The following is a 72,089-nucleotide window of genomic DNA, read 5'->3' as shown; positions in this document are numbered from 1 at the left end:
TATTTCATAGGTTCTTACCAAGGTGGCTACAATTTAACGGTGTGTTCGACATGCACCGTTTGGGAGCTTTTGGCTTCTAGCTTTTAGGAAAACGCTAGTAAAAAAAGCCTTGTTTGGCGATAGGAGCGTTTAGCTTTTATCCTAAACAAAATGCTCCAAAATCAAAAGCTACATGGAGTAGCTTTCAACAAAACACTCCAAAAGCAAATGCTACCCGCTACCTGCTAGTTTTGTCGAACAAGCTCTATGTATTATCATTTTAAAATTCATTGTAATATTAGAAACATTAAATTTAGCAAAAAGTAATCAATTATGTTCCATGCTAAAATTGAACCAAGGTTGATTATAAAGATGTGAAGCGCCTTACCAACTAGCCTATAACTTGTTTGTTTAATGTTTTTGACAATGTAATTTATATACAGATACTAACAGATTGGAAGTTGGGCCCTAGGCGACGTCTCAGCTTGCCCCCCACCAGTATATGTTTTATATGAAAATATGTCACACCCCAACACCGGAATGGCGAAAATGTTCTCGAGTGGATGACGTCATGTCAAGTATCACAACACATGCATTATAGTAATCAAAGTACAACAAAACATTGCATTAGTAGTAATAGTTTTACATGGTTTACAATACATCAAAGAAATACAAGTAATGGAATAAATACAGCATGGGACTAAGCTATCTTCATTAACATCTCCTGGGATGTACCTGTCTAATGCTAACCTGAGAATACAAGTTATTTGAAAAGCGAGTATCAGCATTTTTACAAATGCTGGTGAGTTCATAAGCATTTAGTGATGATTTTTATTCAAATAACTTTAATAAAAGTAGTAATTTTCAAGTATACAGTGAAAGAGTGTCCTTTCCAGAAAATCCTATATTTTCTATTTTAAATGCAGTCTTCTACCAAGACTGGTCAGAGTTATGTGGTAAAAAGTAGTTTTCCCTTAATCGCTATCATTATCAAAATACAGAATTTGATTATTAAGGAAGCAGAAGAATTCAGGGAATAACATATGCCTCAGCAGTGAGGACTGCTGACTAAGGCAAAGGAATCATAGACACCAGGAGAGTATCGAATGAACGACACGCCTGGCTCAGTCTAACAGAAAGAGACACAGACCCCAGACGGTACCAAATGAAAGATACGACAAGTAAGGTCTAATACAGTGAATACAGACCGCAGACAATATCAAATGAAAGATACATCTTGCAAGGTCAAAACAGAGAATACAGACCGCAGATAGTATCAAATGAAAGATACATCTTGCAAGGTCAAAACAGAGAATACATACCGCAGACAGTATCAAATGAAAGATACATCTTGCAAGGTCAAGACAGTGTGACTCTGAAAATGAGTTACCAGCATACAGTGTAAATTGCCGGTGAAATACCGTTACCTTAAGGCCATGAATTATAAGGTAACTCGGGATACTCGTAACCATACTGACTAGAGTTCTAGACTCCCTACAAGCGTCTATAAATATGACATTTGTCACCCTTTGGCTTGGTGGACCATGGACTGTAGCTAGCAGTCAGGGTGTAGGGGTGTCAATTCCGTATAGATCTATACACACAATGTCCGCTCTCCCTACAGGAGACTTTGGTTACCAACTAGACGACGGAGAAGGCTGTGTCCTAAAGATGCACCCAAATAGTGGGTAGAGACGTCCAAATAGTGGGTAGTGTGTTTCTAATGTAAGTGCTGAACTAGAAACTGGACTGACTAAAGTAAGCCCATATGTCTATGCTTGTGTACATAATATATAACTAATGAATCGAACGACCTTCGGATAGACATCCGATCCCACCAGACAACATCTCAACGAAGAAAAGGAAATAGGTCGGACAAGCCTTCCTAAGTCCTCCAATCATTATTTATATGCATCTATACAAGCACATGCATACATCTAACTATGCTTGAGTGTGTATCAAGTGGAATCATATCGTGAAGTATAAGTGTACAGTGTGGAATAACCGACTTGTGAAGTATAAGCGTACAGTGGAATAACCGAGTCGTGAAGTATAAGCGTACAGTGGAATAGTCGTGAAGTATAAGCGTACAGTGTGGGATAATCGAATCGTGAAGTATAAGTGTACCAAGTATAAGTGTATCACGAAGTGGAAACGACAACTGGTGAAGTAAAAGCGTCTATCAAGTATAAGTGGCTACAAGTATAAGCGATATAGAGACAATAACCGGTATAAGCGTATCACGAAGGAAATGCGTTATCAAGTAGGAGTTTTAAATAAGTAAAGCGAAGCAGTAGTAACAAACAAGTAAAAGTATACGTCCTAAAAGGGAACTTCAATGAAAACCTTGGAAAAACCTTTATACTCAGGGAAAATCACATTTGGTATTCTTTGGTAAAATTAGTTTGAAAAACTTTATAAATCCTTGGAACCTTTATAAACCAGTTTAAAATGAATTTAGATAAAACAGTATAAGTAAGAGTTTTGAAACAAATGAAAACCTTTTTGAAACCATCATAGTATCCTACTCGGTAAAACAGTGTACAGTGTGGTAAAATCCTGTGCATGCGGGTTATCAATCACATGTGATTGATATGATAACTGGCATGTTTAACTTGTATTCCCCCCTCTATAAAACGTGTAAAAACATTTAAAAGGTTCATTCAGGGGTATGAACTCACCTGGTGTATGTGGATCCGATGAAGGCGCCGGTTGGGTGCTCGGTGTCAAGTAAAGACTTGGACACACTTAGTAACCTATTTAACATATGATAACATATGTTCACATACAATTAGTATATTTAATACTAATTAAACAAGTATACGCACTCTAAGGAGCGGAAAACACCTTGGTTAAGTGTTTGGGGTGTCCCGGGTAACATTTAAGGGTGTGAATGACTTAGGAATGGAGTTTACTCTCCGAGAGTAAACTCTCTACACTTAGTTTACGGCCCAGGGACAACTCCCCATGAGTTTACGGCTGTAAACTCATGGTGAGGGGTTCTAGGGTGTTTTAAGGGCTCAATCTTGTTCGTGGAATTTTTCTAGGTCCAAATCCAAAAGGCATGAATGAGTTTGGGGTCTTTAAGGGCACCATTAGGGAGTTTACGGCCCCTGAACCACCCCTAAGGGAGTTCACGGCCGTGAACTCTTATTCCTTGAGTTTATTGAAGTTTTAAGCCCTTAATACCCTCCTAGTAATTTATCATGAAGTGTGAGGCCCTTTGAGGGAATTAAAACCATTAGCTTTGGCATGTTTAGGGGTGTTTACGGCCTTGACATATGTCTGGGCCGTAAAATCCTTTTAATCCCTTAAATCCTTGTGTTTGAATGATCTAAACCCGAAATAGCAAGCCCCTAATTCATGTATTAAGCCTAAGGGTGGTTTGGGAGTGTGTTTGGGGCATTTTGACAAGGTTTAGAGGTGTTTACGGCCTAAGCATGTGATTGGGCTGTAAACTCTCTTTTATGCCTCAATTTGATTGTTTTAAATGAGCAAACACTCCTAGGCTAAATCCTCAATTTATTTCCAATCTTTTAGGGACAAGTTTGGGTCTTTTTGGCCTCAATTAAGGTGTTTACGGCCTAAGGAGGATCTTAGGCCATGAACTCCTTTTCAAAAGCTTAAATGGTCGAATTTTAAGCTATAATCACGAGTCATAATGTTTAGAACAAGCTAGGGTAAGTGGACTTACGATTTGGAAGCGTTTGGTTGTGGATTCGGGTCAAAAACGAGTCTAGAGAGAGAGTATAGAGAGAGAGAGGGTGGAAAAGGCTCAAATGGAGTTTACTCCCCCATATATATGGGTGGGAGTTGGAGCTTAGTGATATTCTACCCGATACTGTCGTTTAACGGGGCTTTTGGTCACTCCAGATTTAGTGGTCGTAATAATAAAAACTAACTTTTCCAACTAAATGGAAATGTGTATTATGAGTTTTTATTTCTCTTATCACGACTTAACGACATAAATAAATGAAATATTTATTTAATTGGCGACCTCTAATTAACGAAACTTTTATACAGTGGAATATTCCGTTAACGGTAACGGGGTAATGTAACGGAATAACTTTGGGTTGTCACATCATCCCCCCGTTAGAGGGAATTTCGTCCCGAAATTCAGGTCTAGGCAAGGTAATTGGTATGAATGACCGAGTGGAGGCAGGAGGGTACTTCCGATTCGGTTTGTCCTCGCACTCCCAAGTAAACTCTAGCCTGTGTTTGTCGTTCCAACAAACCTTCACCTACGGGACGCGGATTCCGTCTCGTGTACTTAGTGGGTTCCGGCTGGTGTATCTTCGAGATTAGGGTTTTCAATGGTTTCTATCAAGATGAGTGGGGTACAAAGAGTGACGTCGGGTAATCGCATATCAAGTCTAAGAAGTGGATCGATCGGGTGTGAAACTTGTGGAATATCCGAAAGTAGTAGTGGTCTGACGAGGGTTGGACCAATCTCCGTAAAGGATCTCGGGTGGTCCTAAGCTCTCGGAAGGGTAGAGCTTTTCAGTACTTAGAACATAGTGTACTTCTATGGCAAGATCATCACTGGCTTGATCGCCATTCCGAAGTTCCTAACGTTCTCATTCGTACTGAATGTGTAGTCCTTCAGGTTGGTTCTTAGAAATCTCGGGTTGTCTTTGGTTTCGTGCATCCTGTCAATTGGCTTTTAGAGGCTTTCTAGGTCATCGAATAGGTTGCGTATCTACGGTTATCTGTCTGCTGTAGAGTGTCTATCTCAAGTTCGTGCAAAATGAACTTGCACTAACGATTCTTGAGATACGGAAACCCTTAGGGTCGGGGAGATAGGGTTTCACCGAACAAGTGTTGGACTATCTCGGGAGGTGGTTCTACTATTTCTGGGCGAGATAGTATTAATGGAACACCCAATAGTCCAATTAATCTCTAAGACTTTGGTTTATTCTAGTGCGGAAAGCACCTGTTCCTGCATAACCCCTTGACTAACACCAAAGTTGGTGTCAAGTCTATAATCTCTTCGGGATCTGGGTCATGAGGCTTAGCACAACTACTTTCGCACCTTGATCAAGTATTATCGACTGTGGAGGTTATTCTGTGGTTCTCGGTATTCTAGTGTTCGCTTTGGGGAATGCAGTCTATCACCTACAAGGCGGTGGTGACTTCCTCCATGCGAGAGAGCAGAGGGTCCTAGGCACTATTTTTCCGTAACGAGGTGGACGAAGTGCCTGAGTAGTGCGAACATCTTTGGCAACTACTCTTCTGAAGGTTCTGATTTTTCTCGGTCTAGGTCGAATCTGGTGAGTATAGGGTTCCATTACTCGAACATTAATCTCTTTACTAACTGAGGGTTTTAGTTATCACGTGAGCTTAACCGGTATGACAACAAATTTTGGATTTCTGGTCATTTTAGTAGCTCAACCCGCAGTGGTTATCTTGACTCCAGCTCCTATTTTATGGAATAGGATGAAGGGCTTTACTATGAGGTTCGTGGTAGAGCTCATACTTGGCTTAACCACTAACACTTAGTGTATGCGAGCCGTATATAATTGAGGTCGGCAGGATGTTCAGTTGTGCGACTCCACCCCAGACCCACAACCCAACGAGGAACAGGGAGTAGGGAGGAAGCACACATCTTAAATCTTTTTGATCTCCACTATATACCACCTTTATGCATATACCTGGTTATAGTGGTCAGTCCCCCGAGTTCTATTCTCTGGGTTCACGAACCTGACGTGCGAGGCGCGAAGGATCTTACTGGGGAATCTACGGAGTATGCTTCGGATGGTTATTGTCTTCTGGAGTATCTTGCAATGTCTTTCGCTTCGGTTTCCATATGACTAATAGGGGTCGGTCAACAGCGCGCGGTACCCTTCTCTTGGGTACTTCGGAAGGTTTGAGATAAGAGGGACGACTGACGGATCGCATTAGGTTTGATTATTTGTATTATGTTTAGGTTCGGAAGAACCTTTATTTGCCGATATGGCTACGGTGAAAGTTCATTTTGCACAGCACTAGGGACGTACACATGGTTGTACAACGTCAAACCATGACCGATAGAGTCGACGCGGAACCATAGAGGGTCCTGAGTGTTTTCTGAATAGAGTACCTTTTTATGAATGGATTTTCACGAGGCATTTCTATAATCGCCTATCTTATACTAGTCATGTATAATTAAGGTGGGGAGAACTGTTGACTGAGCGACCCCGTCTTAAATCCACAACCAAACGAGGAACAGGAAATGAGGCGTCATTCACTCACTCTAGGTCTATCCATCTCAATTATACATGTCCGTAACGTATATGTTTAGCCATTATAGTTTTACCTGATGAATTTTAAATTTTATAACAATGCTGTGACTTTCGCCTTAATGGGGAAATATTTACATTTTGAATTAGTCTTTTAATGTTTTCGGTTAGTTATCTGAGATCGAGAGACGTACCAAAATCTACCGGGTTCCTTGACGTTTCTCCTTAAGCAGAAGAGTTAGGCTCCCCTTGTGTCTTTGATGTTTCCTTCTGTTGGGCAATCCTTCTTGAAGTGCCCAATCTCACCACATAGACGGCAACCTGGATTAGCCGTCACATTGGTGGCTGATGTAATAAACTCAACTGGGGTTCTGCAGACGCGAGCAGTATGCCCCAACATGCGGCACCTAGCACAATAAAGTTCCCGACATATACCATGATAATGGTAGGTGCACTTGCTGCAGTGGGGAAGGTTTCCTAGGTATGGTCTTTTTGAAGTAGGGATGGAAGGGTTGGCAGGGATATTGACTGTCTCAGCTCGTTGCCCTTCGGAAGGTCCTTGAGCCGAGGTACTTCCCTCCTCGATCTTGATCTTTCTCTTCAGCGGGTTTGAGTGAGGTTCTTGGGTGGCTGGGTATGCAGAGATTGGTTGCTGTTGTCCATTGCTAGGATCGGAAATCCCGATAAGGCCCTTGCTAACATTGGTGTTGTTAGCATTCAGGTGAGCCATGACAGCTGTTGCGGCTGCCGAGACTGCAGCTTGGAACGTAGCTTCGTCGAATAGGAGGGCAGGTTTCTTGCTTGCGGACTAGTTGCGCTTCTTTGGAGGCATGGTTTTTCCTACATGGAAAGGAACGCAAGAAAATGAGAGACGATGGCTAACCCTGTACATATCTGTCCTAACTGGATTAGGCATAAATTTTTCCCGTGCCTCGGGTACTGGTTGTCTGAGTGTCGACCTACATCCCTATGATGTAGTCCTGGTATGCAAGGTAGGAGTATGAGTATCGGAAAAGGCCATAAGGTGGGAGTCATTCCTACTAAGTTACCTTTATACTGGGAAAGGTTTCACTCTCCGGTCTAGAAAGATTTGAGAACAGTTCGGAACAAGGACCATAGAAAGAAAGGCGCATGATGACTTATGGCTAAACAATCTCAACAGAGGTGTGGGGATCCGCTCTAATCGTGTGACTGGCAACGGGAAACGACGATTTACCTAACACATAGCTTGAGTAATGTAACCACTAACTCACTAAATTGTATTATTTTATGGGTGTATTAGCGTGACGAACACGAGGAAAAGACACTTATCGGGTTCCTTGCACTGGCTCCCTCTGTCTACCTCGTATCCCTGACCGGGACCGACGTTGGTTTCCTTCGGGTAGTTACCTAGGGTTCTTTTCTCATGTGGATATATTGAATTTTTACTCTGCCTTACTTCCGAATCCGACTCTGGGTGTCATCACTTCATGATGGATGATTGGAAATCTCGGAAGTTTAGGCGGATTTCTCACCAATGTCCCTAAAAAATATAGACACTTGGTGATTTTAATAGTCTAGACCCAGTTCATTTATTTCCGAACTGGAAATCTTCTCAATGAACTTCTTCGAGGCCAGAATCAACTCTTATGTCAAGCACTAAAGTGGATAGGGTTTTCTACAGGGTTCGTGCGAGAATGGAAATGTCTAAAGAATCCTAAGAGATTATTAACATTTCACTGGACGATCCATATCGATTCCTGCTACGATTACACAGGGTGTACAAATCATATATAGCTTAGATTCGATAGGCCTTCGAATATGTGATACTACTCTAGATCCACATCCCAACGAGGAAAAGGAAATAGGGTGAAACCACACATTCTTAGCCTATGGGATCCTTATTATATATAACCTTGGGAGTATACTCTCTGTAATTGTAGGTATATCAATAAGGATCTTTTTAGTTCTTCATACACGGTTATCTATGTATCCTAAAATACCCATATGGTATTTTAATTTCTTGTTTGTTTTCTTATCTTCTGAATATGATTCTGGGATTAGTGTGAGTCTATTAGTGTTCCAAAATACTCCTATACTATTTTAAACTTTATGTTTGGCTCTAGCATTCCTAGTTGGTAAGTTTCAGACCTATTGCAACACCTCTATCACTCCCAAGCACACGTTCATCGCATCTCGAATAAATGTAGTTGATAAGGTTACATTTACTCCAGCTTAAGATTACATAACTGCCCAGGTTTGACGGTAATGCTCAACATCCGAAGACTTTTATTATTGTTCTTCTTGTGATACTTTTGTTCGAGTGTTTAGGTTTTGGATGTTTTTATACTTTGGTAAAATATGGTTATATTTTAAAGTATAATTCTTGGTTAGAGTGTTTTATCCCTTTGTATGTATAGGCTGTATATTTTTTATGAATTGATATACTTAGCTCACTATAAACAATGCTCTCATACCAATCTGTCACACCCCAAAACCGGAACGGCGGAAACGTTCTGGGGTGGATGACGTCATGTCAAGTATCACAACACATGCATTGTAGTAATCAAAGTACAACAAAACATTACATTAATAGTAATAGTTTTACATGGTTTACAATACATCAAAGAAATACAAGTAATGGAATAAATACACCGTGGTACTAAGCTATCTTCATCAACAGCTCCTGGGATGTACCTGTCTAATGCTAACTTGAGAATACAAGTTATTTGAAAAGCGAGTATCAACATTTTTACAAATGCTGGTGAGTTCATAAACATTTAGTGACGATTTTTATTCAAATAACTTTAATAAAAGTAGTAATTTTCAAGTATACAGTGAAATAGTGTCCTTTCCAGAAAACCCTATATTTCTATTTTAAATGCAGTCTTCTACCAAGACTGGTGAGAGTTATGAGGTAAAAAGTAGTTTTCCCTTAATCGCTATCATTATCAAAATACAGAATTTGATTATTAAGGAAGCAGAAGAATTCAGGGAATAACATATGCCTCAGCAGTGAGGATTGCTGACTAAGGCAAAGGAATCATAGACTCTAGGAGAGTATCGAATGAACGACACGCCTGGCTCAGTCTAACAGAAAGAGACACAGACCCCAAACGGTACCAAATGAAAGGTACGGCTAGTAAGGTCTAATACAGTGAATACAGACCGCAGACAGTATCAAATGAAAGATACATCTTGCAAGGTCAAAACAGAGAATACAGACCGCAAATAGTATCAAATGAAAGACACATCTTGCAAGGTCAACACAGTGTGACTCTGAAAATGAGTTACCAGCATACATTGTAAATTGCCGGTGAAATACCGTTTCCTTAAGGCCATGAATTATAAGGTAACTCGAGATACTCGTAACCATACTAACTAGAGTTCTAGACGCCCTACAAGCGTCTATAAATATGACATTTTTCACCCCTTGGCTTGGTGGACCGTGGACTGTAGCTAGCAGTCAGGGTGCGGGGGTGTCAATCCCATATAGATCTATACACACAATGTCCGCTCTCCCTACATGAGACTTTGGTTACCAACTAGACGATGGAGAAGGCCGTGTCCTGAAGATGCACCCCAAATAGTGGGTAGAGACTTCCAAATAGTGGGTAGTGTGTTTTTAAGGTAAGTGCTGAACTAGAGGTAGAGACTCATAACTGAACTGACTAAAGTAAACCCATATGTCTATGCTTGTGTACATAATATATAACTAATGAATCGAACGACCTTCGGATGGACATCCGATCCCACCAAACCACATCTCAACGAAGAAAAGGAAATAGGGCGGACAAGCCTTCCTAAGTCCTCCAATAATTATTTATATGCATCTATACAAGCACAGGCATACATCTAACTACGCTTGAGTGTGTATCAAGTGGAATCATATCATGAAGTATAAGTGTACAGTATGGAATAACCGACTTGTGAAGTATAAGCGTACAGTAGAATAACCGAGTCGTGAAGTATAAGCGTACAGTGGAATAACCAAGTCGTGAAGTATAAGCGTACAGTGTAAGATAATCGAATCGTGAAGTATAAGTGTACCAAGTATAAGTGTATCACGAAGTGGAAACGACAACTGGTGAAGTAAAAGTGTCTATCAAGTATAAGTGGCTACAAGTATAAGCGATATAGAGACAATACCCGGTATAAGCGTATCACGAAGGAAATGCGTTATCAAGTAGGAGTTTTAAATAAGTAAAGCGAAGCAGCAGTAACAAACAAGTAAAACTATACGTCGTAAAATAGAACTTCAATGAAAACCTTGGAAAAACCTTTATACTCAGGGAAAATCACATTTGGTATTCTTTGGTAAAATTAGTTTGAAAAACTTTATAAATCCTTGGAACCTTTATAAACCAGTTTAAAATGAATTTAGATAAAACAGTATAAGTAAGAGTTTTGAAACAAATGAAAACCTTTTTGAAACCATCATAGTATCCTACTCGGTAAAACAGTGTACAGTGTGGTAAAATCCTGTGCATGCGGGTTATCAATCACATGTGATTGATATGATAACTGGCATGTTTAACTTGTATTCCCCCCCTATAAAACATGTAAAAACATTTAAAAGGTTCATTCAGGGGTATGAACTCACCTGGTGTACGTGGATCCGATGAAGGCGCCGGTTGGGTGCTCGGTGTCAAGTAAAGACTTGGACACACTTAGTAAACTATTTAACATATGATAACATATGTTCACATACAATTAGTATATTTAATACTAATTAAACAAGTATACGCACTCTAAGGAGCGGAAAACACCTTGGTTAAGTGTTTGGGGTGTCCCGGGTAACATTTAAGGGTGTGAATGACTTAGGAATGGAGTTTACTCTCCGAGAGTAAACTCTCTACACTTAGTTTACGGCCCAGGGACAACTCCCCATGAGTTTACGGCTGTAAACTCATGGTGAGGGGTTCTAGGGTGTTTTAAGGGCTCAATCTTGTTCGTGGAATTTTTCTAGGTCCAAATCCAAAAGGCATGAATGAGTTTGGGGTCTTTAAGGGCACCATTAGGGAGTTTACGGCCCCTGAACCACCCCTAAGGGAGTTCACGGCCGTGAACTCTTATTCCTTGAGTTTATTGAAGTTTTAAGCCCTTAATACCCTCCTAGTAATTTATCATGAAGTGTGAGGCCCTTTGAGGGAATTAAAACCATTAGCTTTGGCATGTTTAGGGGTGTTTACGGCCTTGACATATGTCTGGGCCGTAAAATCCTTTTAATCCCTTAAATCCTTGTGTTTGAATGATCTAAACCCGAAATAGCAAGCCCCTAATTCATGTATTAAGCCTAAGGGTGGTTTGGGAGTGTGTTTGGGGCATTTTGACAAGGTTTAGAGGTGTTTACGGCCTAAGCATGTGATTGGGCTGTAAACTCTCTTTTATGCCTCAATTTGATTGTTTTAAATGAGCAAACACTCCTAGGCTAAATCCTCAATTTATTTCCAATCTTTTAGGGACAAGTTTGGGTCTTTTTGGCCTCAATTAAGGTGTTTACGGCCTAAGGAGGATCTTAGGCCATGAACTCCTTTTCAAAAGCTTAAATGGTCGAATTTTAAGCTATAATCACGAGTCATAATGTTTAGAACAAGCTAGGGTAAGTGGACTTACGATTTGGAAGCGTTTGGTTGCGGATTCGGGTCAAAAACGAGTCTAGAGAGAGAGTATAGAGAGAGAGGGTGGAAAAGGCTCAAATGGAGTTTACTCCCCCTTATATATGGGTGGGAGTTGGAGCTCAGTGATATTCTACCCGATACTGTCGTTTAACGGGGCTTTTGGTCGCACCCGATTTAGTGGTCGTAATAATAAAAACTAACTTTTCCAACTAAATGGAAATGTGTATTATGAGTTTTTATTTCTCTTATCACAACTTAACGACATAAATAAATGAAATATTTATTTAATTGGCGACCTCTAATTAACGGAACTTTTATACAGTGAAATATTCTGTTAACGGTAACGGGGTAATGTAACGGAATAACTTTGGGTTGTCACAAAATGTTATTACTATCCAAATTGTTATGATTAAGTTTAAAGCGTAGCATCATGTGTGATCAAGTCTTGGCAAGAAAAGTGTGATCGTGCATCATAATATTAAATTGCATAGTAAATGAGTAAAATGAATACCAAGCGAGCCATAACGGAAGGGATTAGCAAGATACTACTCGGATAATACCTCTCGTACTTCAAATCATATATCATGCTAGATTGATTTCTTCATCTATCATGATAAGCCAGATTCGACATATTCTCACAACTTATGTCCTTTTCGACACCATATTCAACACATATCCATGAGTTAAAAAAAGATAAAAGATTTGTGAAGTCCCACAAGTTTGCATTGAGTGAGGACATGCATTGTATAGTCTCAATGTTTTTCAAGCTATAAAAGATTTTACAATTTATGAAAGTATTTTCAAGATATAAAAGAGTTTACAACTTACAAAAGTATTTTCAAGCTCTAAAAGAGTTTACAAGTTATAAAAGTATTTTCAGACTATAAAAAAGTTTACAAGTTATGAAAGTGTTTTCAAGATATGAAAGAGTTCTCTAGTTTTGAAAGTGGTAATTTTTACCTATATTGTAAATATTTTGGGTCTAACCGACTAACCCCATACGACTTACGAGACATTATTGTCTTACATATGTTTTGTTAAATGCCATGTATTCCAAGTCCGATATGAAATGTAGAAGATTTTGTTTGCACCGATAAAATGAGCTTTGAAGGATAGAAATTGGACATAGTTTCTATGAGTATGTCTAATTATTTCTTTACTATGGCTTTGGTTGTATCAGTTGTAATACCCGGTTTAAAGTATTACAATTTGTTTTGTAATGAAAACTTTCGGGACAATATTTTAATAAATATGGTTTAATGCCAGTAAGTGTGTTAAAACTATAATATTTTATTTTAGAACAAACTACTAAAATAGTCCATATGGTTTGGTAAAAACTATTGGTTTGGTCTCTAAGTATTATTTTTTTGCACTGGGACCGTCCCTAAGTTATGATTTTATTGCGTTTTTTGTCCCTTGTAGAGATAAATAAAAAAAAAAAAACTATATCGCCCTTTGTATTTTCTATTTATTATTTTTATTATTTGTTTATTATTAATTGATTTATGAAAATCAATTAAGTGATTTATTGGGACCCACTCATACTCCTACTTACACCACAACCACCTTCCTTCACCGTTCATCGACAACCACCACAGTTGCTGACAACTACCACTCAACGATTCTGACACGACCACCATACACCTATTCCGACACCACCATCGCCCACATCATCAATTTCATCATGTGACAACCCAATATCAAATCCGAGAAATCAAAACCAGACCAACGTCTAATCCCGAAATCAAAATCTAACCAAAGTCAACTCCCGAAATTGTTAAATGAGAACATAAAATGAAATCAAAACCAAATATAGAAATCAAAACCCAAAACATAAACCCCAACCTCAAGTCAATGATGAAAGAAGAAATTTGATGATATCCTATAAATAAAAGACGATTTTCAGAAGCATTGATTGTTCTGGCTTGGATTACGTAAGGCGATGGTGGTGGTGCCTCCTATTTCAGAAAATCACCCACTTCAGTAACACAGTGGTGGTGGTGGCTCCAATTTTAATAAGAAGATGATGGTGTTGGGAGATTTATGATACAGGTACAATGAAGATCTTTTATTTGAGTTCCAGACCTTATATTGTAGATCTCCAATTTTGATTTGAGTTCAAGATCTTGTGTTGTAATTCTCTAATTTTCTATTTAAGATCTTTATCGGTAGTCCAATGGAGGAAAGATATGGAAAAAGCACAGTAAGGGTGAGTGTGGTGTTCGTCGTCGTTATGGACTCGCCGAAGAATTTAGGGGGTTAAATGGTGGAGGTGAGTGGTTTACCGATTTATTGATGAGGGTTTACCGATTTACGGGGAGAGATGATGGAGGTGGGTGACATGTGGTGGGTGATGATGTGTGATGTTCGTCGGCGTTCTTGTCTTGTCGGATTTCTAGTCTCGCTGGAGATGGTGATAATGAGTCTTAGTGGGTGAGTAATGACATAGTATTGGTAGTGAATGGTAGTAAAGTGAAAGATGGTTGAACATGTGAGAAGACAAAGAGTTGAGTGTGGGCCCATTCTATTTTTTTATTAAAAAAATATAAAACTAATAATAGAAACAAGTAAAAAATAAATTAGAGAGGGAAGTATAACACAATAAAATCATATTTTGAGAGCAATCCGAATGCAAAAAAAAAAAAAAAAAAAAGAACCAAAAATGCAATTTTAATCAAACCATAACGACGATTTTAGTAATTTGTTATGTATTTTATAAAAAAAGCTAGGTGTTACAGGAGTACGAAACCTTTGCTTCATAATCCCCGATCATGCACGAAACCTTTGCTTTATAATCCCCGATCATGCTTTTCATGCAGGGTAACAATATAAGCTATACATCACTACTAAAACCAACTTCAAACTCATACTAATACATGATTAGTTTCCCAGTCTCTACTAATGACATTTTAATAACTCATAAACATGATTTGAAATTCTATATTACCAGACTATACAACTTATACTTTTCATGTTATGCATCAAATACTTGTATCATTTTTAAATCTATGATAGTTCTTTAATTAACCACCAATCCCACTTAATGATAGGCTGATGCATGATCAATGAATGATTATTTAAGAACAAAGTCATCATTTGTCCAAACCTTGAACTTAAGGTTCTTGAGTTTGCTCATAATATTCAACTTTGATGTAATACCTTGTTTTCTTATGTTGGAGATTACAAACAAACTCTTTGTTTTATCTTCAATTCTTGCTTAACGTCACCTCACATACACGTTCACCAAGAACACACTCAAAGTCTTTAGAGACTAGAGAGGTTAGTGATTACAAATAGAAATTTATAAATATTTTATTTTTAGAAACTCTTTTGTAATTATGAATAGATTTTATATTTTCCAAGCATAATAAACTCAAGGTTCAAACTTGGATTAGGGTTCAAAACTATCGTTTTTGCAAAACATTAATTATCACTGATCTGATGTCAAGTACTGAAATTAGGGAATAATAACTTAAATTATGAGGTTATTTTTTATTAATGTGGAAAAAAATAATCACATAAATTTATGGATATTTTTTAGCAATATAAATGGTTATTGTATGATAAAAATATAAAAATATCTTTCAGGTTGATATATACATAACCAATAAATAAATATAATAATGTTTTCGCGAACAAGTCCATATAATATAATATATTGCTAAAAAATATCCATAATTTTTTTGCTTTTTTACCTCCCCACTGTCGTCGAAGACGCCGCCTAGCTACCGTTGTCATCTTCTTGGTTTTCCGTCACTAATACTCAACGCATTTCTCCTCTTCATCCCTGTTCTCTATTTTTTCTGTTGAATAACGTTTCTTTTGATTTTGTTTGAATTTTTTTTCGTTTCTGTTGAATAGTGGGTTTATGTTTCTGTTCGAAAATTTTGAATTAATTGATATGATAAATTAGATATATGTTTCTGCTAAAACTTTTCTAATTGATTTCATAAAAATACTCTTAGGATAGCATAAACATAAATTGTTTAACAATGGAATGGGAATACGAGATTTATTAAATAGTTGTTGTTAATTTGGTGGTCAGTTCAATGTTTGCGTTTACATTCTTATATGTTTGTATTTAATAAAGGTTATGGTTAACATCACTTTAAAGTCTTTGAAAATATCACAAAGATCGGATAAGATATAGATAATATATGCAAATTGTCAAGACTTGCAAGTCATTGAACGACTAATTTGAGACATTTATTTCAAATCTTCATCTTTGATTTTTTCTTATAGTTTGGTTCTAATTTCATGGGAATTAAATACTGTATCCCCGACACAATTAATTCAAGGCCACCCGTTTATAATCACTTATGCTCACAGTCGAGACTATATATATAAACACTCACGGGTGCAGTTCATATAGGCAGGCATCATTACAAACCAAAAATCACCAAGATTTTCATTTTTAATTAAATTATGAATCCTTGTGTTTTTATAATTTTCTCACTTCTCTTGCTCCTCCTTGTGAATGCAACTGCCAGCCAATTGGAAGGAGATGATAGAAATATGAAAAAGTGTTTGGATAATGAGAGAGATGCTCTCCTTCTTTTCAAAGCTCCCCTTCACGACCCCTCTGATACTCTCTCTACATGGAGATCTGACCAACATGACTGCTGTAAATGGAGTGGAGTCGAGTGCAACAACCAAACTGGTCACGTCACAAAGCTTGAACTCAACAACTTCTTTTCACAGGGTGGTCTTGGAGGTGAGATTAGCCATTCCTTGCTTAACTTAACCTACTTGAATCATCTTGATCTTTCTGACAATTCTTTTCATGGAACCATTCCCACTTTCATTGGTTCTTTGACTCGATTAAGGTACCTTTCCCTTTCCTACAATTCCTTTCATGGAGCTATTCCCAGGTCCATTGGTTACTTGACCCAGTTAAGGCACCTTTCCTTTTCCAGTAACTCTCTTTATGGAACCATTCCTTCACAGTTTGGAAACCTCACCAACTTGCAAGACCTTTATCTTGATTCTGTTGGAAGTTGTAGAGTTGAAAACATGGAGTGGTTGTCTCATCTCTCTCATTTGGAGGATCTGAGAATGGATGGGATTTCCCTTGCGAATGCAAATAATTGGGTAGGTGTAATTTCGAGTCTCCCAAAACTGTTGAGTTTAAGTTTAGATGGATGTGAGCTGTCACAGGTCATGTATCCATATTCTTCTTTTCACAACTCTTCTTCATCTATTCAATACCTTTTTCTTACAAACAACAATCTGAACTCATCCATGTATCGCTGGTTGCTTCCATTAACCAGCAATAAGCTTAATTCTCTTCTTCTCTCTGGCAATATGTTAGATGGGATACCCAAATACCTTGGGAACCTCTGTAGTTTGGAACGTTTGTACATCGTTAACAACTCTGCTGTTGTCAAATTTCCTGATTTTCTCAACAACTTGTCTGGATGCACGTCCTTGACCTTACAAATGTTGATTACTCGAGGTAGCCAATTTACAGGGTCACTGTCTGATGAGATCCAGAAGTTTGCATCCCTAGAATCTCTGTACCTATCTGATAATCAGTTAAATGGAAGTATAAGTGAGAAACTGTGGGAACTACCCAGGCTCCAAATTCTTGACCTTTCTTCTAATAATCTTACAGTTCCTTCCACATATCACTTGTCAAGCCTTTCTTATGTAAAGGTTATTGGTCTGATGTCTTGTAAGATAGGGCCTCACTTCCCAAAATGGATTCATACACTCAAAAATCTTACCAGTCTTGATCTTTCCAATACTGCAATTTCAGACACAACTCCTCTCGAGTTTTGGGCCACATGGCCTTCTCAATTAGAATATCTGAATCTCTCTTCCAACAACATTAGTGGGAAAGTACCAGATTTATTATCAAATTTTGCCAACCTTTCTGTGATAGATTTGAGTTCCAACAACTTTCATGGTCCAATACCAAATATTGCTTCCACTTTGGCATCATTAGATCTTTCCAGAAACAGGTTTTCTGGGGGAATCTCATTTATATGCCAGATTGTTGGTGGGTTCTTGTCATTGCTTGACCTCTCTCATAACTCATTAACTGGACAACTCCCAGACTGTTTGTGGCATTTCAAACAACTAAAAATTGTTAATCTGGGGCACAACAATCTCTTTGGAAGGCTTCCTCCCTCTGTTGAATATCTGATCAATCTCAAGGTATTGCATTTATACAAGAATGAATTATCTGGCGAATTGCCTTTGTCATTAAAGAATTGCACGAGTTTAAACTCGTTGAATTTGGGAGCCAACAAGTTCTCTGGTAATGTGCCTGTCTGGATTGGGGAAAAGTTAACAGGATTGTATGTTCTTATCCTAAGATCAAACAACTTCATTGGAACCATCCCTTCAAAATTATGTCAATTAGCATATCTTCAAATTCTAGACTTGTCAATGAACAATCTCTATGGAACCATACCCTCGTGTTTGAGTAATCTTACAAGCATGGTTCTACAAGGATTCTCACAAGATATAAAGGTATATAGAACTGAAGGAGGTCAAACATATGTTTGGACAACATATGTTGACAATGCGATGATTAGGTGGCAAGGAGATGAACGGGAATTCTTTAACACTCTAAAATTGGTGAAGAGCATTGACCTTTCAAGCAACAATTTAGCAGGACAAATCCCATACGAAATTACCAATCTTCATGACTTGATTTCTCTAAACTTGTCAAACAACGATCTATTTGGAGATATTCCACAGAAAATTGGTGAGATGAAAAATCTTTTGACTTTGGATTTATCTAGAAACAATTTTTCAGGGCAGATACCATCAAGCATGTCTCAGATGAGCTTACTGAATTACCTAGACATGTCATTTAATAACTTGACAGGGAGAATCCCATCTAGCACACAGCTCCAGTCCTTTGAACCTTCAAGATACGATGGAAATGTAGGACTATGTGGACCTCCTCTTAACAAAAAATGTCCTGAGGATGAAGATTTAAAAGTGCCACCTGTCGTTGGTGAAAGTGTGGGTGATGGGGAAGGTGGAGATGAAATTTGGGGATGGTTCTATATTGGTGGGGGGACTGGTTTTGCTACTGGATTTTGGATAGCATGTGGTGCTTTACTTGTCAACCGCCGTGGAAGACATGCTTTTTTTCACTGTTATGATAACTTCAAAGACAGGGTTTATGTCAAGATAGTGGCATTCATATCAAATTTACAAAAGGCTCGACAGATGTAGTTTTCATCTAATTTTTTATTTTTGGCTTTTAATTTCGGTATATAATGTAATTTGAGGGGGTTTTAAGTTCAAAATCCATATCAATAAATTTGACAGGCGTTTTAATACCGTTTTTTTCCTTCAAAAAATGTTGTTTCCATCTATCAGTTCTTCAATTTGTTGTCGATACAAGGTTTTGGAGGATTTCTAAGAAAGGTTTATGCCCGATAAATACTTTCTTTTAAGTAAACTAGAAAAATGTTATTTTTAACTTCTAAAGGATAGCAAATGTTTCAACATACTTTGGATGTACGGTGACATAGTCTTTGACACGACTAGAAAAGACTTTTAACAACAGACTTATGACATACACTAATTTTATGACAGACAAAAAGATATTTCTTAAAAAGTTATGTATGTAAAATGTTCAGGATTAACGCTTGGACATCATAATGTTATCTTTTATAAAAATTAATGAAATAAACAATGTTTGTTGTGAATTAGTGTCTAAAATGATGGAAAAGATGCCATTATATTTTCAATGTTTTGGTTCAAAACACACACATGGGTGATCTAGGGTTCCGTCTCCCTTCTCTACCATCTACATCGGTTACCACCACCGTCAATGGCGAACACGATTTGTGCCACCTATTGCTCCAGCCCGTCTCCAGCCCGTCTGCATCTTCTCACCCGTCACCACAACTCTCAAGATCGTATGTATCTCTCACCTCCTCTAGGTCAAACACGCTTCCCATAGTTTGGAATTTGTGCCCCCCTCCCCCGATTTTGTCTTACAATTACCTCCTATTGAAAACCTCAAACTCCTTCCCTTTCATCGATTTCTATTTCACCAGTTTCTAGGGCTATATCGGCACCCAATTCTATCACCATAAGTTCTTATGGAGGAGACAAACAGCCTAAACAAGGCCACGTCAGATTTTTCTTCAACGAAGAATTTACGATAACTACTTGATTCTCCTCGAATTCACCAAGCCCATGCTTGTTTCAACGACCTTGATGTGAAGCTTATAGAGAGAGATGGCTAGAATGTTGAAATTGGTATTAATGTGCAACCTCGTCTGATCAATCCTGTAATTTTGCCTTTGATTTGTTCTCTCGCTAGGTTTTGGAATACAGATGGCTCGATTAGGCCTGCTATATAATACTGGACTAATATCTTATGGAGATGTAACGACCCGTTTCCGGTATGTTAATTAAATTGTTAATGGTCTAAGTTTTCAAGAGGGACTCGGCGAGTTCTAGCCTGACTCGCCGAGTTGGGTCGCGCATCTTGTGCACGCGGGAGCCGGCGACTCGGCGAGTCCATATCCTGGACTCGGCGAGTCCGTCCGTCTGGGTGAAACCCTAAATCCCCGGGTTTGCTCACTATTTAAACCCCATTATAGCCTCCATCTCGTCACTTTCCCCCTGAGAGCTCTGTGAGAAACCCTAATCCTTCCATTTGTGAGCTTATATGTGATCTTGTCCCATTTTGTGAAGGGGTGAAGAAGGAGAAGAAGAAGGAAGCAAGGAAACAAGTTCTAGTGCAAAGATCCAAGGTCAAGTCTGAACTTATTGAGGTATTTTCGGAGTTCCTTTCTGGTTACATGCTTAAACTTCCATTAGAGCTCTTTTAAGGGCTATTTGATGTTTGTTCCAAGCTTTATGTTTGCATGAATGTGTTAATAAGCCGAAATACCTTTGGATCTGAGTGTTGGGGTGTTGTAGAGCCCAGATCTACTGCCTTTTTGGAGTTACATTGCATATTAGCCATGGATCTACCCTTATTGTGCATATTTTAGTCTTATTTCCCTTATTCATGTGGTTGTGCACGTAAAGTTGGAAACTTTACGTGGTAAAACAGCTTAATGGACCTAGATCTATCATTTGCATGTGTTGGATTCAAGAGAAATCGAGTAAAAATATGTTGCATGGCGGCGACTCGGCGAGTCGGAAGAACGACTCGACGAGTCAGGTCGCGAGTCCCGAGTTTTTCAGTTTCTTCAGTGTCGAGTGGACGAGGTGAGTTAGGGAATGGACTCAGCGAGTTGAGAGTAGACTCAGTGATGGAGGGACTCGGCGAGTTTGTTCATACAACTCGGCGAGTCCAAGGCAATCTTCTTGGGGATCAAGAACAACTCGTCGAGTCTGTTCATCGGACTCGGCGAGTCGGATGAAGATCATCTGAGTTCTTGGATCCAGAGGGTACTCGTCGAATCGATGCCACACTCGACGAGTATCAGCGTGTAAGAGTTGAGCGGAGAGTCTAGGACTCGGCGAGTCGGGTATCCCGACTCGGCGAGTCAGCCCTGAGTAAGTTGACTTTGACCAAGGGTAAAAGAGTCATTTTACCCTGAGTGTAGTGTTAGTGATTGATTGAGTGTGTTTATGGATTTGTAGCCGAGGAGATTCAGGAGCAGCAGCCGTTAGCTTTCCGAGCCACACACTCATCCGCTAGCTTACGAGGTGAGTTTCCTTCTAGTAGGGACGGGTCTAAGGCCACAATGTCAGCCCGTTCAATTAGTGTCTAAGTCCATAACTATTTTGGTATGTACTTGACCCAATTATGAGCATGGTCCTTTTGGGTTGCCTTCACCATAGCAATATGTAGGATGATTTAAGGAGAGAAAGGTTTAAATATGATTTATTAATATATTATGAGAATAATATATTAAAGGAGAAATCATATTGTTTAATTAATATTAGTCAAGAATTAATTAAGAATTAATTTTGTGGCTAAAAGAGATTAATTAAATATAGGGGACTGGACTGCAATTATTGGATAATTGAGTTATTGGGCTAAGGAATGCTATAGGAATAAGGAGTGAACGAAATTGTGATGGAAGCCCATCATATTTTCGTCCATAGCCTTGTCCAGAAGGTTCCATGGGCTGCTTAGAGTTTAAGCTGTCCATTAGGGTTTTGACTGAAACCCTAGAAGCCCACACTAGTATATAAAGGACCCCTTAGGCCCCAAAAACGTGGACAACACTTCCATTAGGGTTTCCAGCCGTTTTTGGTGCCTCCTTTTCTTCTACTCTTCATCCAAGTTGCATATGGTGTTTGTGACTCCGTTAGAGGTACTACACTTGTGGTACTTGCTTTCAAGAGCTAAGGAAATTCAAGGAACTAGTTGTTATTGCTATTTAACAACAAAAGGTATGTATTATAGCTTTATATATGAATTTCGAAAATTATAGTAGCATGCCAGGTTTCTTTTTGTGTTCATAAAGTTGTATAACTAATAGTGAAAACATAGATCCAATACTAGGGTTGCATGCACACATAGGATTGTTTGTATAAAACCCATCAGTGGTATCAGAACCATTGGTTTTTGTTTTCAATTAGCCTTTATTCAAATTTGTGAACTTGACATATTAGGGTTTATGGCTAATAAACCCTAAAGGCTAGGTAATTTTCGAATTAGGGTTGCAAAACCCTAGATGGCGATTTTTTTGCTAGGGTTTCACAAATCCTTTCCTTAGCCTCCAAGATTTTGAAATCTAGGGTTATCCAACCCTTGGATTTCGAAATTACCTCCTTCCCCAAGGTTAGATCCTAAATTTTAGGGATTTGGATAATCCCATATCTTGTAATTATCTTTTAATTGTTAAATATGGTAATTAAAGATCATGAATTATCCCATCCCTTATTTTCGAGATTTAGAGAGGGATTCAAGGGATTAGGATATCTTAGATGTATAATTGGTAATTATCCTCATGATCTAGATAATCCCTTGTGATTTAATAATTTAAATTAATTGTTTAATTTATGGTAATTATTAAATCAAGTGTTTTAATATTTAAAATTTTAATTTAAATGTCTTAAATTCGAAATTTTTAAGTGAGATTAAAACCTAATTGTTTTGAAGAGTTTCAAAACTTGCCCTCAAGTTTTGGAATTTAAATTGTTGATTAAAAGTTAATTTTGAAAGTCTAAATTCCAAAACCCTGATTTTGAAAAGTTCAAATTAAACCCTTATGATTTTATTAAATTAATTAAGTGTATAATTAAAAGAGATTTAATAAATCCATAATGTTTTTGGTTAGTTAAAAGTATAATTTAAACCACCTAGTATTTTAAAAGTGTAAAATACACCCTTATACTATATATAACATTAAAAGTTTAATATTATATATGTATAACTAAAAGGTCAGTCTCACCGTTAGTAGGCCTCATTCACGAAACTAGTCTATAAGGGGTGTTTAAGGAAATTGCCTATAAAATGGCGATTGAATGGGTATCCACTCTTACCCACCGCACTCTTGACTAGTGGAGGGTCGTTAGCCGAACGGGTAGGATAGGACATAAACCTTCCATTATAAGTATAATGAAGTACAAAGTAACTAAATGCTTTTTCAAATTCCCAAATCATAGTTGCTTTAGGCAAAATGTGAAATTGTATGCTAACCCATGGAATTACACTTCGTACCCTTGTCAAACGTTAGTGGAGCGTGTGTGGTTAACCGACACACTAATTTGGGGATGACATTGGTAGCGAAGGGTGACTCGATGTTTGTCATAGATCAATGGAGCGTGTGTGGCTAACCGGCACATTGATTAGGTGATAGTAACATTGGGTGCACCACGTGATTCGTATGGTTATTTACACCTTGTTTGTGATCCTCGGCATCCCAGTCACAAATAGTAGGGCATAATCGAGATTAAACATGCCATTGAAAAGTTCAATGAATCTCAAAAGATCTAGGAGTTTCAATTCATTTAAAACTTAAACTTTTTTTTCGTTTTTCATGGTGGAAATTGGTAAATCGTCATTTACCTACCTTCAAATATTCTGCAACTAGATTACGGCATCCTTCTTCTAGGTTGTAGAGTATTGTGTTGGATCCTAGCTTGATGTTTCATTTGGGTGTTGCATCAAGAATTCTAATCAACCTAACTTGAATTTTCTCCCGTTTTGTAGATGTCTGAATCTTACAATAGTCTTCCCAAATCCTTTGGAACAAGCTTTCCAAATGAAGATGACATTCCGAGATACGATCAAGGAAATGAGAGTCATGCTTCACTTCCTCCACCTCCTCCAATTATTCTCCCTGACCCACAAGTTCAAAGGCTTGAAAAGTTCAAGCTCACTCAAGCCCTTTTGGCAAGTGAACACGAAGATGGGAAACCTATCTTAGAGATGAAGTCATACATTGATAGGTTAAACATGTTGGGTGTCGAGATTTCAAGTGAGTTGGCTGTTGACTGGGTTCTTCAGTCACTTCCTGAATCATATAGTGAGTTCGTTAGAGAGTACTATATGATGGACCACGACGTGACCCTAATTGATCTCACCTATTTGCTTATAGCTGCTGAATCAGCAATGATTTGGCGTGCTGGTCGAGCAAATTTGTCTAGTGAATCAAACTCCCAAACTTTAATGGACACTGGCAACATTGGAAGTCCAGAAAGAACTAAGTCTGTGATTGTCCGATGGGTTGTGCCAAAGGAGTCTATTTGCTTTTATTGCCAAGAGAAGGGGCATTGGAGACGAAGCTGCCCTAATTACCTGAGAGATCTAAGAGATGGGAGAGTCAAGACGTATGGCTCTGCTTCAGGTAAAATCCATTAACTAACTCTTTTAAGTTCCTATTCTAGATTCTTAATACATGATGTGATAAGATTACATTTTGATGTTTTGTAGGATCGAGGAAAAGAGAGGAAGCTTGAGAAAAGAAGTGAGCTGAATCTAATAATGAAGAAATGGATTTCGATCGCATTACTTGAAGAATGGATTCTTGAGCTACCACTTGGAGTTAGAATAGATTGTTAAGAAATATGTAATAACATAGTTTTTCAATTGAATTACATTGTAAGGACAAATTTTTCCGCAATAAAATAAATTTTGATTTTATCTTATTTATTTATCCTTGCGATGGCATGTATGAAAAATTGATGTTTGAATGTTTCTACTATTAGAAATAATGGATTTATTCTTAATTGTATTATTTGTGGAAGTGTCAAGAGTTTACCAAGTAAGGAGAGCTTCTCATCGCCCAAGTTTTAATTGGATAGAAACTTGGAATCATGCAATGTGTATTGTATGATGAATGGAAAACTTTCACATTTGGGAAACTTAGACTAATTCTTTGGCAAAGTGTCAATTAAAGGACAGGGAGATCAAGTACACAAGGTTGTGTGTTGATCAAGTCCACCACAAGAGTGACAAAGATATTCGTCATGATTTACTAAAGCTTAGTAAATATGATTATACTTATAAGATTAAGTATAATTCTGAGTTAATTGAAAAAGTTTCAATGAATAGTAGAACGAATAAAGAAGAATCAAGTAGGCAGAAAGATAAAAGTTTCTCTTTTCTAGGAAGAAGGGAGAGTACCTTTTATTGTGTTTTATGATAAGTCTTAAAGATTAAGAACCATGTCTCAATAGATCCTCTAAGTGAGTCTTAGTGCAACTGCATGTCTAAGAAGAGGAATCAAGTATTGTAGAAATGGTTAAATCAAGAAGTCAATCATACTTCGTTCCAATATCAAGTCTTAAAGTCAAGATTGTGACATTGAGTGAAAAGTCTTAAGTAGGTTTATAACACTCATCAAATGTGGAATTTGGAAAAGTTTTCTTATTCTTGCACATTTGAAATTGGTAAGTTGTGCTGTCTTGGATAAGACAAAGACCAACTAGGACCAATTGTGTGAAGTGTTTTGTCATGATAAATGCTTCACTAACTCTTGAATATTTGTTTGTCAAGAAATGTTTCTTGACAAGAGAATTTTATATGTCAAGAAGTCAGTGGGAGTCTTAATGGTCTTGAAAAGTTTCAAGAACAAATCAAGAATAAACCTTATCGATCATCACTAGCACACGACTTGAGGTTTACAACCTATCGTGCTGATATTGTTTTGTTTCTTTGCCATTCCAATTGAGTTGATTGTGTATATGAGTTCTATGAGTTCTCATTTGAATACACACTAAAGCCTTAGTTGATGAAAAGTAAATTGATATGTAAGGACAAGTTACTAAACTACTTGGAAGGCATGGTGGGCACTCGTGTTACCATAGGGCAAGAAATCAAGATTAAGAAAGTTCAGTCCATATGAGTTTGGATTTGTCGCAAACCTTGTTTTTGGCAAATTCACATGGATAGGAACTCATACACCATAAAATCTAAGTGTCATAAGATTCCCTCCTTCATGAAAATGACTGTGAGGAAATGCTTCCACTAATAGAGATTTTAATAAGATAGCAATTGTGAAAATTGTATTCTCAAATTCGATTATGGTTACGGCATCCCTTTCCATAGTTCGAATTGTGAGATTTGGCAATTAGTTTCAACATTTGGAACTTAGTAACATAAGTTATGAATTGTTTAAACACACATATGAGCTATCTAAGGCAAAGGTGTATAAGGTTAAGAAGATTAGATAAAGGCTTATCGAAGCATCTGGTATTAGAAATATGAATTTCAGAGATTCAATAGGCATTGTTTTCTGGAAGTTCATTTGTTTTCTGAATACATGTCAAAGCTAGTGGGAGCATAAATGTTATGCTTATATGATAATCATCATGATAGTGGGAGCATAAGTGTTATGCTTGTTATGGCGAGTATTGCAAGTTAGCAATATTAATTATAGAAAAACAAAGATTCCATTTGCAAAGTTGCATGAGTTGAAAAGTTGTTTTGCTATAATTAAGGGAGAGAATATTATACTCCGTTTCAATATCTAAAGCTTAGATTAAGAAATTTTAATACTTTAATGTATCCTTTGATTGAAAATATTATGGCAAAAGATTGGTAAAGTATCAAATCTTTATGTAAGACATTATGCATCGTGTCCCATACGCTTCGGGTATAGGATCAATTGTAAATGCTATAGTATTTTACCATTCTAAAATTTTCCAAATGTCTAGCGCATTAAGAGGGAAAAAGGAATAGAATTGGTTTTGACTGAAAGAATTTAACAACTATCAAAGGACGATCCAAAGTTCGCTGAGGATTGATCGCTTGTAAGTAGTTGGAAGTATGGTATTGGATGGACCATATCGACATTATTATGAATAGATAAGATTCTATTAAGAATGAGTTGTCATATGGAAAATGTGGAAATGTTTCCATATTGGGAGTTGGATATTGAGAGTCTATGCCTAGATTAGAAACTTTTATGCAAGAAGGATGTTCAAAGGAATGTACTTTGAATGTGAGACTTCACATCTATGGAATTGTCTTGTAACAATTTCTAAGAAAGTACTTTGTAATTTCATTAGCTACGTCTTGGTGACTTTTGTGCTATGATTTTGCAAAGGGATCGTTGCATAAAATGTTAGAATCTAGCATATTCTAGTAGTGGCAAGAACCTTGTGTTCTTACACTAATAATTAGGATTTAGGAATTGTGAAATGAGCATCATTGGAAAAGTTTTCAGGTGATCTATTTCGCAAAGCATGGACCATAGGAAACAAAGTGTGCATGTTTAGAGCATGGGACAATTGTTGGTATAATTCAAGTAATGAGTTGATTATCCGAAACATTAAATGATAAATAATGAGTAATCAATATGGTGGATAAATAGAAGGGTTTTATTTACTCTCACAAGTTAGAGGCCATATAGGATTAAGTATTGTTGTCATGTTTCAATTTGCATGTTTTGACTTCCAGAATAACTAGGTTATTCAAACATCCACAGTTGGTCATACGTTGGGAGTAGGTATGAATAAAGACTGTCATGAATCTGTCTGTAGATTGTCTGAAGTGTTTAGACATGGCACAAGTTTGCTGCAGAGTTCGTGAGTGCTTTGATAAGATTAAAGTATTGGATTAAACCCACGCTCACTTGGATCACTTCATGGATTTATCACGAGTGATTAATGAGACGATAATATTGTATATTCTTGAAACCGAGACGTGTGAGTTGTTATTTGTTAATCGGTTACACATTGATAATAAGTAAACGCACCAGTAACTTGGTGTTATAAAACTTATTGTTGTGTGTGATTCGATCAGTAAATACAAGCGAGCATTTGAGTCGAAGTCTATCCATTCCTTTTACCCAAAGTGGGATAAAAGCGATATCTATGGGCCTCTCGATGATTTAGTGATGACACCGAAGCGCTTGGCCAAGCCGGGACTAAGTTGATGTGTTCAATTGTAGTCTGTTATCAGTCGTCATGAATCGGAAGTCGAGAAATAGTATAGAGAGAATGATTGAAATTCATGTCTTTTGTCTATACGATATCTTGAGAATGGAGGAATATATAATCCCTTATCTAAAGGACACGTTATCTGATAAGATCAGAGTTGACAGCGGCTTTTGAAAGCTACGATTGCTGATCAGGTTCTGAAGTCATACGGAAAATAGTTGTTAGACTTATCCAAGTGGGAGACTGTTGGATTAGTGTCTAAGTCCATAACTATTTTGGTATGTACTTGACCCAATTATGAGCATGGTTCTTTTGGGTTGCCTTCACCATAGCAATATGTAGGATGATTTAAGGAGAGAAAGGTTTAAATATGATTTATTAATATATTATGAGAATAATATATTAAAGGAGAAATCATATTGTTTAATTAATATTAGTCAAGAATTAATTAAGAATTAATTTTGTGGCTAAAAGAGATTAATTAAATATAGGGGACTGGACTGCAATTATTGGATAATTGAGTTATTGGGCTAAGGAATGCTATAGGAATAAGGAGTGAACGAAATTGTGATGGAAGCCCATCATATTTTCGTCCATAGCCTTGTCCAGAAGGTTCCATGGGCTGCTTAGAGTTTAAGCTGTCCATTAGGGTTTTGACTGAAACCCTAGAAGCCCACACTAGTATATAAAGGACCCCTTAGGCCCCAAAAACGTGGACAACACTTCCATTAGGGTTTCCAGCCGTTTTTGGTGCCTCCTTTTCTTCTACTCTTCATCCAAGTTGCATATGGTGTTTGTGACTCCGTTAGAGGTACTACACTTGTGGTACTTGCTTTCAAGAGCTAAGGAAATTCAAGGAACTAGTTGTTATTGCTATTTAACAACAAAAGGTATGTATTATAGCTTTATATATGAATTTCGAAAATTATAGTAGCATGCCAAGTTTCTTTTTGTGTTCATAAAGTTGTATAACTAATAGTGAAAACATAGATCCAATACTAGGGTTGCATGCACACATAGGATTGTTTGTATAAAACCCATCAGTGACGGCATCGCACACACCACCGCTTCAGCTTTAGTCTGGATGTGATTTAGTTGTTGTTTTCGATGTAGTATGATACAGTTTCCGCACAGTACTTTATTATATTTTGGGACATATCACGCATGGTTTATTTATATGATACTCTGATTATAGTTTTGATGATATTAAAAACAAAAATTTTTGGGTCGTATTTTTGGGTCGTTTCAAGTTGGTATCAGAGCCCTGGTTTGAGGGATTCGGATACACTCTCGGGTGTATCTGAACTCAAACTAAGGGAAATAAAAGATTTTTAATAAAATGTTTTTACAAAAGAATTTTGAAAACACTTAGAAGGAAAGAATTGTTTTAAGATAGAGGTGTGTGCATGCGGTCAACCGAGCTCAAGTAAGTACTCCCAAATTACCCATACAAGTTATTTGTTCAATTTCAGTTTTAGTAGAACAGCATGCTAAAATAGGACTAAGGGTGTAGGAGAATGCCTTATGTGCCTGCTTATGTGTTACAGCTTTATGAATATTGCATGCTAGAATTGAGTAGACAGCAGTAGGATAGCCTGTTTAGGTTATGCCTGACAGTATGAGCTTAGCATCCTATGCTAGTACAGTCTCTTGTTATAAGAATAGTTTGCGTGAGTCTGTTTCCCTTGTCCGAATGCTGCTTGCTTTGTGCTTAGTGGGGTTCCGAGTAATCGGAGTTAGCCATTAGGTGGACACGTTACACCACATGTAATCAGGTTTGAATAATCCCAGAGTGCTGGAACTGGCCCTACTGCGCAGCTCTTGTTTGAGTCCAACCATTGTAGGGACGGATCTTTTACTTGAAGGATTATCCGATCCTCATCACATGTGATGGTGTTCAGGTGATGGCTAACTGGCAGTGCGAGGACACCAACAGCAGCTGAGGACCAGTCGTATTGAGCTCGAGTTTTCTCTAGGGCAAGCCTAGGATGAGAGTAGCAGAGAATAGCAGAGGTAGAAGTGACTTGGGGAAGTCGAGGCAGTTCTTGAGGAAAGTACGGATAGATGTGGAAGGTAGTAGGGGCCCATACTACTGGAAGCAGAGGATCCGTACTCGAATCAAGGAAGGCCAAGATTAAACCAGGAAGCTAGTAGTCGTATCATGATCCCTTGAAATATTTCAGTGTTCTGATGTTGTTATGATATGTTTCAGAATGGTAGTTTTGCGTCCGAGGCCAGCAGCTGGCAGTTCAGATGCCGGAGGGGGATCAGGATCGGGATCCGACCCGGAGGTCGGACAGATGGATGAGCAGACCAGAGAGTTCCTTTCTTCTGAGGTTACTCGCATCATACTTGAGCAGACTCCTGTGATCTTCAGTTCGATCAAGGAGGGCATTTTGGAGATGATGGATGAGAGACTGAGTACTTTCCGTACTGAGATGGCGGCCGTGATGGGGTCGCGCACACTCACTTTCAGGGAGTTCAGGGCATGCGGGGCTCCTGACTATCACGGGGCACGAGACCCCATAGCGAGTACCAGGTGGTTGGCGGATGTGGCCAACGCATTCCGCACTAGCAGATGTCCCGAGGGGGACAAGGTCAGATTGGCGTCCTGTCTCCTGAAGGACAGGGCACGTGACTGGTGGGAGGAGGTAGGACATGCCATCGGGGATGATGCGGCATTGGATGCCATGACCTGGGCTGATTTCTCTACCAGGTTCAGAGCGGAGTTTGCACCGGTCATTGAGGTGCAACAGTTAGCCAGGGAGTTCCAGGATCTTACCCAAACTACCGAGACAGTGGCGGAGATCACCGCCAAGTTCAGGGAGAGGGCCCTTCTTGTTCCACAGTATGCAGCCGATGAGGAGATGAAGAAGGCCCGTTATCACGAGATGTTGCGGAGTGACATTCGTATGTTTGTGAGCCGGTCCAGTTGCAAAACACTGGACGACATGATTGCTAGAGCCAGAGAGAGGGAGATTGATCTCGAGATGGAGAGGAAGAGGAAACCGGAGGCGGTTTCGGGTACAGGCAGTGTGGGCAAAAAGCCCAAGGTTTCAGATCACAGGTCCAGGGGTCAGCAGAGCCACGGTCGGTGTGGCAAGTGTGGGAGGTTGCACGAGGGGGCGTGCAAGGCAGGGAGTTCCGCTGCTACAAGTACGGGCGGACCGGGCATATGAGTAGGGATTGTACGGCCCCTGCCACTACGGTTACAACATCGGATCTGATTTGCTTTCAGTGCAATCAGAGGGGACACAAAAGGTCCCAGTGTCCCAGTTTAGCTGCAGCAGGGAAGGTGCTTGCACCCGCCCCTGCCATCTTGAGGATCACGGATGGCCGGCAGGGCCGAGCTGATGCGCCAGTGGCGAAGAGCAGGGCATTTCAGATGACAGCAGAGGAGGCGCGAGCGACTCCTGATGTGGTGATGGGTATGTATATTTCTTTCATCTTTTAATTATTAATATATCGTTTGAATGTTATTTGATGGTACGTTTTATTTAGGGTCGTTCTCGGTGAACGGCATCCCTGCTTTGGTATTGTTCGATTCGGGGGCCACCCGATCATTTGTATCGCTTGCGCTTAGCAAGAGATTTAGCAGAGCTCCAGGGGAGCTGGATTGTCCATTAGAGGTTGAGATAGCAGATGATAGGACCGTGAGGGTCGACAGAGTATATAAAGGGTGTTCCCTTCAGATATTTGAGGAGCAGTTTTCAGTGGATTTGGTCCCGATTCCCCTGCGCGGGAATAAAGTTATTGTGGGCATGGATTGGTTAAGCCCCAATGGGGCGGTGATTGATTGTGAACTTCAGCTAGTGAGGGTTCGCACTCCCAGTGGGGGAGAGATAGTGATTCAGGGCGAGAGGCCCCAGCGAGGATTGACCTTCTGCTCTGCCGCTAGGGCGAGGCGCTACGTTCAGCAGGGTTGCGCCGGTTATGTAGCCTACGTCTTGGATTCCCGGGATAAGGGCAAGACGACGATCGATGATGTTCCTATTGTTCGAGATTATCCGGACGTGTTTCCCGAGGATTTGCCGGGGATACCTCCTGAGAGGCAGGTTGAGTTCAGGATCGACCTGGTTCCTGGTGCGGCTCCGATAGCCAAAGCACCATATCGACTTGCTCCCCCTGAGATGCAGGAGTTGTCTACACAGCTTCAGGAGTTGTTAGACAAGGGTTTCATTCGGCCGAGCAGTTCGCCTTGGGGAGCGCCGATCTTGTTTGTGAGGAAGAAAGACAGGTCGCATCGGATGTGTATTGATTACCGGGAGTTGAACAAGGTAACGGTGAAGAACCGTTACCCACTTCCGAGGATAGATGACTTGTTTGATCAGCTCCAGGGAGCGTCTTGGTTCTCCAAGATCGACCTACGCTCCGGTTACCACCAGATGAGGGTCAGGGATGAGGATGTACAGAAGACTGCTTTCAGGACCCGGTATGGTCATTATGAGTTTGTGGTGATGCCATTTGGGCTCACCAATGCCCCAACCGCGTTCATGGATCTCATGAACCGCGTGTGCAGACCGATGCTGGATCGGTCAGTGATCGTGTTAATAGATGACATCTTGGTATATTCCAAGATGCAGGGGCAGCACGAGGAGAACCTGCGGGAGGTGTTGGAGACTTTGAGGAGGGAGAGACTTTTCGCTAAATTCTCCAAGTGCGAGTTCTGGTTGCGCGAGGTGCAGTTTCTTGGGCATCTCGTTAACCAGAAGGGTATTTTGGTTAACCCGGCCAAGATTGAGGCCGTGATGCAGTGGGAGGTCCCGAGGTCTCCATCTGATATTCGGAGCTTCCTAGGATTGGCAGGGTATTATCGGAGATTTATTCAGGATTTCTCCAAGATAGCAGTGCCGCTCACCCGACTAACCAAGAAGTCGGTAGTTTTTCGTTGGGGGCCTGAGCAGCAGGCGGCGTTCGAGACTCTCAGGCAGAGATTGTGCGAGGCTCCGATTCTTACCTTGCCAGAGGGTGTTGAGGATTTCATGGTCTATTGTGACGCTTCGATCACGGGTATGGGAGCAGTGTTGATGCAGCAAGGCTAATTATCCTACCCACGACTTGGAGCTGGGGGCAGTTGTATTTGCCCTCAAGATTTGGAGACATTACCTTTATGGGGTCCGCTGTACTATCTACACGGACCACAAGAGTTTGCGATACCTTATGGATCAGCCGAGTTTGAACATGAGACAGAGGAGATGGTTGGACGTGCTGAAGGACTACGACTGTGAGATCCTGTATCATCCAGGGAAGGCCAACGTGGTGGCCGATGCCCTGAGCCGTAAGGTGTCGGCGGCCCCTATCAGGGATTTGTGTATGAGGATGACGGTGATCACTCCTTTGTTGGAGCGGATCAAGGAGGCTCAGATGGAGGGTCTCAAGGAGGAGAGGCAGAAGTGCGAGAGGATAGTGGGCCGAGTAGCTTCGTTTGATTACGACAGTCGGGGTTTGATGACGTTTCATGGTAGGGTGTGGGTACCGTACTGGGGTGGGGTACGGCAGGTATTGATGGACGAGGCTCATAAGTCTCGATTTTCTATCCATCCAGGGGCGACGAAGATGTATCGAGATCTTCGACCTGATTATTGGTGGCCCTGCATGAAGCGGGACGTCGCTTGGTACGTTGAGAGATGCTTGACTTGCCGGAAGGTCAAGGCGGAGCACCAGAGACCTCACGGCAAGATGCAGCCGTTGGATATTCCCGTGTGGAAATGGGAGGATATCACCATGGATTTTATCACCAAACTTCCCAGGACCGCACGTGGAGTGGATTCGATATGGGTAGTGGTGGATCGGTTGACGAAGAGTGCCCATTTTATTCCGATCCAGGAGAGTATATCGGCGGAAAGGTTAGCCGATATCTATGTGCGAGAGATTGTGGCATGTCATGGAGTGCCGGTATCGGTAGTGTCGGACCGAGATGTTCGCTTCACGTCCAGATTCTGGAAGCGATTTCACGACGAGATGGGTACTCGTCTCCATTTCAGCACCGCTTTTCATCCTCAGACTGACGGGCAGAGCGAGAGGACGATTCAGACTCTCGAGGACATGCTTAGGGCATGTGTCCTAGATTTTGGGGGCTGTTGGGATACGTATCTTCCCTTAGCGGAATTCTCGTATAACAACAGCTATCATGCGAGCATTGATCGACCTCCTTTTGAGATGTTATACGGCAGGAAGTGCAGGACCCCGATTTGTTGGGGCGAGGTCGGTCAGCGGGTCATGGGGAGCACCGAAGTGGTGCTTAAGACGACGGAACTGATCCAGCAGGTCCGTAGTAGACTGCAGACTGCGCAGAGTCGGCAGAAGAGCTACGCCGACAGGAGGCGTTCAGACTTGGAGTTCCAGGTGGGAGACATGGTTCTTCTGAAAGTCTCACCTTGGAAAGGTGTCATCAGGTTCCGGAAGAGGGGCAAATTGGGCCCCAGATTTATTGGTCCTTTCAGGGTTTTGGCCCGGGTGGGTCGGGTTGCTTACCGGTTAGATCTTCCTGAGGAGCTCAGTTTGATACACAACACCTTCCACGTGTCGCAGTTGAGGAAGTGTTTAGTGGACGAGACAGCAGTCGTTCCCTTGGAGGACATCCAGGTTGATAGCGGCCTGAATTATATCGAGAAGCCGATAGCAATTCTGGAACGGAAGACCAAGACCTTGAGGAACAAGGTGATTCAGCTGGTAAAGGTGCAGTGGCAGCACCGGAAGGGGTCGGAATGGACATGGGAGGCTGAAGAAGAAATGAGAACGCACTACCCGGAGTTATTCGCAGATCCAGCCGTAGCAGACTTCGAGGACGAAGTCTGAGACAAGTGGGGGAGAATTGTAACGACCCGTTTCCGGTATGTTAATTAAATTGTTAATGGTCTAAGTTTTCAAGAGGGACTCGGCGAGTTCTAGCCTGACTCGCCGAGTTGGGTCGCGCATCTTGTGCACGCGGGAGCCGGCGACTCGGCGAGTCCATATCCTGGACTCGGCGAGTCCGTCCGTCTGGGTGAAACCCTAAATCCCCGGGTTTGCTCACAATTTAAACCCCATTATAGCCTCCATCTCGTCACTTTCCCCCTGAGAGCTCTGTGAGAAACCCTAATCCTTCCATTTGTGAGCTTATATGTGATCTTGTCCCATTTTGTGAAGGGGTGAAGAAGGAGAAGAAGAAGGAAGCAAGGAAACAAGTTCTAGTGCAAAGATCCAAGGTCAAGTCTGAACTTATTGAGGTATTTTCGGAGTTCCCTTCTGGTTACATGCTTAAACTTCCATTAGAGCTCTTTTAAGGGCTATTTGATGTTTGTTCCAAGCTTTATGTTTGCATGAATGTGTTAATAAGCCGAAATACCTTTGGATCTGAGTGTTGGGGTGTTGTAGAGCCCAGATCTACTGCCTTTTTGGAGTTACATTGCATATTAGCCATGGATCTACCCTTATTGTGCATATTTTAGTCTTATTTCCCTTATTCATGTGGTTGTGCACGTAAAGTTGGAAACTTTACGTGGTAAAACAGCTTAATGGACCTAGATCTATCATTTGCATGTGTTGGATTCAAGAGAAATCGAGTAAAAATATGTTGCATGGCGGCGACTCGGCGAGTCGGAAGAACGACTCGACGAGTCAGGTCGCGAGTCCCGAGTTTTTCAGTTTCTTCAGTGTCGAGTGGACGAGGTGAGTTAGGGAGTGGACTCAGCGAGTTGAGAGTAGACTCAGTGATGGAGGGACTCGGCGAGTTTGTTCATACAACTCGGCGAGTCCAAGGCAATCTTCTTGGGGATCAAGAACAACTCGTCGAGTCTGTTCATCGGACTCGGCGAGTCGGATGAAGATCATCTGAGTTCTTGGATCCAGAGGGTACTCGTCGAATCGATGCCACACTCGACGAGTATCAGCGTGTAAGAGTTGAGCGGAGAGTCTAGGACTCGGCGAGTCGGGTATCCCGACTCGGCGAGTCAGCCCTGAGTAAGTTGACTTTGACCAAGGGTAAAAGAGTCATTTTACCCTGAGTGTAGTGTTAGTGATTGATTGAGTGTGTTTATGGATTTGTAGCCGAGGAGATTCAGGAGCAGCAGCCGTTAGCTTTCCGAGCCACACACTCATCCGCTAGCTTACGAGGTGAGTTTCCTTCCAGTAGGGACGGGTCTAAGGCCACAATGCCGGCCCGTTCAATTAGTAGTAGTTCCAGACTTCGGTCCGATGTAGTAGTTAGTATGTTTGATGCCTTCGTGGTTCAGACATGATTTATGCGCTATGTGTATGTGTTTATGTTCCGGGCTACGACCCGATGCAGTATGCAGTATAATTGTTATGATATGCTATGCTATGTGCAGTCAGTTCCGGACTTCGGTCCGATGCAGTTAGTTCCGGACTCCGGTCCGATGCAGTTAGTTCCGGACTCCGGTCCGATGCAGTTAGTTCCGGACTATGGTCCGATGCAGGGGACAAGGTCCCAGTCAGTTCCGGACTTCGGTCCGATGCAGTTTCCGGGCCCTGGCCCGATGCAGTGGGCAAGGCCCAATATGTGTTTATATGTTTTTGTATGGTATGTGGTAATTTGGGGGAGCTCACTAAGCTTCGTGCTTACAGTTTCAGTTTTGGTTTCAGGTACTTCCGCAAGCAAAGGGAAGAGCTCTGGGTGACGGCATCGCACACACCACCGCTTCAGCTTTAGTCTGGATGTGATTTAGTTGTTGTTTTCGATGTAGTATGATACAGTTTCCGCACAGTACTTTATTATATTTTGGGACATATCACGCATGGTTTATTTATATGATACTCTGATTATAGTTTTGATGATATTAAAAACAAAAATTTTTGGGTCGTATTTTTGGGTCGTTTCAGGAGAGATTGTGAAGCAAGGACATTACAAAAGCATTGTCCATTATAAAAGCTTGCCAGATATATCAGAGCAGGATTTGTTAAAATAATTCTCGAAGATCAAATTCATTTCGTAACATCAACTATCATAGGATTCATATGTAGGTCCTGCAGATTGCTGATAATGTTGAAACTGCAAGGTGTCCCCAAAAGCTTGCGGTCAGATAAGTGGTATCTAGAGTAGAACTTGTGATGAAGATAAAAACAATTGTTGATGCTTTGAAAGAGAGTGGTTATGACATTTTTATTGTAACAAGAACATATTCATGTCAGGCATTGCTATACAAGAAGCTCTTTGGAGATCTACGGCTTTTGTTGATGCAGGAGTTGATGTACTTTTCATCTGATGCACTTGTTTTAAAAGAAGACATAAAGCATTTTGTGAAATCTCACCAGGAGTTTCTAAAATGGTTAGTAATCTTGTTTTTTCTTTGTTAGTAGAGAAAAGTTATTATTTTAAGGATACTAAAGATTTTTTTTTTGACTCTTGTGTAGGAAAAAAGACCAATACTTTACTCTTTTAGAACATGAAGAGATATGCTATAAACTTATAACATATCCTCTATCCTTGTTGGGAGTATCCATTATTCGAGACTCTTCGCTAGAGATTATGCGAAGCTCCGGTACTAGCTCTTCCGGAAGGAGTGCAGGACTTTGTGGTTTATTGTGATGCGTCTATCTCAGGGGTGCAATGTTGATGCAGAGGGATCACATGATAGCATATGCTCGAGGCAGTTGAACCCTCACGAGACAAGGTATCCCACCTACGATCTGGAGTTAGGGGCGGTGGTGTTCGCCCTCAAGATCTGGCGCCACTACTTGTATGGGGTTCGGTGTACCATATACACGGACCACAAGAGCCTGAAGTATCTCATGGATCAACCTAACCTGAATATGCGGCATAGGAGATGGTTGGATGTGGTAAAAGACTATGACTATGAGATCCTGTATCATCCGGGGAAGGCTAACGTAGTAGCCGATTCCCTGAGCCATAGAGCAGAGAGTACCCCGATTCGAGATGTGTGTATGAGGATAATAGTGTCGGCTCCGGTCTTGGATACCATTCGAGAGGCTCAGGCGGAGGCCGTGAAACCGAAGAACCACAAGAGGGAGAAGGTGATTGGGCAGGTGTTCGAGTTTGTGATGGATAGTCGAGGATTTATGACTTCCTGAGGGTGGATTTGGGTGCCCTATACGGGCGGAGCCCAACGTATAATGATGGAAGATGCGCATAAATCGAGGTTCTCGATCCATCCCGGGGCTACTAATATGTATTTAAACCTGAAAAGAGACTATTGGTGGCCCTGTATGAGGAGGGATGTTGCTTGGGTAGTTGAGAGGTGCTTGACCTGCCTTCGGGTCAAGGCAGAGCACCAACGTCCACATGGTCCATTGCAGCCTCTTGAGATTCCCCAGTGGAAGTGGGAACAGATCTCAATGGACTTTATCACCAAGTTGCCGAGGACTGCGCGAGGGGTTGACGCGATTTGGGTGATTGTGGACCGACTGACAAAGAGTGCTAACTTCCTTGCTATTAGTGAGAGCTCTTCTACAGAGAGATTGTCCGAGATCTATGTGAGAGAAGTGGTAGCGCGACATGGAGTGCCAGTCTCGATAGTGTCATTGGCCGAGATCTATGTGAGAGAAGTGGTAGTGCGGCATGGAGTGCCGGTCTCGATAGTGTTGGATCGAGACATGGGTTTTACTTCCAGGTTTTGGAAGAAGTTTCATGAGGATTTGGGCACGCTCTTGCATTTCAATACTACCTATCACCCACAGATAGAAGGACAGAGCAAGCGAACGATTCAGACGTTGGAGGACATGATGCGTGCATGTGTGATGGATTTCGGAGGAAGTTGGGACACTTACTTACCCTTGGCTGAGTTTTGTTACAACAACAGTCACCAATCCAACATTGGTATGCCTCTTTTCGAGCTCCTTTATGGGAGAAGGTGTCAAACTTCTATCTGTTTGGGAGAGGTGGAACAGCGAGTGATGGGTAGCATGGAGATAGTACTCAAGACGACCGAGCAGATTCAGCAAGTCAGACAGAGGTTACTAATGGCCCAGAGTTGCCAGAAGAGTTACACAGACAGACAATGATCTGATCTCAAGTTTCAGGTTGGAGATTTTGTCCTTCTAAAGGTATCCCCTTGGAAATGGGTGATCTGATTCAGGAAACTGGGCAAGCTTGGGCCCCGATACATCGGTCCTTTTAAGGTGACCGCCAGAGTTGGTTGGGTAGCGTGCCATTTGGAGCTACCTGCGGAGTTGAGTCAGATCCATAACACCTTCCACGTGTCCCAGTTGAGGAAGTGTGTAGCCGACGAGACGATAGTGGTACCGCTAGAGGACATTTAGGTAGATGCGAGCATAAATTATATTAAGAGGCCGATAGCGATCTTGGATCGAAAGCTGAAGGTTTTGAGAAACAAGAAAGTGTCCCTGGTTCAGGTTCAGTGGAAACATCGGAGAGGGTCCAATTTGACTTAGGAGCTAGAGTCAAAGATGCGGGAGCAGTATCCTGAGTTATTTGTTGAGCATGACTTCAAGGGCGAAGTCTGATTCTAGTGGGGGAGAATTGTAACATCCTGATTCCCAGGTAATTATCTTATCATTTAATTTGAGATTTGTGGAGTGACTCGACGAGTTGGTGCCTTAACTCGTCGAGTAAAGTCGCGTCTGGTGACGTGGATTAATGAATAGTCTCGACGAGTCTGTAAGGCGACTCGCCGAGTCATCGCTACTGATGGAAACCCTAATTTCTTGGGCTTGTGGTCTATTTAAAGGCACTTATAGCCTCATTTGTGACCACACCTCACTGAGAAGAAACCTTAATCGCCCCCTTCAGTTTTGAGAGAGTTTTAAGCCTTACTTGAGATTTGTGGGTGCATTTTGGTAGAGGAAAGGAGGATTCCAAGCAAGGATTGTGAAGCGGCTGTTAGATCTGTTGCTTATACGTCCAAGAGCTTCCGTTAGAGGTATCAAGTTCAAACCTTTCTCTTTTATTTGAGTAGATCTCTCATTTTGAAGATTAGGGCTTCTTTTCTTTATATTTCGGGACTTTGAGGATTTGGGGTTCATGAGGAGGCTTGAAATCCAGATCTGGACCTTAGGAGGTCCCTAGCATCTAAAGGTTCCTGCTTTATTTAGCCTTGAAGGAATTTATGAGTGAAAACCCCAGTTAGATCGTGTTCTTGGCATTTCATGCCCAAAATGCCATGCATGGACGTAAAGTCTATGACTTTACGTGATAAATGAGCCCTGAGAGTATGGATATGGGGTTTAGGAAAGTATACTGCCTTAAAGTCGTCTGAATGCAAGTTGAGTCTGAATGGAATCGCCAAGTTGATGAGTTGACTCGGCGAGAAGATTAGGGTTGTCCCGATTAGCTAGATCAGGCGAAAGCTCGACGAGTTAGGGGTTAATTCGACGGGCTGGACCTTCATGAGATTTTCAAGAATCGGTGCGACTCGATGAGTCGCACAAGCGCACTAGGCGAGTCTGGTTAATTTGGGTTGTTGAGTAGAATTGACTTTTGTTGACTTTAGGGTTGGTCAAATGAGTGATGGAGGTCAGGAATGGGTAAAATGGTCTTTTACCCATTTTTAAGGCTACAGTGTAAGAGAGATCAACGTTTGGCACATTTGAGAATGAAGAGAGTATTAATTAGAGATATTATCCTTATGATAGGCAGAAGATAGATCGAGGATTTCGAGCACGAGACTTTTACTTACTAGCTTACGAGGGGAGTCTTCTCACTATACTTTACCTAGAGTGGTATTTATGTGTAACCAGAGGGTCCTATGTGTTTATTTGAGTACTGTGATATTACTGCATTATGTTTGTGTGATTTATGCTATGTGTATTTAGAGTTTACAGATTTAGGGACGGAAGGTCCACAGAGTTAGGACCGGAGGGTCCATCAGAGTTGTGCGACTGGAGGGTCCCACTGAGACACATTGACCGGAGGGTCTTACAGAGTTATAACCTCGAGTGGCTAATGTGTTGTATGTGGTATTTTGGGGAACACACTAAGCTTTATGCTTACCGTGTTATGTGTTATGTTTTATGTGTTTCAGGTACTTCCGAGGATCGTGGGAAGGCACCTGTGTGATTGTACACTTGTTCGAGATTATGTTGAGGATTCTGGGATTTGACTTTGTTATGGATTTATGTTTACTTTGAGACACTTATGATTTTTATGAAATATAATATATGAGTTATATGTGTTTTGAAAATGAAAAAAAAAATTCGTTGAAAAATTACGTCGTTAGACTTTTTTAATCTTTAATTTGCCATAAATAATACTAATCATTTAAAATATATTTTCTATAGATTGGTACTTAAATACACAGGCTACAACAACATTTATGGCGTACTTTTCTATTTTAAACCGACATGTAAATATTCAATGATTTTCTCATATGTTTTTTTTTTAAAATTTTTTTATCTCGATTTTAACCCGACAGGTTAATTGATTTGGCTTAGTAATAAAACATCTTTTTTTATCACATAAACCATTTTTGTCACAAGTGGAAGAAATGGTAGTGTACTTTTCTACTTTTTATTTTTAAGGTTTCTTTTCCATAAATAAGTAGAAGTAACTTGCTATTTCTTGCATTTAGATATTTTTTGATTAAAAGGCAATAAATAGCAACATACTTTAGTTGATTTTACTTAGGAAAAAAAAAACATAATTTTTTTATTAGACAAGTCTTTTTTCTATCCCAAGGGAAAGAATTAGCAATGTACTTTGCTATTTCTTGCATTTAAGCTTCCTTCACCAAAAATAAGTAGAAGCAAGTTGCTATTTCGTGCATTTAGCTGTTTTTCGTTAAAAATGCAAGAAATAGCAGCATACTTTAATTGATTTTACTGAAAGAACATAATTTACTTTTTTTAATACACAAGTTCATTTATGACTCCAAGTGTAGGAAATAGCAATGTACTTTGCTATTTTTTTCATTTAAGTTTCCTTTATCATAAAGAAGTAGAAAGTAAGTTGTCATTTCATGTATTTAAGCTTCCTTAACCATATGGTACTTTTCTATTTCTTACATTTAAGCTTCTTTTACAATTATCTATCTTAATTTCTATTTCGTTTTTGGGTTTAAAGTGGCAATTGGGTGCATGTAAACTATGTTAGTAAATGTATTAGTTATTTGAAGTGTAGTAGAATTTTCACATATATAATTGTTTAATTGTTTTTTTTTTTTGCTAATATATTAGTTTGTCTCGGATTTGGAGGAAGAAGGTATATACAAACTTCGAGAATGATAAGGTCCGTGAAGAATGTGCTACTTATGTCACAACCTTTATTTAATCGGTGATATGTATTTGACAATTATTTTTTTGATGAATTTGAAATATACTTTTGAATTTGGCAATATAGTTCGTGTAATGAATTATTTTTGTGTAAGTATGATATTTTATTTTACTTATTAGACATTAAATGTGTAATTTAATTAAATTTAGATTTGTTACAAATTTGGAATATATATAATGGAAAACCATGACATACAAAGTATGTTGTAAAACTATGTCAAAATCATGACATACGAATATCTTAATTATTTTAAGTCGTATATGTCTCTTGGTAATTTACAAAAATGTTACGAATTATGACATACAAAGTCAGTCATAAATGTATGTTGAAAACGCATGTCGTGTATGTATGTCTTGATTGTCGGTCATAAAGGTTTGTCGTAAATTTTTTAACAAACCAAATGTCTGTCATTTTTCTTTACGACATGGCTTTCAATGACAGACAAATATTTGTCATGTATAGGCATTTACGATAGACATTGTCTCTCAAGGAAAACATTTTTCTAATAGTGAATTAGTGATTGTTCAAAAAACAAAGTTGCAAAACTAGAGACTTGCTCAATCAAATAGCCATATGATGGCAGTTTGTAGATTTTTATGAAATAAATAGTAAATGAAGTAATATTTTTTTTTCAAGAATTAGGCCAACTTTAATGTGTGATATTTAATTTGCAGGAGCTTAATTTAGGAAAACAGAAGGTAACATATTTCAGATGCTCAATTTTTGTTGCAAAAAGAAAACTTCTGTCTCGTATATATATTTTGAGTAACTAGCATTTTTTGTTCCGTGACTGTAGTTGCTTTTGATAATTTTGGTCCTTATTTGAGGTTTTTGTAACATTTTTGGTCCATGTTCCAAGTAAAACAACTATGTTTCGTACCCAATTTAAAATATAGTCATTTTATTTTGGAACACGGACCAAAATTGAAACATAAACCTTTTTGAGACCAAATATGAAAAAAATATCAGCTATAATCACGGGCCAAAATTGTAATTTATTCTATATATTTTTTCTTCATAACAGATAAAAACACCGCAAATAGACGTATTCATCCAAAAAGAAGCCAATGTAAATACTACAAAAACTAAAGGCTGAATTATGGATAAGTTAGGTTTTTTTAGTTTTTGTTATTGAGTTGTCTTTCGTATTTGGAGCACATGGCCCCTGAATGACTACAGATGACTACAGACGAACAAGTTTATGAGAAAGAAACAGCTGAGAATACCATATGAACTTGCATTATTTTCCAATTCTCCTAAAAGATGGAAAAATATATTACTTATTATTTATTAATGTTCCAAACTTACTATGAAATCTTTATTCAATATTTGCTAGGAGAGTAGAATGTTTAGAATTAGAGTAACATTTTTGGTCCCTAAGTATACACCAGACAGTTTTCTCTTGCAATTTGCTCCTTATTAGAGGTTCTTCTAATGTTCTCTGTCATTGTTCAAAGTAAAATACTATATTGGTCCCCGAGTATAACTGATTTTTGCAATTTTGATCCCAAAATAGTCATCTTTTACTTGCTATAGGAACAAAAACGCTATAAAAACTTCAAATAAAGGCCAAATTTACAAGAGAAAACATTTGGGGACCAAAGCTGAAAAGATCAGCTATAGCCAGGGACCAAAAACGTAATTTTTGCAATATGATGATGCGAAGTAAAAGAGTGACGCATAAAGGTTGGTTGCTGGTATTATAGAAAATTTTGGATTTTTCACTTTGTGTGATTATTTTGTATATATTTATTTGCTATTGCTATGGTGAATAGAAAATAAAAAATTATCTTTTTTTGGGTTCAGACGTTGTGTGGCTAGATTTAGATTCAAGAAAATGAAAACTTGTTTGAGATTGAAGTTGTTAAGATGGTTGAAGATGGTTAAGCATTTAAGCTTCTGTTGACCAAAAACGTTGACAAAGAATCACAATGAATATCATTTGGTCCACATAGGGCAGCTGAAAAGATCTGGTCTTATAGGGAAACTCCTCTCAGTATAAAAATAACATTTTTTTTTCCAAGGCAGCTACTTTGTCTACTATTTAAGTTGTGTGATTTTGATATTTATATAAGGTTTAATGTCACTATTTTGGCCATGAACTATTGGCGTTTTGTTGTTTAAGTCTCCAATCATCTAAGTGTATTGATTGTAATCTAATGTTTTTAATCGAGTGAGTATCAATCAGGGTAGCATGGTAATATCATTTTTATCAATGAAAAAGACCACAATTAAGTAATGCATGGATAAACTTGGTTTCATTCATATATGTCTACAAAAATCAAAATTTTGAAGCAATTTATTTCAACGCGTCATCTTTCATTTGTCTTATAGTTTGGTTCCAGTTTCAACGAAATTAAGTATTGTATGCCCCACACAAGTAGGCCTGCAATTTGAGGCCACACACTTACTAAGCAATGATTCTCACATCAAGACTATATAAACCCTGATGGGGGCAGTTCATATAAGCATCAATACAATCCAAAAATCACCAAGATTTTCCGTTCACATTATGAATCTTTGTGTTTTTATAATCATCTCGATTCTCTTGCTATTCACGACTACAACTGCCAGCCAATTGGTAGCAGGGGGAGAAGAAGGAGGAGATGATAGAAATGGTGCTAATATGAACAAGTGTCTGGAAAAGGAGAGACTTGCTCTCCTTCTTTTCAAAGCTCCCCTTTATGATCGCCGAGGCATTCTAGCTTCATGGAGAGCTGACAATCATGACTGCTGCAAATGGAGAGGAGTCACCTGCAGCAACCAAACAGGTCATGTCACAGGGCTTGATATCAGTCATTTTGATCTTGGAGGTGAGATTAGCCATACGTTTCTTAACTTAACTTGCTTGAATCATCTTGATCTTTCCTACAATTCTTTGTTGAATGGAACCATTCCCAGGTCAATTGGTTCATTGACTCGATTAAGGTATCTTGATCTTTCCTACAATCATCTTAATGGAACCATTCCCGGGTCCATTGGTTCCTTGACCGAATTAAGGCACCTTGGCCTTTCCGATAATTCTTTTTATGGAACCATTCCTCAAGAGTTTGGAAACCTCACCAACTTGCAATACCTTAACCTTGGATCCGTTGGAAGGTACAGAGTTGAAAACATAGAGTGGTTGTCGCATCTCTCACATTTGGAGTGGCTAAGAATGGATGGGATTTCCCTAGCCAAACAAAATTACTGGGTAGATGTAATTCTGAGTCTCCGGAACCTCTCATATTTATCTTTAGAGGGATGTGAGTTGTCAAAGATCATATATCCATATTCTTTGTTTCTCAACTCCTCTTTTTCATCTGTTGAGTCCCTTTATCTCGGTGACAACAATCTCACTTCATCCATGTATCGTTGGTTGCTACCATTAACCAGCAATAAGCTTCGTTTTCTTTATCTCTCTAGCAACATGTTAGATGGGATACCTAAATATCTTGGTAACCTCTGTAGTCTGGAAACTTTGTACTTGAATAACAACTCTGCAGTGATTAAATTTCCTGATTTTCTCAACAACTTGTCCGGATGCACATCGCATACATTACAACTGTTGTATGCTATTGGAAGCCAATTTACAGAGTCAGTTTCCGATGAGATCCAAAAGTTTTCATCCCTAAAGTCCTTGGACCTGTCTCATAATCACTTAAATGGAAGTATAAGTGAGAAACTGTGGGAGCTACCCAGGCTTCAAACTCTTGACGTTTCTTTTAATAATCTTAGAGTTCCTTCCACATATCACTTGTCAAGCCTTTCTTACTTACAGTCTATTGATATGAGGTCTTGCAAGCTGTTAGGGCCTCGCTTCCCCAAATGGATTCAGACATTCAAACGTCTCACCCGTCTTGATATTTCCAATGCTGGTATTTCAGACACAACTCCTCTGGGGTTTTGGGACATGTGGCCTTATCAATTAGATTATCTAAATCTCTCTTCCAACAACATTAACGGGAAAGTACCAGATTTATTATCAAATTTTGCCAAATATTCAGCGATAGATTTGAGTTCAAACAACTTTTATGGTCCAATAACAAATGTTTCTTCCACTTTGTTATCATTAAATCTTTCCAAAAACAATTTCTCTGGAGGAATCGCATTTATATGCCAAAGTTTTGATGGGTTATTATTTCTTGACCTCTCTGATAACTCATTTATCGGACAACTCCCGGATTGTTTGCGGCATTTCAAAAGACTAAAAGTTCTTAATCTCAGACACAATAATCTATTTGGGAGACTTCCTCCCTCTGTTGGATCTATGACAGAACTTGAGGTGTTATATTTGTCCAAGAACAACTTCTATGGAGAATTGCCTTTGTCATTAAAAAATTGCACCAGCTTAAAGTCGTTGAATTTGGGGGCCAACAAGTTTTCTGGTAATGTGCCTGTCTGGATTGGGGAAAACTTATCAGGTTTGTATGTTCTTATCCTAAAATCAAACAACTTCTTTGGAACCATCCCACTACAGTTATGTCAATTATCCAATCTTCAAATTCTAGACTTGTCAATGAACAATCTCCATGGAATCATCCCCTCATGTTTGGGTAATCTTACAAGCATGGTTCAACAAGAATTCTTACAAGGTGTAGAGTTTTATAAAACTTCAGTAAATTATTCTTATGAAATTGAGACATATGTTGACCATGCGATAATTCAGTGGCAAGGTGATGAACGAGAATTCTTTAGCACATTGAAATTGTTAAAGAGCATTGACCTGTCAAGCAACGACTTAACAGGAAATATCCCGTATGAAATTACTAATCTCTATGACTTGATTGCCCTGAACTTGTCAAAGAACAAACTATCTGGAGAAATTCCATCGACAATTGGTGAGATGAACAACCTTTTGACTTTGGATTTATCTAGAAACAGTTTTTCAGGGAGGATACCATCAAGCATGTCTCATATGAGTTTACTGAATTACCTAGACTTGTCTTTTAATAACTTGTTGGGGAGAATCCCATTTAGCACTCAACTTCAGTCCTTTGACCCTTCAAGATATGATGGAAACACAGGACTATGTGGACTTCCCCTTCCCAAGAATTGCCCTGTAGATGAAAAATCAAAAGTACCACCTCCTGCTGGTAAAAGTGAGGGTGATGAGGAAGACATAGATGAAGTTCAAAGATGGTTTTATATTGGTGGGGGGATGGGTTTTGCTACTGGATTTTGGATAGCATGTGGGGCTTTACTTCTCAATCGTCATGGGAGACATTTTTATTGTTTTTGTTTTTTTATTTTATGATAGCTTCAAAGACTAGATTTATGTGAAGGTGGTGGTATTCAATTATTCATTGCAAATTTGTAAAAAGGGTATTCATTGTAATTTGGCAGAGGTTTTGAAGTCCCTGATATCAATAAATTTGCTAGTAACACCATGAGTGGCTATTTTCCCCGTGTTGTATGAAATTAGACATCCACAAAACTTTATATGTTCTGTATTGGAACATATAAAAACAAGATGAAAATTAGAGGTGTAAAAAAACCGCTTTGAAAAAGAACGGAAACCAAACCGGAAATGTTTAGGAAAAAACCAAGCGGTTTAGTATTGTTTTGATATATTATACATGTAACCGTTTTTCCTAAAAAAAAAAACCCTAATCATATAATATACTAAATCTAAACCCCTTTAGGGAGCTGTAAATTGATTTCATTGGCTCTTTTTTTTTCTCTTAATTTCTTTTTTTGTTTTCCCTTTTCTCTTTTTGGAGATAGTGGATTACACGTGCTGTCAAGTACACAGAAACTCTCTACGTGTTGGGTGTTCTTCGTTTCTCCTGTTGACTCAGCTGATTTCACCGACTCTTAGCCTCGGTTTTCCTTCTGTTTTCACTTCATCGCCTCCATTGAATTCTGGATGCTTCCCACCGCCTCTCCAAAACCCCCCGTCTCCTCCCTGAACGCATCGGCATCCCTTCTATGTAACCTCCAAATCCCGATGTCTCTCCCTGAACGCATCGACATCAACATCCCTTCTATCTAACCTTGGAAATTGCTGCCTCTGAATGCTCCATCGATTATCACCCCTATCGTCGGCGTCAGGGTGCGGCCACCAACTGAACATCGGCCATGGGCCCCGGTAAAACGAGGATGACCGGTGATGCCCAACAAAAACCCACCAGAAGAGAGCTTCAGTTCAAGTATTCGACCGATTTCATTTTCTGGGCCTACCGTAATAACCAGCACGCCACCGTCCGGGCCGTCTCTGTTGAAGTAATTCAGAAGTTGTTTTATTATTAAGCACGTTTCTTTTGTTTAGGAAGAATAAATCAAGGCCATGTAAGAATGTCTTACCTGGTCTCTAGCTAGTAGTTAGTATTCCCAGTTTTTCTGAATTTTTCATTGGTTTAAATACCTAGGCATTGTGTACGTTGGAATCATCTCTTTCAGTTGAATAATACATCACAAAACCTTTACCTAAATTACCCCTCTGTAAAATTTCTTTTGTCCCCTGTTACTTCTCTTCTGCAGGAACCTTGTGAAGAGCCTGTCAAAACCAACAAAGTGGTATCAGAGCCTAACCTCGTGTATGCCGAAGTATCAATCTCGTGAAGAGATGTCAGGAAGCAATGACAATGGTGAAAAAGATGGGCAAATCACCCTCCACTATCCAATGTTATCTAGGAGTAATTACGGGGCATGGGAAATCAAGATGCGCATGTTCATGCAAGCCCATGGTGTATGGGATGTTGTTGAGCCTCGAATAGCCAACACGGTGGTGGAGGTAAAGAACGACAAGATGGCACTAGCGGTCATTTACCAAGGGATTCCTGAGGAGTTTGTAATGTCACTATTTAAGAAGAAATCGGCCAAAGAAACATGGGAAGCCCTGCGAACGATGTTTGTAGGGGCAGATAGAGTGAAGACTGCAAGAGTCCAGACCTTGAAAGTTGAGTTTGAGGCCATGATCATGAAAGAGACAGAAAGTGTTAACGATTTTTCCGTGAAGGTAATCAATGTAGTGAGCATCATGCGCACTCTGGGAGAAACTGTAGAAGAAGGCTGTGTAGTGAAGAAGTTGCTCAGGGCAGTATCGTCAAAGTTCCTTCAAATTGCCTCAACTCTTTAGCAATTTGGGGACTTGGACACAATGACTGTGAAAGAAGTAATAGGCCGATTGAAAGCTCATGAAGAGAGATTGAAAGGGCATGGAGAAATTGATGATCGAAAACTGCTCTTGACTCATCAAGAGTGGTCCGAAAGAACAAAGAAAAGCGGAGAAGGTGACTCCAAATCTAAGTCGAATCGAGGAGGATTTGGAGGCTCACTAGGTCGAGGCAGAGGTAGAGGTCGAAATAGTGGTGGTCGTGGCGGTCGAGGAAGAGGTGGCTCACATCACCAACGAGAAGGAGGTAATGGAGCATCTGGCAGTCAAGATAAAAGTGGGATACAATGCTATAACTGCCAGGAATTCGGGCACTACGCAGCTGAGTGTAAGAATCCAAAAAAGGAGAGGAGCCATGAAACCAACTTGATACAAGAAGACAACGAACTTGCATTGCTATTTTCCTCCCTTGAAGATAAAGAAGAGGTTGGTGAAGTATTCCTAAATGAAGAGAAGGTGAACCCAAAACTGAAAACTAAAGGTGGGGACTCAAATTAGTCGATGCTATGGTATCTCGACACAGGTGCAAGCAATCACATGACCGGTGATATAGAGAAGTTTCGTGATCTGAATAAGAAAATACTGATGGGTTATGAGTAAAACATCATTTCTATGGTGTACATGTAAACCCTAATAGCTTTTGGATCTAGTTTATCTAATGAACATGCAATTGAATATCCAAAGCTATAAACCCTAGATCTAGCATACAATTAATCATATTAACATAAGATTGGGGTTTAGATCTTACCTTGATTGTTATGTAGCAATAACAATCTCAAATCCTCCTTTGTAATGGCTTTAGAAAGCTTAGAGTCACAAGTGTCACTCCTCTAATGGCTCACAAACACCAAGAGCAAGAGGATGAAGAATAAGAAGAGGGGAGACACCCAAAAACGGCTGGAAACCCTAATCAATTAGTTCACCAGGTTTTTGAGTCTCAAGGGTCCTTTAAATAGTGTGGCTATTAGGGTTATCTAACAAGGAAACCCTAATTTGACTGCTTAGGCCCTAAGAAACCCATGAACTCCCTCCTTAGAGGCCTAGGACGATTTCTAATGGGTTTCCCCATAGAATTCATCTACCCCTCTAATATGGAGTTTATTAGCCCAATATTAAACTATCATACAATTGATAGTTCTAGTCCCTTAAGTTTAATTAATGTCTTTTAGCCACAAAACTAATTCTTAATTAATTATTGACTAAATTAATTAAACAATATGATTTCTCCTTTAATATATTATTCTCATAATATATTAATAAATCATAATTAATTCTCTCTCTCCATAATCCATCCTATCAAGTTGCTTTGGTGAAGGCAACCCAAAAGGACCATGTACCATCCGGTCAAGTACATACCAAAATAGTTATGGACTTAGACATTAATCTAACAGTCTCCCACTTGGATAAGTCTAATAACTATTCTGCGTATGACTTCAGATCTCTGCAATCGTAGCTTTCAAAAGCCGTTGTCAACTCTTATCTTATCAGATATGCGTCCTTTAGATAAGGGATCATATATTCCTCCATTCTAGATATTGTATAGAATGAGACATGGATTTAAATCATTCTCTATGTCTATATGTTGTTTTCCAATTTCTAATTTATGACGACTGACAACAGACTACAAATTGAATACATTAAATTAGTCCCGGCTTGGCCAAGCGCTTAGGATGTCATCACTAAATCATCGAGGGGCCCACAGATATCGCTTTCATCCCACTTTGGATAAAAGGAACGGATAAACTTTGATTCAATGCTTGCTTGCACTCACTTACCGAATCACACACAACAATATGTTTTATGACACCAAGTTACTGCTGCATTTACATATTATCAATGTGTAACCGACTTGCAAGATACAAATCACACATCTGGTTTCAAGAATATAAGATATTATCATCTCATCAATCACTCGTGATAAAATCCATGAAGTGATCCAAGTGAGCGTGGGTTTAATCCAATGCTCAAATCATATTCATAAGCACTCATGAACGTTGCAGCAAAAATTTGCTTATCTCTAATACACTTTAGACAATCCACACACCAATTCACGACAGTCTTCATTCATACCTACTTCCAACATATGAACGACTGTGGTCCGTTCGAATAATTTTGATTGTTCTGAACCAATTTAATTATTCAGGAAGTCAAAACATACAAAGTGAAACACAAGAATAATACTAATCCCATATAACCCCAAACTTTGGGTAACATTTTATTTAATCACCATATCGATTACTCATTATTTGTCGTTTCGGGTAATCAACTTCTTACTTGAATTATTACTACACTTGTCCTATGCTCTCAGCATGCACACAATGTTTACCTACGGTCCTTACTTTGTGAAATAGATCAAATGAACACATTTCCAATCATACTCATTTCACAACTCCCAATCTGTCACACCCCCGAACCAGACGGCGGAAACGTCCGAGGGCTGTCGTGACGTAATTGAATACCATAACATTGAATATATATGAAACATAACATCATTCATTACCATGCATTGACATAGTACAACTGGTAGAGTTTACACTAAGTACATTGTTTTAACATTACATTCCAAAAAATAAATTGTTCGATCATAGATAAACAATCTGCAAGCCATCACTGAGTACATTTTTCCCCTTGGTTTACCTGTTACCTGAGAATACAAGTATTTTGAAAAACGTCAACATATGAAATGTTAGTGAGTTCATAAGCGGTGTTTGAAAAGCAATGTTTTGTATTGTTTGAAAACTACCAGAAAATCCGATATTTTCTGAAAAGAGTTTATGAAAAAGTTTGTGAAGATCCATAAGTATGCTTGTTTGTTTCTATAATTGTAAAAAGAATTTATTAAACTTGGTGTACATCTCGTAAATGTGTGTATTGAATAACCCTAGGAAAACCCGATGTTTTCCTAACACTTTGAATTCCGTATAGTTGTTGTACCATCGCGGTATGTGAAGTCATTGATTCCAGGCGACACTGGGTTATTGCGCATGGTGAATTGTTATAAACACGCGTTACACAAACGACCAGTTTACAACTATACTAACGATCCCTTAGGCGTCGCCCGTACTATTCACGTAACCTAACCGCCGTGACTTCGTGTAGCCCCACGACCGAGGAGAAAAGAGGGCACGAAGACCTTAATAATCCCATTAGTCGGTCGAGGCTATAGTGAATGCGAAGAGCCCTTGGCCCGACTCGCATTTGGTGAATTCTCGACTTTACTAGTAGTACCAAAGGACCCTTGGGGACCAATAGTATAAAAGCCATTGAAAGTCCTTTTACGCTGTGTTGGATCATGTAAGACCCAACAACTCATAAGGTTGTTGTCTTCGGGCCTAAAGATCAGGTCATTGAGCTAGCTAGGCCCAACAAGCAAGATTTGACACTTTTGGGCCCAAAGATGGTGTATCGACGTCTGTGCATTCCCACGTGTGTATTGAATTCCCGAATTTTCCGTGTATGTATCGAGTTGTCTTCGTGTTAGTAGTTTCAGGTTTGTTATTGATTCGAGACCGAATCAATTCGTTTGATAACGATTTTTGGTGTTGATTGTGTATTGTGATTTGTCGGTAGTCGCGGTGTCAGTGTTTTATCGCAACGGATTTATTGATTTAAAACATTGAAGTTTTTCTGTCTACAGCCCCTTTTCTTTTTGTAAATTTACATTTTTAACCCTTTGAATAAAATAATTTCCGATTTAGTCCTTAAACCATTTTTCTTGGCATTTTAATATCAAAACTTGTTGGAAATGATATTTTTCAGCACATTTTCATTTGAAAACAGTTTTAGTCCCTCAAAATATAATTTTCTCGGCTGTAACCTCATTTTTCCGCAACTTTTACACTTTTGGCCCAAATTAGAAAATTTTTGCATCTTTGGTCCTTTTTAATTATGAAAAGCATTTTTAACCCTTGAAATGGACTTGGAACACTAATAGTTCCCTGTTTTACAGAAAAATACAGTTTCAGCCCCTCAATTTTGAAAATATCGCATATTGGGCCCTAATTGGCCGAAAATGTCATTTTTGGCCCATTATGCTTAAAATTTTACATTTTAATCCTTTAAAAGAGTATATTTCAAGAAAATACATTATCAAAACTGTTTTGACTCATTACACCCATCAAAATTCGTGTTTTGTCATTTTGGGCCCTTTAATTTTATATTTTTAACATTTTGAGCCCAAAAATGAGTTTTTAGCCCAAAGAAGATGTTATCCTACAACTTGGTTATTTTTCTTGAAATAAATTGTATGTAGTAATAAAATTTATGCTAATAACGTATAACACAAAGTAAATCTCGATTTTTAGGGGCTTTTGACTAGATCCAACATCATAATCACACAAAAACACACATATAACCATAGAAATCATACAAGGCATACAAATACACATAGATCTACACTTTCACTTGTATTCCCCACCCCCCCCCCCCACAAAACTTATAAAACAGAAAAATAGGGGGTATGAAGCTCACCTTAGGGTGTTGTTTCGGTTTTGGAAGAGAAATGGAAAGAAATGAGGTGATTTTCGGCCTTAGCACCCTTTTCTTGAAGGTCTCGAGTTTGAGGGGTTCTAAGACACAAGTTTATGATTTCATGAGAGTTAAGAAGAGATTTTTGGATATAAGAAGAAGTCTAAAGTATCGATCCAAGCATTAACTTACCTAGATAATGATTTTAGTGAAGAATTCTCCTTGTGAAGCTCTTAATTCTCGAACTTTTTCAAGGAGGAGGGATGAATGCTCTTCATGACTTAGAGAGATTGGAATAGATTTTTGTGATGTGTGTGTGTGTTTTCGGCCGAAAATGAGAGAGAAGAGAGAAGAAGAGAGGGGTTTGCATGGAAAGATGAGATTGTATGGATGTTTGGAGTGTAAAACATGGATATCCCCCATGTAAAAGTGAGGTGTCATGGTAATAGTCAACTTCTTCCTCTTGGGCTTGTCTTGGGCCGAAATTTGGAAAGAAAAAGAGAGTATTGGGCTTTAATGCCCCTAAGCCCAATATTAGAGTTAGGTTTGATGATTGTAAGATATAAGTGTGATTTTTATACTTTGTTGGGCTAGTTTAAATTAATTATGGTTCATAATATTTAATTTATTTCATTCTAGGCCCACTATGGCCCAAAATGTTAAAATAAATGAACGTGGGTCCAATTAGAGCCCATTTAAAGGTTCTAAGCCCATGATAGTCAAATTGGAAGCTTATTGGTCCGTTGAGTCCAATAAGGAAGTCCTAGTCCAAAATGGACCTAAACAAGAACTTCTAGGGTTTCCAACTGCTTGTTGACTATTTGTAGTACTTGTATGGTGTATTGGATTGAAATTTTTTTGTCATAGAGTAAGCATCATACATGCTCTTAAGTTTTTGATTCAACATCTTACTTGAGTATAGTGATTACAAGACACAAAAATTTCTAGTTGTGACACAATCCTTATCATAAGTATAAGAATATCAAATTCTTGTTACTTATGCTAGATTCTAACATTTTATGCAATGATTCTTTCGTAAAGTCATAGCTCAAAATCATCAAGACTTGGTCAATCTCTATCAGAAACAATTCTATAGATATGATTTCTCTCACTCAAAGTACATTCCTTTGAACATCCTTCTTGCATAAAAGTTTCTAATCTAGACATAGATTCTCAATATCCAACTCCCAATATGGAAACATTTCCATATTTGTCAATTCATTCTTAATAGAATCTTATCTATTCATAATAATGTCATCCAATACCATACTTCCAACTACTCACAAGCGACCAATCCTCAGCGAGCTTTGGATCGTCCTTTGATAGTTGTTTAATTATTTTAGTCAAAACCGATTATAGTCCTTTCTCCCTCTAAATGCACTAGACATTTGGAAAATTTTAGAATGGTCAAATATAATAGCACTGGCAATCAATCCTATACCCAGAGCGTATGGGACACGATGCATAATGTCTTACATAAAGATATGATACTTTATCAATCTTCTGACATAATATTTTATGTGTCTCGTTCTTACAATTCGAACTATGAAGAGGGAATACCGAAATCATAATCGAAATTTAAGAACACACTATGTATCCTTTGACTAAATTTATTAAAATTTCTCAATCTAAGCTTTAGATTTTGAAATGAAGTACAATATTCTCTCCCTTAATTATAGCAAAACAACTTTTCAACCCTTACAACTTTGCAAAGTATAACTCTTGTTTTCTATAATTAATATTGCTAACTTCCAATACTTTCCTTAATAATCATACAAGCACAACATTTATGCTCCCACTAGCATGATGATTATTATCATATAAGTATAACACTTATGCTCCCACTAGCTTTGACATGTTTTAGAAAGCAACTGAACTTCCAGAAAACAATACTTATTGAATTTTTGAAGTTCATATTTCTAATACCTAATGCTTTGATAATCCTTTATCTAAGATTCTTATACACCTTTGCCTTAGATAGCTTATATGTGTGTATAAACAATTCAGACTAATTGCCAAATCTCACAATTCAAATTATGGAAAGGGATACCGTAACCATAATCGAATTCGAGAATACAATTTCAAAATCACTATCTTCTTAAAATCTCTCTTAGTGAAAGCATTTCCTCACACTCATTTTCATAAAGGAGGTAATCTTATGACACTTAGATTTTATGGTGTATGAGTTCCTGTCCATGCGAATTTGCCAAAACCAAAGTTTGCGACAAATCTAAACTCATATGGACCGAACTTTCTCAATCTTGATTTCTTGCCTTATGGTAATACAAGTGCCCACCATATCTTCCAAGTAGTTAAGTAGCTCACCCGTTCACATCAATGTACATTTCATTGATCAAGGTGCTTTCCTTTTATGCGTTCAAATGAGAACTCATAGAACTCACATGCATAATTAACTCAATTGGAATAGAACAGAAAAATAATGTCAACACGATAGGTCATAAACCTCAAGTCGTGTGCTAGTGATGATTGATAAGGTTTATTCTTGATTTTTTTCTTGAAACCTTTCAAGACCATTGAGACTCCCACTGACTCCTTGACATATAAGATTCTCTTGTCAATAAACATTTCTTTACAAACAAATATTCAAGAGTTAGTGTAGCTTTTATCAAGACAAAACACTTCACAAAATTGGTCCTAGTTGGTCTTTATCTTATCCAAGACATCACAACTTTCTAATTTCAAATGTGCAAGAATAAGAAAACCTTTTCCAAATTCCACATTTGATGAATGTTATAAACCTTCTTGAGACTTGTCACTCAATTCACAATCTTAACTCTAAGACTTGATATTGGAACGAAGTATGATTGACTTCTTGATTTAACCATTTCTTCAATTCTTGATTCCTCTTCTCAGACATACAATTTCACTAAGACTCACTTAGAGGATCAATTGAGATATGGTTCTTAATCATTAAGACCTATCATAAAACATAATAAAAGGTACTCTCCCTTCTTCTTAGAATAGAGAAACTTTTATCTTTCTGCCTACTTGATTCTTCTTTATTCGTTCTGCTATTTATTGAAACTCTTTCAATCAACTGAGAATTACACTTAATCTCATAAGTATAATCATATTTACTTAACCTTAGTAAATCATGACGAATATCTTTGTTACTCTTGTGGTGGACTTGATCAACACACAACCTTGTGTACTCGATCTCTTAGTCCTTCACTTGACACTTTGTCAACGAATTAGTCTAATTTCCAAATATGAAATTTCTCATTCATCATGCAACCAAGTTGTATGATTCCAAGTTTCTGTCTAATTGAAACTTGGGCGATGAGAAACTTTCCCTATTTGGTAAATTCTTGACATTTCCACAAATAACATAATTAATAATCAAATCCATTATTGCTAATAATAGAAACTTGCAAACATCAATTTTTCATATACGCCATTGCAAGGATAAATAAATAATATAAAAATCAAAATTTATTTTATTGCGGAAAAATTTGTCCTTACAATGCAATTCAACTGAAAAACTATGTTGTTACATATTCCTAAGCAATCTATTTTAACTCCAAGTAGTAGCTTAAGAATCTAATCTTCAAGCAATGCGATCGAAATCCATTTCTTCACGATTAGATTCAGCTTCACTTCTTCCCTTAAGCTTCCTTTCTTTTCTTCGATCCTACAAAACATCAAAATGTAATCTTATCACATCATGTATCAAGAATCTAGAATAGGAACTTAAAAGAGTTAGTTAATGGATTTCACCTAAAGTAGAGCCATATGTTTTGACTCTCCCATATCTTAGATCTCTTAGGTAAATAGAGCAGCTTCGTCTCCAATGCTCCTTTTCTTGGCAATATAAGCAAATGGACTCTTTTGGAATGGCACAAGGAACAATCTCATAATCTACTTTTTCTGGTTCTCCAATGTCACCATTTTCAATGTCCATTGAAGTTTGGGAGTTTGATTCACCAGACAAATTTGCTCGACTAACTCGCCAAATCATTGCTGATTCAGCAGCTATAAGCAAATAGGTCAAATCAATGAGGGTCACATCATGATCCATCATATAGTACTCTCTAACGAACTCACTATATGATTCAGGAAGCGACTGAAGAACCCAGTCAACAACCAACTTACCTAAAATCTCGACACCCAACATCCTTAACCTATCAATGTGTGACTTCATCTCTAAGACGTGTACACACATAGGTTTCCCATGTTTACTTGCCAAAAGGGCTTGAGTGAGCTTGAACTTTTCAAGCCTTTGAACTTGTGGGTTTGGGAGAATAATTGGAGGAGGTGGAGGAAGTAAAGCATGATCTCTTGTTCCCCGATCGAATCGTGGAATATCATCTTCATGTGGAAAACTTGTTCGACGGGATTTGGGAAGACCATAGTTGTCATACTTTGACATATACAAAATGGGAGAAAATTCAAGTCAAGTTGATCAGGATCCTCGATGTGACACCCAAATGAAACATTGAGTCTAGGATCCAACACAATACTCTACAATCCTAGAAGAGTGATGCCGTAATCTAGTTGCGGAATAGTAATTCGTTTAGAATGTAATTCGTTTCTTTTCCTTTGTTTCTTGAACATATGTTTACATCAATTAATTGACTGTCATTCTTGCTATATTTGCACGCAATGAAGGTACGGTTTTAAAAGTTGTTATTTTTTATTATATGTTTACACAATATGTTTCAATAATTTGATTTTACATTTCATTCAATCCATTCATTGCTTTCACTGTTTCACATGGCAATTGCTATCTACTCTAATGCTACACGAAAACCATGATAACTATGCATTTTATGAGTGGATAAACGAATTGGTTATTTTTACGTGAATAGTCCCATGACAACTTTTATTCAACAACAAATTATATAATGGAATTATATATAATTTTTGTCTTTTTTTTTGACAACTTTTATTCAGCAACAAATTATATAACAGAATTATATATAATTTTTGTCTTTTTTTGATAAATTGTATAACAGAACTAAAAGATTACGGTTTTTCAGCAACAAATTGTATAACACAACTAAAAGAGTATGGATATAGATTTTACTTGATCTGTATATTCATTATTTTGAATTTCATTTCATTACTTTTTTACTGTATTTTGATTTCCTGTCATTTTACATTAGGTTATCGGCTTGGTTGTTCTTTGATAATTAGTTCAACTTGTTTTACATTCGTTTTTCCATCCGTGTCATTTTATATATGTTGATTTTTCTGTGCAAAGAAATGGCACAGCCAAATGTTACTTTGATTTCGGATTTAGATATACTTAAAGATGATTTGACTATCAAAGTTAAAGTGATAAACCTATGGAACCTTTTTTCATTGTATAACAAGGATGAATTTTTCTCGATTGAATTAACCTTAATAGATGAACAGGTATTTTACAACTTCACACTATATATTCATTACACATTCAAAATTTAATATGATTTGATGATAATTTTATATATCATACTTCTTTTAGGGTACCAAGATCCAAGCAAATGTATTAAGATAAAACATCTATCGATTCAAAAACATTCTAAAAGATGGCTTGGCATTTTACATACAATGTTCAAGCTTTGAATCTCAAAGGATGGGTGGTTTTACTTTAACTCGGCAACATCATAAACTTACTTTTGTCCATAACATCATTCTTACGGAGTGTCATGACTTTTCTGGACCTGCGTTTGGTTTTGAATTTGTTAATTACCAGTCTATTATCTCATTGACCCATCCTGAAAACACCGCTACCGGTTAGTTGCATTTTGTTATAGATTAATTATTGTCAATTTTATGGTTTGAATAGTATATCATATTTTTAAAATGATAACAAAATATAATTCATCTTTTTTGATGTTCATAGATGTTAATTGGATTGGTCGTTGCAATTGGTGAGATGGGTAGAGACAATGATGATATCAAAAAACACAGACTCAACATCCAAATCCAAGATGCAAAGTTTGTTATTTTATATTTTATTTTATTTTTTTGGATATTAGATTATCTAATTATAATTTCATTTAATTTAAAACTTTTATTTGGCAGTGGTTTGCAACTAAGTGTCAATTTGTGGGGTGATTTTTCTTACAAAATGCAAGGGTTTCTTGATAACAATCCACACAATCTTCGTATCATCGTTATCATTCAACTTGCGAAACTTAGTATTTGGAGAGGTATACTATAGTATTTTGTTATTAATTATTTTTTTAATCATTAAATTAACACTTATTAAAATCTTTTTTATAAATCGTCCCACAATTAACACCTATTTTTCCGTGTCGAAGCTATTCATTAACACAGACATTGATGAAATTAATGTTTTTAAGAAAATGTATTTTATGTTATATCATTCTAATTTCTCCGATTAACTTTTATGTCACTAATATTAGTTATATGTGATTAATATTAGTCATTTGTATTATTTCATTATAATTTCTATATTTATCTTTTATGTGATTAATATTATTTACTTTTCTTTATTTCATTCAAATTTCTACAATTAATTTTTATGTGACTAATATTAGTTAATTTTTTTTTAACAAACAATTTGGATGGAGATGATCGCCCTGATTCATCCACAAATACATTCACACTTATGAAGTCTAATAAGTTTCTGAACACGATGATTTCATGGTTAAGTTTCAGTTGAAGACAATTGTTGATGTTTCAGAACCTGTGGAGGTGTGGTTTTTATATATTTTATAATATTTATAAACCTACTTTTTTGTTATGTATATTGCATAATCAAAATAAAATTAATATGCAGAAAAATACTTTCATTATCATGGGCACTATAAAGGGAATTTTACAAAATGAACCATGGCATTATTTGGCATGTACAAATTGCAACTACAAAGCAATTCGGCCTCTTGGTCCAAAAGATCAAGTTGATGATGAAGGATTAACTGGTTATGAATGTCATAATAAGGATTGCACAAAAAACAAAACTACGGTTATTCCGAGGTTATTATTTTCCTCCTGAATCATTAAAACCTATATTATATTTTATATTGTAATAAATATATTTTGGATTTTCCTTTTTTATAGATATAAGATTCCGATACGTGTGCAAGACAATACCGGTACTCTTACCTTAACCATGTTTGAAAGAGATGGAAAGTATCTTTTGAAAAAATCAGCCCATGATCTGTTTAAAAAAATAGTCAAGGTCGTCTTCCTTTATTAAAATTAAATGATACATTTACTTAATATATTTAGTTTAACTAAATTTTTTTTACTTTTTTTTATTGTTGCTTGGTTTTAGTACTCAACTTTATCCCGAAGAGATAAATGCATTGAAAGGTTTGAAGTTAGCTTTTAAAATATCAATCAGTCGCTTCAATGTCTCGAAAAAACAACCAATACAGTATATGTAGAGTCAGTGATGATGAAAAATTGATTGAAGAACTCGAAAATAAGTTTACCGTTTCACAGGTCATTAATTTATTTATTATTATTATGCTTAATATTTTTACTATTCTTATAAAAAGATTTATTATTATTATTATTATCATTATATTATGTATTACTATAACTACTATTATTTATTATTATTATTATTATTATTATTATTATTATTATTATTATTATTATTATTATATGTGTTCATATTTTTTATTATTTATTATGCAGGTAGGTAATTCACAATCATTTGATATTGGTGAAGCTGATTTTGAATCACAAGATAATAAGATTTTGAAGGTTATATACACTTTATAATAGCATATAATTATTTTATAAATATAAGTGCAGATTATAAATTAATTAAGTACAAATTTTTTTAGGATGCAATTTCTAGGACAGACGACAACATAACACCTTACACTGTTGATAAAAACTCAGCAACAAGTCCCATGAAGGGTTTCAATACACCAACTGTTTTGAAGAGAAATCTGGAAGAAGTGTTTGATCTGGAGTTGAATGAACATTTATCATCATCAAAAACTCCTAAAATATCGCCAGAAGGACGCATTAACCAGATTGTGAAGGTAAAGTTGGAAAAAAGAGGTTGGCTTTTTATTTTAAGTTTAAGTTTCATTAGGTATTGGATTATGATTTATAGACAATGATTATGCATTTTACTTTTCATTAAGTACTTTCACGTTTTGTTTTAGAATTTTCAAACATTTGTTGGGGATGATTGTTTTTTATTAGTATGTTTAACCTACATTCATAATATATTATTATGAATGTTAATTTATGATTTAGAAATAATTTTGTTATGTAAGTCACTTATGATCTTGGAATAATTTTGTTATTTAACATACACCACATTTATTTTTTAATTTTCAAACATATATTATATAGACTTCTATTTGTAGCAGTTGTTTACATTTGACTTTGAATTTGGGTGTTTCTTATTCCTATTCTAAAGTAGCCTAGTCTTTGATTGTGATTGTGCTTCAAAATGAGATTGACCGAAGATCTTAATTCTGGTTGATTACAGGTTGTTTATTCATTGATATTTCCAACTTTGTAGGAGGACGAAAATAACACAATTTAAATTTCACAAATCAAATATTTACAAAAAACGAAAACAAATACAAAAAAATTCAATCATATTATTATTACCTGAAGTAAAACTCTAAAAGATTGAGGTTTTGTTAGCTGACCACATTTCAAGAATGATGCCCACAACTTTAGATTCTTCCATATCTAAAGAAAACAAGAAATTATTAATTTTGTTAGTTAAGTAATATATATTGCTACCTATAGCACATTTCAAAATACAATGCTTATTTTGGAACCAATTATTCCTCCTGGAGTGAGAGAAACAATTATTGATTTAGTGGTTTAAGAGAAAAATTAATATATATTGCTATAAAAGTGTAAACAACAATTTTTTGATAGTAGAATGTTATAATAGGAATAAATAAAGGTACGATACCTAACGAAAAATTAACATAATTAAAGTTCATTACCATTTTTGTCCAATTATCATTTGTCTAGGCTACACATACCACCTACCTGTCAATTTAAGAATATTGGTTATAAAATACTAAATATTGTGTATTACATATGTTGATTAAAAGATATGTTAAATAATAAGAAATATAAATAAATAAAATACAAAATTTTTATCTCAACTAAATATCATCTTAGGGTTGCCATCTTTTAATGAAGAATTGTGTATTAACAGATTCAATACATTCTAAAATATTATGCAACTCAAATAGCCCCCAAGGTTTCGATATTCAATTAAAATGTGTTTGATACAAATAATTGAATTTAACATATAAATTAATTGTACCGATTGCTATGTTTTAGGCAATATAATTAATGATAAACAAATCTAATTAATAAAAGAAGCATTGTTATTTTTCATTTTAACCCTTCTGCATAAAATCCTAAATAAACATCTATGCATGCACTTATACATCAAGTAATTAGAGTTTTAATAAACTATATCATCAATCAACCATTTGAATCATATTACTAATACACTTTGTTGTCAAATAAGCTGAGCACTGTCCACTTTTCCAACCGGCTACGTGAAAGCAAAAAGGGAAAACCATTCCTTTTTCAATAATGGAGTTTGGAATCTTTCCCTTCCTAACCTTTTAATCTAATTAACTATTCATCTGTATTATAAATACTTAAATAATATAATATCTAATGTGATATATAGATAATAAATAATTATCAATAGCAGAATTATACCATTAGACAATTAGACATGGATTGGTGCATAAAATAACTCACTTTTTAAGTTTATTACATTTCAATGTTCGTTGCCCTTGGCTATGGTATATTGCAATCTAATATAACTTATATGGATTTCTGCAATTTATCACATACCATATTTATTAGCCTACAAGATAATGAAGCAGTAGTAAAAAGTAAGTGATTTTGATTGAAATTGGGATTAAAGGTATGCAAAAAGATAAAGTTTGATAAAAATGAACAATGATTTAAACTAATATAAGTATCTTGACACACAGTGACCCACCAAAACATCGATTCTTGATCACAACTGAAATATGGATCAGATATGGATTATCTGTATTATACATAAAATTGAAAACCTTACTATACAATGATACAAAACTCATATAATTTAGAAGGTATATCAAAGAAAATAATTGTTTTATTTACTCATATGATCCCCTAAATAATCATTAACGAGATTTTGTCTAAAATTTAGCAATTTCAAAATTCAAATGTTTAAACAAACACTCAAATTTCAAAAATCGAACCAAAACCATTTCTACCTTATTGTGTTTCCGCTATTAACGAATGTGAGTTTATTCTTTTGAACGACTTAACTTTTCGCTTATATCTTCAGTCACAACATTTCTGGAACAAAGAAAAACATGTAAATTTTCTTCAACATAATCTATTTTCTGTTAAAAAAACTAAGATTAACCATCAGTTGATCATCTCTTACCTTGAATCTGGCTTTCTTCAAACCCCAATGTTGCGTTCAACCATTCTCTGAGTTCAACAGCAAGATTACTCAACGTAAGCTTTTCTTCACTTCACATTTCTAATCGGTGGTATATTAGTATCTTCCTTTATCGATATACATGGATAAACGTTCACAACCTTTAAGAAATCGAACGGTAGCTATGGAAATGTGTATGTAATCAAAATTCTAGGCTGGGTTTTTTGTTTCATCGTGTGTGTTACAGACAAAAGGGAAAGGGGAAAGTTTGGGGAATAGTGATAACTTTTAGGTGGGTTTTATTATAAATAAAAAATTATGAATAATCTTTAAAATGGTTAAAATTAAATTTATTTAATTTCTCATGTATTTGATTTACTTTATGCATAAATACGGTTTTAAATGTCAACCCGGATATCTTAAACATTTAAATACATTAGCTGTAATGGAATTTTCAATATATATATATATATATATATATATATATATATATATATATATAGAGAGAGAGAGAGAGAGAGAGTCAAGATCAAATAAGAAGGAAATTTTTGGTAGGAAGGTAAGAAGTTTTTTTTTCTACATATTTTTTTCGCGAACAAACAAAATGAATCATTAGATGATTCATTTATAAGATGATTCACAAGAAAAAAATTCTCAAAAAACATCTCGATGATTCATTTATATAATGATTTTGTTGTTATTCACTAAAATTGTCATAAAAGTGGATTTTTTCTTAATTTACTTAAAAATGAATCATATAGATGTTTTTTTGAGAATTTTTTCTAGTAAATCATCTTACAAATGAATCATCTAGTGATTCATTTTTTTTGTTCGGCAAAAAAATATGTAGAAAAAAAAACTTCTTACCTTGCTACCAAAAAAAATTTCTTACCGGATCTCTCTCTCTCTCTCTCTCTCTCTCTCTCTCTCTATATATATATATATATATATATATATATATATATATATATATATATATATGGGTAGTGGAATTTCCATTGTATTATAAAAATCGAGCATGAACAATGATAAAAATACGTTATCACTTTCTCTAACATAAAAAAAACCACTTTTATGATCGATAAATATATTATGTTTCTCCAATTGTATTGTCATATAACATAATTTCCGCATTATGATTTATAACTATCTTTTGTTTGTTATTATTATTTAATTTCTTAATTGAAGTTTATTTGGATTATATAAGTTACCAATCATTTGTAATAGTTATTTTAAAATTATTAATTTTTATAAGTTAACTTTATTGATTTTATTATATATCAAAGAAGAATATGGATGCTACATATGCTAGAGAAAGAAGAAGAAAGAGAAAGTTATACTTGAATAATAAAAAATCTAAGAATAACTATACCGTGGAATCGTCTCAAGCGTATATCTATTGCACATGCTACTCACTTTAGCCAATATGGTAATTTTCTTACTTTGTTTTAAATATTGAATATATTTTATTTATTTATTTGTAATCTATTGTTCATAATTATTTTAAAAATAAATAAATTTTTATAAAATATAATATATTTAATTTTATATAAAAAATGTTCTTAAATTATTTACTATTATTTTACAGGTTCAATTAACACTACAGCTTCTATAAACGCTAAAGAAAGGAGAAAAATTAGAAAGTTATATTTGAATAATAAAAAATCCAAAGTAAATTCTAACACATCTACCCATCAAAAATCACCTATTACACATGTTTCTTACATATTAAATAACGGTATTGTTATTCTTTTATTTTATAATTCTTTTTGAACTATATAAATTATATCAAATTGCTAAATTCTAAAGTTTAATTGTTTTTTTATAATTAATTTTATTGGTTTTATTACTAACAATATTTCATAACAGATATCTACAATCGTTGTAGTCATTTAGTATCTATAGATAACTACAGAAACGTTACATCAGATAACAAAAATCTAAACTCAATCAAATCATTTGTATATCAACATACAGCTATTCATTCTCAGTCTGCAGATATAAATGTTAGAACTCCTTTATCTAACATTTCAAATGGTATGCATTTCTTTATAGACAGATTCTAAAATATATGTTTACCAGTTATATAATTTATACAAACTCCTAACGTTATAATTTGTATTTTTATTTTTTCAGGAAATTATATTTTTCATAATAACATTCAAACACCGTTATCTATTAACAATGATAATCCATTGTTGGGTATTCGCATGACATCTACCGGTCGTCCAACCATCACTCAAAAATCTTCATCAATCAAGTTACCAAAAGGAAAAACATCAATTAAAAAGAAAGACTACAAACATATCTGCTATATCTATGATTGACTTGACATTAGATGAAGAAATTAATGATGACCATATTATTGAAGATGTTTTTCGCGGTACTTCACAAGGTGATCATAAATATAGAAAATTTAATATTTTTATTTAATATATTTAATTATATTCATTATTTTTAATTTATTTATGAGATTCAACAGATTACTTGGATCATGGAGACCAAGATTGTCATATGTCAAATTTGTCATGCAAATAAACTATCCAATGTTATGTTAAATTACTTTTTACAAATATATAAAACTGCGTATACTTTTATTATGTATATCAATTTATCTTTCCATTTTATTTAAATTTTATTGCATTATACAAAATGATAATTTTCTAACATATCTACAAATACAAATTGCTAATTGGATATTTAAACATTTTTGAATTCTTAGTTTCAACCGAACATTATATTATTATGAAATTACTGACAAAACGTCACTCAATAATTATGGTATTAATTAATTTAAATTATTTTTAAAATTTTCAATAATTAGTTTATAAATAAATTAAAATTATTTTTAAAATTTTCACCCGTAGACACCACGAGTTATAACCTAGTATATATATATATATATATATATATATATATATATATATATATATATATATATATATATATATATATATATATATATATATATATATATATATATATATATAAAATACATTTTTAATTTTTTTAAGTCACTATCGACTTATAATTATAAAATGAATAATCATCATAAAAGAATATTTAGCGGATTTTGAATTTATCGCATTCTTACATCCGAAGTCGTTGCTTTTATCTCCCACCTTGCCGCTACCGTTGTCATCTTCTTGGTTTTCCATCAGGTAAATTATCAGCAGATCACAGGTACTCAGCGCATTTGTTCTCTTTATCTCTGTTCTCTATTTTATTGCGTGCTATATCTCCAGGCAGAAACATAAATTGTATAATAATGAAGGGGGAATGCGAGATTCGTGATTGCTGTTGAATTGGGGTTTAATTGAATGTTTGCTTTTAAATTTTGATTTGTTTGTATGTCGATAAAGTTTTTGCTCTATCTACTGATAACACTACTAAAATAAAAAGTAATCTGTATTCAACATCACTTTATAAAGAGACCCAAATAATATTTTTACTATTTTCATGGTAGATTGGCATTTGATTTCGTTACTTTGTTTTCTTGGGTATTATAATAGATAATAAATACAAACGACCAAGACTTCTAGGTCTATGAACGTCTAATCCGGGGCAATTTATTCCAATTCGTCATTTTTAATTTGCCTTGCTCTTTGTTCCAAACACGTATGCCACCAGTTTGAGATCACCTACTTAGAATCATTCATCCTCACAGTTGAGACTATATAAACCCTCATGAGGGCAGTTGATATACAAACCAAAAAATCAGCAAGAGTTTCATTTAGACATTATGACTCCTTGTGTTTTTATAATTTTCTCACTTCTTTTGCTACTCACTGTGACTACAACTTCCAGCCAATTGGTAAGAGTGGGAAAAGGAGGGGTTGATGCAGATGTTGTGATGAACAAGTGTTTGGATAAGGAGATACACGCTCTCCTTCTTTTTAAAGCTCCCCTTAAAGACCCTGATGGTGGTCTCTCTACTTGGACAGCTGACGAACATGACTGCTGTAAATGGAGAGGAATTACGTGCAACAACCAAACAGGTCATGTTACAAAGCTTGAAATCAGCAACTCTGGTCTTGTAGGTGAGATTAGCCATTCTTTGCTTAATTTAAGCTATTTGAATCATTTGGATCTTTCCATCAATTCTTTTCATGGAAACATTCCCATCTTCATTGGTTCCATGACCCAATTAATTTACCTTGACCTTTCCGATAACTCCTTTTATGGAACCATTCCTCCAGAATTTGAAAACCTCACCAACTTGCAACACCTTCAACTTAGTTACGTTGGAAGATGTAGAGTTGAAAAGATAGAGTGGTTGTCTAATCTGTCTCATTTGGAGAAACTTGAATTAGATGGGATTTCCCTAGCCAAACAAAATCACTGGGTAGATGTAATTCTGAGTCTCCGGAAACTCTCATATTTATCTTTAGAGGGATGTGAGCTGTCACAGGTGATGTATCCATATTCTTCTTCATTTCTCAACTCTTCTTCTTCTTCTTCATCTATTGAAGGCCTTTATCTTGGAAACAACAGTCTCACCTCATCCATGTATCGTTGGTTGTTCCTATTAACCAGCAATAAGCTTGGCTATCTTGATCTCTCTTACAACATGTTAGATGGGATACCCAAATATCTTGGTAACCTCTGTAGCTTGGAGTATTTGGAAATCAGTAACAACTCGGCTGCTGTCCAATTTCCTGATTTTCTCAACAACTTGTCTGGATGCACATCCCTTTCATTACAATGGTTGGATGCTTCTGATAGCCAATTTATAGGATCATTGTCCAATGATATCCAAAAGTTTTCATCCCTAGAGTACTTGGACTTATCTCATAATCACTTAAATGGAATTATAAGTGACAAACTGTGGGAACTACCGGGGCTTGGATTGCTTGACGTTTCTTTTAATAATCTTACAGTTCCTTCCACATATCACTTGCCAAGCCTTTCTTATGTAAAGGAAATTTATGTAAGCTCTTGCAAGGTAGGGCCTGGCTTCCCCAAATGGATTCAGACACTCAAAAATCTTACCCATCTTGATCTTTCCAATACTGGAATTTCAGACACCATTCCTCTGGAGTTTTGGGACACGTGGCCTTCTCAATTAAAATATCTGAATCTCTCTTCCAACAACATTAGCGGGAAAGTACCAGATTTATTATCAAGTTTTGCCAACGGTTCAAAGATAGATTTGAGTTCAAACAACTTTCACGGTCCGATACTAAATGTTTCTTCTACTTTGTCATTATTAAATCTTTCCAGAAACAAATTCTCTGGAGGGATCGCCTTTATATGTCAGATTGTTGATGGGTTCTCTTCATTTCTTGACCTCTCTCGCAACATATTTATTGGACAACTCCCAGACTGTTTGTGGCATTTCAGAGAGCTAAAAGTTCTTAATCTGGGACACAACAATCTCTTTGGAAGGCTTCCTCCCTCTATTGGATTTTTGACAGAACTCCAGGTGTTGTATCTATACGATAACAACTTCTCTGGAGAATTGCCTTTGTCTTTAAAAAATTGCACAAGTTTAATCTCGTTGAATTTGGGGGCCAACAAGTTTTCTGGTAATGTGCCTGTTTGGATAGGAGAAAACCTATCAGGGCTGTATGTTCTTATCCTAAGATCAAACAACTTCTTTGGAACCATCCCTTTACAATTAAGTCAGTTAGCTAATCTTCAAATTTTGGACTTGTCAATGAACAATCTTCAAGGAACCATCCCCTCATGTTTTAGTAATCTTACGAGCATGATTCAACCAAGATTCTCACAAGATGTAAAGTTTTATACACTTGTAAGAGGTGTTGCATATGGATCGGGGATATATGTTGACCATGCAATGATTGAGTGGCAAGGAGATGAACATGAATTCTTTAACACTCTGAAATTGTTGAAGACCATTGACCTGTCAAGCAACAAGTTAACAGGACAAATCCCATATGAAATTACCAATCTTTCAGACTTGATTGCCCTGAGCTTGTCAAAGAACTCTCTATTTGGAGAGATTCCACAGAAAATTGGTGAGATGAAAAAACTTCTGACTTTGGATTTGTCTAGAAACAGTTTTTCAGGGCAGATACCATCAAGCATGTCTCAGATGACTTTACTGAATGACCTAGACTTGTCATTTAATAACTTTTCAGGGAGAATTCCATCTAGCACTCAACTCCAGTCCTTTGAACCTTCAAGATATGATGGGAATTCACAACTATGTGGACTTCCCCTTACCAAAAAGTGTCCTGGAGATGAAGAATCAGAAGTCCCACCAATCGTTGGTAAAAGTAAGAGTGATGCGAAAGACATAGATGAATTTTGGGGATGGTTTTATGTTGGTGGGGGAACTGGTTTTGCTATTGGATTTTGGATAGCATGTGGTGCTTTACTTCTCAACCACCGAGGGAGACGTGCATTTTTTCACTTTTTTGATAGCTGCAAAGATTGGGTTTAGGTGAAGGTGCTGATGCGCATTTCAAGTTTGCATAAAGCTAGACAAACATAGTTTGTCATCTAGTTTTTATTTTTGATTTCTTATTTTCCAATATGTAATTTTGCTGGAGGTTTTAAGTCCTCCATATTAATAAAGTTGCCACCAACACCATGGGTGGCCATTTTCTCTGTTTTGTATGAAATAAGATATCCTACAAAATTCAATACATTTCGTAGCATCTAAAAAACAAGAAGAAAGTTAGAGGGACACTAAAAAACAAAAAACCAAACCCGACTGCTGTAGAAAAAAATGGTTTCATACAAATCGATTTCATTTGAAACCGAGTCGCCGGTTTAGTAATGGTGTAAGTTAGAATCCATTAGATATCATATTTCGATAGCAGTTGCACTTCCATTACATTTCATAATGTAAACATGATTAGTTTTGGCTCTTTGCATCAGTTATAAATGGAAATCGAAATTGTAATTTACACTTGAGTTTATAGTTTCTACTATTGACTTGTCTGTTCTATTTGCAGCACATGGCCCCTACAGATCAACTAATTTTCAGAAAGAAACTGTTGAGATTAAAAGGTACTAAATACCATCTGAACTTGCATTTTTTCCAAGTTCTCCTAAACGATGGAAAATATTGCTTGCTAGTTTTCCAAATTTAACTGTGAAATCTTTGTTCCAGGTTGTGAATTATGAAAATCATGTGACGATTCAAAATTAAAGAGCAAAGCGGAAAGTTTTGTTAGTGTTATTATGGATGATAGTTTTGTGTTTTGGGTTGATGTCACTGTTTCCCCACAACCTATAGGTTTTGATCTCATTTGGTCACTCGTTTATCTTTTTGTCATTCAAAGTCCTAAACTTTCAAGAAATATATCAAAAAGGTCATTATTAGAAGGAAGAATGGGATATCCTGTTATAAGATGACCTGACATTCCATATAGAACTTACTTACATGGAGGTTTAAGTGGCGTCCACATGGCACTTTCTCTTTAATTATATTAGGTGTGAAACCTGTATACTACACATGTTGATTAAAATTAAATTAAATACCAAGGTGTAAACATTAAGCAATTTTAAAACTAAAATTTTGAAAAAAATACAAAGAAAATGGTGAATAAGTAAGCAATTCAATCTATAATAATAAAATAAAAAAAACTATTGATATTTTAAATAATTGTGTTGACTTACAAATTTCCAAAGATTTTTTTTAATACAACATTAGATGTCCTATTGCTAAGTTACTATCATTCTCTAAAATTAATATTTTTAATCAATCTATGCTTTTAACTTATGAGTGAACACTGTAAAAACAACCCCGCATTCGATAAAGATTTTCCAAGACTCTTGTTTATTGTAAACGCAAAACATACAACTAATGGAAATTATCTTATTTGAAATGTGAAAAGTATCCTTTTAATAGAAATCATCATAGATTACTTCCGGACATTATCTTTGCTTCTATAATATGATTGCGGAATGTTATAAAAATACATTACTA

The 72,089-nt window shown here is 37.0% G+C and overlaps 2 protein-coding genes, 1 long non-coding RNA gene and 1 pseudogene across 4 annotated transcripts; all 4 read left to right on the top strand.

Moving 5' to 3' along the window:
* The first annotated feature begins 16,185 nt into the window (after positions 1–16,185).
* Positions 16,186–19,080, top strand: LOC145001517 (receptor-like protein EIX2). The gene has a single exon (XM_078960890.1). It carries the CDS (start codon positions 16,223–16,225, stop codon positions 18,989–18,991), a length of 2,769 nt encoding a protein of 922 aa, XP_078817016.1. The 5' UTR covers positions 16,186–16,222; the 3' UTR covers positions 18,992–19,080.
* A 25,686-nt stretch (positions 19,081–44,766) lies between these two features.
* On the top strand, positions 44,767–49,314 carry LOC145002517 (receptor-like protein EIX2). The gene is made up of 3 exons (XM_078961772.1): positions 44,767–47,421; positions 47,494–47,549; positions 48,717–49,314. Exons 1-3 carry the CDS (start codon positions 44,767–44,769, stop codon positions 49,312–49,314), a joined length of 3,309 nt encoding a protein of 1,102 aa, XP_078817898.1.
* A 17,947-nt stretch (positions 49,315–67,261) lies between these two features.
* LOC144999890 (uncharacterized) lies at positions 67,262–71,440 on the top strand. The gene is made up of 3 exons (XR_013661032.1): positions 67,262–67,347; positions 71,113–71,167; positions 71,271–71,440. It is a non-coding gene; the product is annotated as an uncharacterized LOC144999890 (long non-coding RNA).
* On the top strand, positions 67,700–70,685 carry LOC144999966 (receptor-like protein EIX2; annotated as a pseudogene). Its single transcript, XR_013661068.1, has 2 exons — positions 67,700–68,226; positions 68,386–70,685. The product of XR_013661068.1 is annotated as a receptor-like protein EIX2 (transcript).
* Positions 71,441–72,089: the final 649 nt, after the last annotated feature.

This window comes from Lactuca saligna, chromosome 6 (assembly GCF_052625555.1).
Source record: "Lactuca saligna cultivar CGN05327 chromosome 6, ASM5262555v1, whole genome shotgun sequence".
Taxonomy (NCBI): Eukaryota; Viridiplantae; Streptophyta; class Magnoliopsida; order Asterales; family Asteraceae; genus Lactuca; species Lactuca saligna.
Note: the sequence above shows the minus strand (reverse complement) of the source record. Positions and strands in the feature narration are given on the sequence as shown.

What these genes read in the sequence shown, in the direction of transcription:
- LOC145002517 (XM_078961772.1), top strand. Translation starts at nt 44,767, where the DNA reads ATGAATCTTTGTGTTTTTATAATCATCTCGATTCTCTTGCTATTCACG. An exon ending in TTGCTACTGGATTTTGGATA is followed by an intron (nt 47,422 to 47,493) that starts GCATGTGGGGCT and finishes ATTTTATGATAG; the next exon opens with CTTCAAAGACTAGATTTATG. An exon ending in CAATTATTCATTGCAAATTT is followed by an intron (nt 47,550 to 48,716) that starts GTAAAAAGGGTA and finishes TCTCTTCTGCAG; the next exon opens with GAACCTTGTGAAGAGCCTGT.
- LOC145001517 (XM_078960890.1), top strand. Translation starts at nt 16,223, where the DNA reads ATGAATCCTTGTGTTTTTATAATTTTCTCACTTCTCTTGCTCCTCCTT.